The sequence below is a fragment of the Trachemys scripta genome, chromosome 2 (genome assembly GCF_013100865.1).
Source record: "Trachemys scripta elegans isolate TJP31775 chromosome 2, CAS_Tse_1.0, whole genome shotgun sequence".
NCBI classification, from domain to species: Eukaryota; Metazoa; Chordata; order Testudines; family Emydidae; genus Trachemys; species Trachemys scripta.
In genome coordinates this window covers 97,352,046-97,424,134 of record NC_048299.1, presented here as the reverse complement: position 1 = coordinate 97,424,134, position 72,089 = coordinate 97,352,046, and positions in this window count along the sequence as shown.

Genomic DNA, 72,089 nt, shown 5'->3' with positions numbered 1-72,089 from the left:
GTGGTGCTGCAAGTCCCGAGGTAATAAAAGATATGCCTAAATTCTATTAACAAGAGTAGTGGTATAAATCAAAAACTTGCTTTAAATTAGTTTGTTAAAACCTGAAAAGCTGTTTTATTTCTTTTACTGTTATAGTTGTATATGGTACCAAAGAGTTAAATCTCTCTTCTACAGAAAGGATAGCTAATTGGTACTCCTCATGCTGCCTAATAATAGGGAGAGAGAAATTCTTTGGCCAAGAACATCTAACTAAGCTCCTTCTCCTTAAATATCTCATTGCCCCTTTGTTATGTATATGCAGAGCAGACAGGAACTCGATTGTTAAAAAAAATAAATGTCTCGGTGTCTAGACTCAGTATAGACAGAGAAAATATACTCTACCACAATAGGGTTGTATTTACTTCTTTTCCCTAAGTCTACAGAATTGAGTATCCCTGCACATCAGGGTGTCTTCAACTTCAACTCTTGCTTCTCATCTAAGCTTTCCAGGACAGCATGATGCTCCTGTGACCTACTGAACTTCTATGTTAATACTAATGAATCATTTCAGCAAGCAGGCAAATACTGGCTGCTTACTTTTCAGCCAACATGATTTATGGCAGGTCAGCTGAATCCTCCTTGCTTTTGACAAATCATTTACCTCCATCAGTACCGTATCCACGCTAATGTATCTGTTCTTCATTTTAAAAAATATACACACCTAAGGGCTGTTTAATAAGATAACACGAAGATTATTCAGTGCTATTTACATGAAGAATCCACTGATTGATTACCTGGCTTCACTGGTCTTTTCTATCATTGTTCCTCTTCAGGTGTGTATGTTTTCCTTCTCTGAAGCCGTCTCTCGATACTATTCATTACTTTCCATCATAGTGAATTCATTCTGCTGAACAGCCACCTGAAGACCTCAGATTCCATCCTGGACTCCTGATTCAGGCAAGATTCCTCACAGACTTCACTGGGGGCGATTTTTATCTCAGTAAGGATTACAAGAGCAGGCCCCTAATGGGCACATTTTCATCTGGAAAATTTCTTGTCTTATTGGAATGAAAAGTACATTCTCAGTAAGATCATCATCATCAAAAACTTCTGTTTCAATTCCTGCTGGAGAAAAAAATATGTCCCTCTATTATGGCAACACCGTGGTGCTTCCTGTTTATAATGATAAAGCTAATAATGTCACCTGGTTTCAAATCCACTGCAGCACATAATAAACTCTTTTTTTTTTTTTTTTTTTTTTTGGTAAGTCATTGTGGGCCTAAGCCAAAAGCCCATTGAAGTCAATAAATAAAGAGTCCCACTGATTCAATAAGCTTTGCATCAGGCACTAAGTTACTAACTTCCAATGGCCAGTTATATGTTTGTATAGCACTTAGTGCAACGGGGTCCTGGTCCATGATTAGAGCTCCTAGACACTACAGTAATACAAATAAAATAAGATTAATGCAGATTTACAAATTTTTCCACACAGAAATTTGTTACCCCTTTGGGGTTCCAGCTTAGACATATTAAACATTAATTAAAAAAACACTTTAGTGTGCATGGGAGACAAGAACAGGGACCTGCTCAGCTTCATTTAAATAGATAAAGCCATTGACTTTCCCTACTAGTTACTACTGACATTCTATCACCCATGAGGTAAAAAAGGTCTATTTCTTTGCATCTATAACTACAAACATAAATAGAGCATCCACCTAAGAGGGCAAGACTTTAAAAAAAATCTTAATGCTACTTTTCAAACAGAAGATGGTAGATGTTTTCTAGAACTTCAATCCCACCCGCTCTGCAAATACCGGACATCATACCCAGATAGAAGATGTATCCAGTATTTACTGATACTACTTTTGATCTTTGCCAAAGGCCAAGATTCTATCTATCTTACATCTAACCTATATAATGAGATTCTTCATATAATTCCTGGAACTAGTAACAACTAATTAGGTCAAATTAGCTGCACATATGTTACTAGTTCTATTTTGAGTTTAACCCCTCAAGATGGAGCTACCCTCTTCTTTGAGGTTCAAATGCTGCCTTACTCAGATGATAGTAAAAAGCGTATTGTGTTTCCTATTCCCTTAGTCATACCATTACCCATTTTAAAAACAGATTTCCATTGGTTTTCAATGCTACGTTCATTCTCTTGTCTTTTACTGTCCCACCCTTCACCCTAAACAAGTTGTATAAATCCTCTTAATGCTATTTAGCTTATGTCTCCATTGTTACTATAAATAAGTGAGCAAGAGCTGCAGCTTAGTGAGGCAATTCTTTTCTGGTCTCATTCTTCCTTATGTCTGGTTAAGTGTGAAAATTAAGTAATAAATGTCGTTATGCTCACAAAGCACAAAAGTCTTTTGAGGTAATACAAAGAAGAGTAGCCCTAAAAACAACCCATAATATTGTAACATTTCTTTTGACTGTTCATGACGTAGGATTCAGTGATTTTTTTTTTTTAAACTCAGAAAAGGGAAATACCTTTTTTTCTTACCAGAGAAGCTGACGCCACAAGAGACGAGACCTGTTTACTGAAGTAAAGAATTCACTGCTAGAATCTCATCTAATAGATTCCTTTAATGTAAAGAACGCATGCAGAGTCTACACACGGACAGTTCTCTTAAAATAATTTGTGTTCTCATCTTTTTGTTGGACTATCATGACCAAGATCGTCAAACATTGATGACACTGGACACTCAGGCCATTTCTTTAAATGCCTACATATGAGCTTACAAGTCTACTTGTAGACACCCATTTTTAAAAATCTCTGCCAAGGCTCTGAAAGGTGAAGATTTTAAATTCTCTAACCATTGATGCTACTAACCATTCCTCACTTCTCAGAACAGTGACAGAAACCACACCGGTTTATATATAGCACTTCATGCCGATGAAATGTATTCATTTCTGGAAAAGCTATTGCCATAGTACTTTAACAGTTAATTCCAGAAAACCTTTCCTCTCTCTGGTCCTGAGGGTGGCACGTTACAACACAGAGAGATATTATTCTATATAAAATAAGCTTACAAATGCTTATAACTCTAGACTGAATACCGACAAGTCCTAATGCATCTATTGTAGAGTAGGTCTTATCCCTTAGCCTGAAGTGTACCTCACTTGTCACAACAAGGTTAAGTACTGTTTTTCCTCTTCTAATCCTGATTAGAAGGACAGCCCTAGTAGCCCAATTTAATGGGACAAAGGTCACACAAGATTATTTCAAAAGACATCAGGTGGCACCAAAGGGGGATTGCTTTTTCCTAAAGGATTTTGGCTCATTTAGGTAGCAAATAGAAAGAACACAAGATCAAGAAAGATGACAGAGGAAAGAACATAAGAATAGCCATACAGGGTCAGAGACCAGTGGCCCATCTAAGTGTCCTGTCTCTGGCAGCAGCTAGTGCCAGATGCTTCAGAAGAAATGAAGAGAACAGGGCAATTTCAGACATCCTGTTGTCCAATCCCAGCTTCTGGCAGTTGAAGGTTTGTGTCCCTGATCTTCTTGGCTAAGGAAAGGAAGGAAAATATTAATATTGAAAAAAAAAAAAAAAAGTTCAAACATTTCAATAGTGATCTCTACTAGTGGCTTAGGCGATTTTGTGATTATGTTTTGGAGTTTTATACAATGTACATTAGATCTGGTCCTTTTTTAGCTCTTGATCCAACTCTCATTGAAATCAAAAGGACTCTCCCATTTGACTTCTGATCTCATGTACTGCTCTAATCTATGTAAGAAGGTGCTCTAATATGCGATAACTAAGTTTGGAAATCTGCTACAAGAAGAAATAGATGGCTCAGAGTACAGGGAACAGACTACTCATGTCTGGTTCAAATCCAACCATGGTCAGTAGCATATAGAAGCTGTTACCATCTCATGGCTTTTTGGCACCCTAAGTGAAATGAGTTTGGTGGATTAGTTCACCAGACAGGTGTCCATATTACAAAACCCTTCACCCAGGGCCGGCTCCAGGCACCAGCTAAGGAAGCAGATGCTTGGGGCGGCCAATACAAAGGGGCGGAACCCACTGCCGAACTGCCGCCGAAGACTGGAGCGGTGCGATTGAGCTGCCGTCAAAGTGCTGCCGATCGCCCTTTTTTTTCCCCCCCGCCACTTGGGGCAGCAGAAAACCTGGAACCAGCCCTGCCTTCACTTTGTGCCAGTGCTAACCCATTGAGGGACCTAAGCAGGAATATTTTGTGGCCCTGCCCCGCACAACACATACTAATGATTAATAGGGGGCCCCCACCACAGGTTCTTCCTTCCCCTCTGTTGTTACTCTGAGCAGAGGTAGCCAGGGGCATAATTGTACTGCATACACAAAAGGGAGCACTATGTTCTTACCTTGATAACTGAAGTTTTCACAAAGGCTGAACCTTTTGAACACCTCCTTCCCTCTCCCCCCCCACCCCCCGTGTTCCCTAGAGCATATAGTTTCTAGACACTCCCTACTGTTGCTGGCTAGGGTTGTTGTGGCATGGAGGAAACATTTTAGTCTGAGCCCTGTTTCATACAGACCCTTGAGTCTCTCTGTTCTGCATTATAGGAATGTGCTATACGTTTATGCTTTAAAGAGTTCTAAAACATTTATTGCCTACATATAAAATGGTTTAAAGTGCTAGGAATATGTTGATACAGAAAGTAACTTGCAGTCTGTTTTGCTCTGTTGGGTCAGGCCTTGAACACTATGTACTGTAAAGGAGCAGAAAAGCTTAAACTACATGGCTCATTATTGTTAGGCTATTAAATCAAGTTGCCCAGCCACATCAAACTGTGTTTGAGACATCTTAAATTTTTTTTAAATTAAATTTAATTTTAAATTTTAGTTTGAACCCTGTTCCATGTAGACCCCGGAGTCTCTCTCAGCTCTGTTTTACAGGTGTTTATGCTATCTAAGATAAAGAATCTGGTGCCTTCAAAGAGCAGAAGCTGAATTTGAAGTGTGTTACATAATCAGCATGGAGAATTAACCAACTCCTAGAGGAAGTTTCTTCAAGTCAGGCTAGAGGCACACTCCTAGGGAAGCATGAAGGAATGTGTACTGTCACTGCATATTTGAGCTGGTTGGGAAGACGTGTTTTCTTCCCAATTCTCTGACCATCTCTACTGCCATGTTGTACCTGCTCTGTGGGATGAGGACTTCATTCTCCTTCAGCTGGCTCTCCCCACCCTGACGGATATGAGTAACTCCCACAGACTTTAAATTGGGGGTAGGGATAGCTCAGTGGTTTGAGTATTGGCCTCCTAAACCCAGGGTTGTGAGTTCAGTCCTTGAGAGGGCCATTTAGGGATCTAAGGCAAAAATCAGTCTGAGGATTGTCCTTGCTTTGAGCAGGGGGTTGGACTAAATGACCTTCTAAGGTCCCTTCCAACCCTGACATTCTATGATTCAAAACTCCCTGAAGTCAACAGAAGTTTTTCCACTGACTCACTGGGCTTCAGATCAGGCCCCAAGTGTATATATTTTCTGTTCATATGAGAGAAGAAATTCTTTCCCTCTCAAGCCATTTTTCACAAGTATTCTCTCTCTAGGTACCAAATTTCAAAGTGTATTTTTCCAAAGTTTTCATTTCTAATGCTCTAATTTAATAGCCTTTGTATTATATTGTAGTTTCTTCCTGCCCCCTATTAACTACTTCATGATTTCCATGGCTTTTTGATTGGCATTATTTTTTTTTTTCTCATGCTTGCATGTACACTAGTTTATACGATTAAACTACACAATAAAACCAAAGGAAAGGAAATGCTGACTGCATGAGACACTACTCAGCTAGTAGAGCTGCACTGAAGGCCATTTGTCTTGGTTCATTAACATCCTTCTGTGTGTCCTTTTTTTGTATTCTTGTGACTGTGGTAAAATTCTTTATAGACTCTTTATATGCAACAATTCCTTTCGCCTAGTCTGCTAGTTGAGCTATTCAGATTAGATGAAACATAACTCTGAAATATCGTTTTTCTTTCAAATGGATCTGGCTTTTAAATAGATTCTCTGAGGGTTGATAGATTTACCAATGGGTATTTTTGTTAATGTAAGCAGTATTATGCATACATTTATGGTAATGAGTACAAGCTATTATGCTAGTCATAATACCCAGCAATTCATCTGAGATTATTTTCATAAAGAAGGTTTGAGACAACATACACCTACAGTTTAAACTAGGTGCGAACACTTACCACTTCTCCCTGCCAGGTGCACCCCAGACTCAAATGACATTCCTAGCTAGATGAGACAAAATAATGACTATGGGATTCTATAGGTTCAGGCTGGGGATGATGCAGTATTTGTAGACTCAGATGGGCATCACTGGGATAGCATTTGATTTCCTCACCATTGTAGAGTCCTGTGTATGGGGTGGTGCATTATCCCATGGAAGCACCAGGGTAGATAGCACCCCAAGAAACAACACTCCATCTTGGGGTTCCTTGGGGTGCAAGAGGGAGTTAGGGGATCCTTAACTTTGGAACTTGCTTCCCCCCCACACCCTGGGTTCACCAGAGTATTCAGATTGGTTAACGTTCAAGTACATTGCAAAGCTCATTAACTTCCTGAGGCTACTGCATAGAGGGTGAGCATAGGTCAATAGCTCCCACACCCAACAGCCTTGCATGGGCACCTCTACATATTTTTAAATGCAAATACATACATATATATGAAGCAAGCCATTTCTTCCCATACTACTGTTCCAGTTGCTCTGAAATCATTGCTGTCTCCTGTATGGATTGAGAATAATCCATTAGCAGCTGTTGCTCTAGTCTTGCTCTAAATTAGTATTTGTGTGTTTCATCTGGAAATGTTTAAAGCAGATGGAGGCTTATGGACCTTTTCCTGGCACACTTCAAGAGATCATGGCTGGTACTCTGTTTGGAATTTGCCTGTCTGGCTGTTAAGTTTAAAGCGTCTGAGAAAATAAGGAACTGTTTTAAAGTAGCGAGAGGGTGGAATTCCTCCACTTTTCTTTGTGGTTCCTTGTAGAAGTAATGGGGATAAGGAAACTCCTTTATATTGCAGCTGCTTGTGTATGGCTGCCATGGCAGATATACCAATATCATCTTCGGTATTGGTGGTGTGCAAGAGAAGAATGAATGAGAATGTAATTTACTGGTTAACAGTCTGGAGGTAATATCTGTAATAATGTCATGTTTTACCAGCATTGGTAGTGAATTGTATTGTGATAGCACAGTGAAGCTCTGTTTAGAGCTTCTAGGTACTAAGTGCTGTATAGATACCTAGCAAGATACAGTCCCTGTGCTGAAGAGCTTACAATCTAAACAAACAAGACAGATGAAGGCTGTAGGCGCTAACAGACATGAAAAATACAAGGAGAATCTTTCACTGAATGTCTGAGGCAGACAGATCTGGGAAGAAATGCTGTGTTAGTTCTGAGACGATTCTTTTAGAATCTATTGCATTCACAAGTAAGATTTGTTCACTGAGTCAGGTTTTTTTTTCTGATCAGAATAATTTCTCCAGTGCAGAGCTGCTGCTTACAGAACACTCACACAAAGGAATAGAGGCTGATTCCCAACTGTGCCATTAAGATTGTTTTCCTTTATGCACAAGTCCTACTCTGGTTTTATTTCTGTATCTCCATGCAAAATGGGTCCCACTGCACGTGCCGTAACAAAGTATCTATTACATTTAATGTCAAACAATTAACAATGACTATGGGCATTTGGACCTTTCCTCCCCTCATTGGCTCTCAAAGCTTAATCTCATTTGTTTCCATTGGTTTTATTTGTCCATATTCTTGTTTACTCTTCCACGCATGAATAGGCTCATTGCTTATCACCAAAAGAAGTTCATGATCCAGCTGTGACAGCCCATATCCCCATGTTCACCCCTTTTATAAATGATACATTTCATACAAAGAATGCTTTGTGAGGTATCATTTCAAAACTCAATATACTGATCAATATTGTTCTGGTAAAATGTGCATAGCAACATTGTATGTAAAGTTATACGACTCTACTAAAGATGTTGTAAGTCTGGGGAAAAGTCACAAACCAGTACCCCAGAGCCAAAAGATTAGCCAACACCTCAGCCAGGCATCAACAAAATCAAATAGATTATCACCTGGTTAAGTGGCCATTCTTTGGCAGGAAAGAGGATGTGCGTGAAAATCTACATCTTGACAAAGACACAGCTGGGGGTTTCCATCCACACAGACTGTCTCTTGAACCTCAGCAGGAGATGATTCTCAAATAAGTGAAATAGCTATAAAAAGGGGGAGCAGATGCCCCAAATCATCCCTCCTTTCTCTCTACCCACAGCATCAACAATACCTGAACAAAGGGAACGGCTTTGGACTGGGGGAGGGATCCTGACTGAAAGATTCAGTTAGTAAGACTGCTAAAACATGTGAGAGAGACCTTTGCTTTGAATTCACTCTAGCTTGTTAAGTTAGGCATTAGTTACAATTTACTTTTATTTTCTTGTAACCAATTCTGACTTTTATGCTTCATTACTTGTAATCACTTAACATCTATCTTTCTGTAGTTAATAAACTTGTTTTATCTAGACCAGGATGTTTGTACTGAAGTTTTAGGGAAGCTCCATTTAGAATAACAGGATATGTGCATATCATTTTCTATTAATAAAATTACAGACTTCATGAGGTTGTACTGTCCATTTCTGAGGGGAAGTCTGGGACTGGGAATTTGCTGGTGTTACTCGGCAGTGTAATTCAAGGGTGGCTGGCTATAGCACTCTTGTAGTATAACTGGGATTAAGTTACATGCTGAAGGCTGTGTGGGGGCAGACCAGGAGTGGTTGCTCTCACAGCAAAGCAGTGTAAAAGACACCCCAGGATGGAGAACAAAGCGGGGGGGGGGACAGCTGTTCATCAGTACAGATTGTACCTTGGGTAATGTCATACTGGCCTTTTAGTTATCAGAAGTACAGGAGGTGAAGTAGTCACATCATAGCTCAGAGTGGGATGGTTGAGCCAGGGACTAGTTTCATTCTTACCATACTTATCAGATAAATCCTTATTATAAAAACCTAAACATATAGGAAGAATCTGTTTCAAAGCCCCGTGAAGTTTTTCGGCGTACTTCAGTGAGCTTTGAATCAGGCCCATAGTGATTGTCAGGCTCTACCTTCTTCTACACAGAGTCTTTAAAAGTTGTAGTAAGATAGGCACTGGTGAGGAAGAGATCCAAAAGGAGTCAGGCATTAACAAGAAAACTTAAGAACGTTTCTTTAATATCTTCTCAAATAGTACATAATTAAAGCTATATTTAATAACTGGTCAGCTTAGTAACATAATTTCTACTAATGCAGAAATGGAAGTACAGTTGTTGCAAAGAGGGGGAAAGTGCTGCTGAAAACAGAAGAAATCTATTTGAAAAACAAACAAAAACCGTAAACTTGAGAATTATCCTGAACAAAATAGCAATAGTATTCCAGAGGATGCAGAAAAAAGTGTGCCACTGACTTTTAGCTCGAGAACTAATTAACTGAATCTCCCACTAGGCTTTAACTTGGAAACAGAAAGAGTTCCCCCCACCTACATACACACAAAAGATATTAAAAGTATGTGTCAGAGGACCTACACACAAGTAAGCTGTTGAGGTTTAAGCATAAAGGAGATGGCGCTGGAAAACATACAGGTTTATTATATTGTAAAAATTCAAGATGTGTTATATAAATACCAGAAGACATTAGTGGCGTAGTCTGGGAATGTTCTATGGGTTACAGAGTGCCTGTTCTTTTTAATCTACCTCTTAATTGCTGAAAAATGTGAGAAAACCCACCATGTCCCTGATCCTGTGATGATTTATATATGTGAGTATCTTTATGCACATGGTTAGTCACACTGAGCTCAGCACATAAGTCTTGGCAGGAACTGGGCCTATTTTTATTATATTTTGGCACATCCTGAGCCAAATTTATCTGAGCTACTTACCCACTTATACCAGGCTTAAAGTCAATATACCTCACTATAGGACTTTTCCATTTCTAAAGCCCATTATTAACTGAAACTTCCAACTGATATTCTGGCTCAGGGGGAAAAAATGGACATACCCCTAGGCAGACAGTATGCTTCAGGTTCCAAGTTCACCTGTACGGACTGAAACTGAGACAAGGCCTTTCTATTTGAAACAACCAACCAGAGTCTGATCACAGGGGTCAGACATATAATATAGTCAGTCTTTCCCCTTCTCTCTCCCCCACAACATATATATAGCCAATCAGCCTGAACCTTCTAATGAAATAGGTGTTACTCACCAACATTTCACAAAACTGAATAAATGTATTACTCCTTTAAAAACTGTCAAATCCCCAAATCTCAAGTGATAATAGGAAACACTGTAATGTCAAAGATATTGAATATAGAAAACCAACAGTAAATGTGTCAAGAATATCCAAAAATGTTTTGCTACGTTTGTTAAAAAAGTAAACAAACCAAATATGTGATATTAGAGTCTTCAGATTAGTACAGAAAAACCACTTTACTACATACAATGTAAGAATTAAGGATTAAAGAATTAAAAAGGTGTATTTTCAGGGGCAGATATAATAAGCATAGCAGCAAAGTTAGCAATGTGAATTTGATCCAACTCTCAGTGAAATCCATACAGTTTTCATTTAATTCAGTGGGAGCTGGATGAGGTCCCATTTGGGTAATTTTAATCTCCGTTATAGAATTTTGTGCTAGAAAATAAACTGTAAAGGAAGAAGATAAAAATCAACAACATGCTGCTTGTGTTATAGGTGGTAAAACAATGTTCGAGAGCCTAATGGGAATAGACACTGCCTGTAAATCTTGTCACATATAATGAAGAGCAAGAGTATAAAAAGAGATGTGAGCAATCGGTTAGAGTACGCTTAGGTCATACATGCTTTAAAATACCTTAAATAATGTTATCTAGATGCCAAAATAGCATTTTCTATATTAGTCTGCAATAGCCAATATTATAGATTGTTTTAAGAGACAACTGGTATGCTAGTCAATTAGCAAAAAAAATCTCCTCCTAAACACTCCCTCTCCCCTGCCACCTTTTTGTGCCTTTAAAGGATATAAAAAACATGAATGTATTTTTTTTTCTTGCAGCAACAGAAGATAAACTAACACAAATTGGGGTGGGGGCAGCTGACCAACTAAAGTCCAGACATGCCTGAAGTAGCTTACACCATGATCAGTGAGACTCTTTGCAGAGGAAGTTACTATTTAGTGTGACTAAGGGAAGTGAGGGAGGTGGGGGGAGAGAATCTGGGCATTATTGACAAGTTGGAGGAACAGGTAAACTGAGTTCACACGAAATCCTGTGGAATGCACAAAACACAACCTTTTTTTCTGTAAAAAGCGTCATGCATCTGACAAAGTGGGTATTCACCCATGAAAACTTATGCTCCAAATACGTCTGTTAGTTTATAAGGTGCCACAGGACTTTGTCGCTTTTTTACAGATCCAGACTAACACGGCTACCCCTGATACTTTACAACCTTTTTTCTGTTATACTTACTAGAGCTGATCAAGAGACATTTAGATGAAAAGTGGCTTTTTGACAAAAAAAATATTTTTGCAGAAAGTATCATAATTCCTCATTTTGTTCAGTGAAATATTCAGAAGAAAATGTTTTGTTTCATTTTGAGGGTTTTTTTTTTTTTTTGAAAGGGCCCAATCCAGGAAGAAATTATGTGTCACTAAACCTCTGCACGGACACAGCAAATTCAGTGGGGATCTGCATGGGTGCAGGACCCACCTTTGGGTAACAATCTGTAGGAATAATACCACCTCCACCAACAAGCTCTTATTCATCAGTAGATCTCAAAGCATTTTACAAAAAGAGGTTTGTCCCCACTTTACAGAACTGAGACACACATAAGTGGAGTGACTTGCCAAGGTCACCCAGTAGGTTAGTAAAAAGAAGAACAGGAGTACTTGTGGCACCTTAGAGACTAACAAATTTATTAGAGCATAAGCTTTCGTGGACTACAGCCCACTTCTTCGGATGCATATAGAATGGAACATATATTGAGGAGATATATATACACACATACAGAGAGCATAAACAGGTGGGAGTTGTCTTACCAACTCTGAGAGGCCAATTAATTAAGAGAAAAAAACACTTTTGAAGTGATAATCAAGCTAGCCCAGTACAGACAGTTTGATAAGAAGTGTGAGAATACTTACAAGGGGAGATAGAGTCAATGTTTGTAATGGCTCAGCCATTCCCAGTCCTTATTCAAACCGGAGTTGATTGTGTCTAGTTTGCATATCAATTCTAGCTCAGCAGTCTCTCGTTGGAGTCTGTTTTTGAAGTTTTTCTGTTGTAATATAGCCACCCGCAGGTCTGTCACTGAATGACCAGACAGGTTAAAGTGTTCTCCCACTGGTTTTTGAGTATTTTGATTCCTGATGTCAGATTTGTGTCCATTAATTTTTTTGCGTAGAGACTGTCCGGTTTGGCCAATGTACATGGCAGAGGGGCTTTGCTGGCACATGATGGCATATATCACATTGGTAGATGTGCAGGTGAACGAGTCCCTGATGGTATGGCTGATGTGATTAGGTCCTATGATGTCACTTGAATAGATATGTGGACAGAGTTGGCATCGGGGTTTGTTACAAGGATAGGTTCCTGGGTTAGTGGTTTTGTTCAGTGATGTGTGGTTGCTGGTGAGTATTTGCTTTAGGTTGGGGGGTTGTCTGTAAGCGAGGACAGGTCTGTCTCCCAAGATCTGTGAGAGTAAAGGATCATCTTTCAGGATAGGTTGTAGATCTCTGATGATGCGCTGGAGAGGTTTTAGTTGGGGGCTGAAGGTGACAGCTAGTGGTGTTCTGTTATTTTCTTTGTTGGGCCTGTCTTGTAGGAGGTGACTTCTGGGTACTCGTCTGGCTCTGTCAATCTGTTTTTTCACTTCAGCAGGTGGGTATTGTAGTTTTAAGAATGCTTGATAGAGATCTTGTAGGTGCTTGTCTCTATCCGAGGGATTGGAGTAAATGCGGTTATATCTTAGAGCTTGGCTGTAGACAATGGATCGTGTGGTGTGTCCTGGATGGAAGCTGGAGACATGTAGGTAAGTGTAGCGGTTAGTAGGTTTCCGGTATAGGGTGGTATTTATGTGACCATCGCTTATTAGCACAGTAGTGTCCAGGAAATGGACCGCTTGTGTGGATTGATCTAGGCTGAGGTTGATGGTGGGATGGAAATTATTGAAATCATGGTGAAATTCCTCAAGGGCTTCTTTTCCATGGGTCCAGATGATGAAGATGTCATCAATGTAGCGCAAGTAGAGTAGGGGCGTTAGAACAACGCTTCCTTAGCTCTCGTCCCCTAAGTCAGCCATAAAAATGTTGGCATATTGTGGGGCCATGCGGGTACCCATAGCAGTGCCGCTGACTTGAAGGTATATATTGTCCCCAAATGTGAAATAGTTGTGGGTGAGGACAAAAATCACAAAGTTCAGCCACCAGGTTAGCTGTGACATTACCAGCACTACAAAAAAAAGGATTCTGCGTGGACTCCTCCGGACGGTCGAAACAACAGACTGGATTTCTACATAGATTGCTTCCGTCGACGTGCAAAGGCTGAAATTGTGGAAAAGCAACATCACTTGCCACATAACCTCAGCCATGCAGAACACAACGCCATCTACAGCCTCAGAAACAACCCTGACATCATAATCAAAAAGGCTGACAAAGGAGGTGCTGTCGTCATCATGAATAAATTGGAATATGACCAGGAGGCTGCTAGACAGCTCTCTAACACCACATTCTACAGGCCATTATCCTCTGAACCCACTGAGGATTACCTAAAGAAACTACACCATCTGCTAAAAAAACTCCCTGACAAAGCACAGGAACAAATCTGTACAGACACATGCCTAGAACCCCGACCAGGGGTATTCTATTTGCTACCCAAGATCCATAAACCTGGATATCCTGGACGCCCCATCATCTCAGGCATTGGCACCCTAACATCAGGCTTGTCTGGTTATGTAGACTCTCTCCTCAGACCCTATGCTACCAGCACTCCCAGCTATCTTCGAGACACCACTGACTTCCTGAGGAAACTACAATCCATCGGTGATCTTCCAGAAAACACCATCCTGGCCACTATGGACGTAGAAGCCTTCTACACCAATATTCCACACAAAGATGGACTACAAGCTATCAGGAACAGTATCCCTGATAATGTTGGGTGGATTATTGTGTGTGATTTTCCCAAGGTCTGAGACTGACAGCTTTTATAATCACATCATGTAGACAGAAACAGCAAAGGAAATGGTGTCCCCCTGCCAAAAAGGATTTCTTCTTACCTTTTTACAACACTTCTTAAAATTACCATCCTTTAATAAGAATCCATGATCCCAAAAGCGCCAGCACTGTAACAATCTTCTCTCTCATGACAATGCTGGGCACCATGACACAGAGAATGACATGCTCCCTCCCCTCAGGAGCCATTCTGCCTCCCTGATACGCTGAAGCCCTCTTTGCCCAAGTCTCAGAAACTTGGTGAAATCATGGTCTTACTAAAGTCAATGGCTATTTGGTCATGGACTTCAATAGGACCAGGATTTCATCCTGGACTTTGGAGTCCCTCCTAAAGGCAGTGCATTCACTGTTTATGGTGCCACTAAGGTTATTGGCCCAACCCAATGGAAAAGATCTTAACTGGCCAACCAAGTGATTAAAGCCAAACACTATCTATAGTTGACATTTTAAAATCTGGATCAGCTCTCTTGTGGCTCCTTATTGTACCTAGAACTATTTAAGGAAGAAGTAAAATTTCATTCAGTCAGCACCTGACTGTTAACAAAAAACAAATGCTGACTGACAGTCCTTGCCAGCATAAGTCAGATGCAGATTCCGAAGCTTCAGACTGTGCAGCTAGTTTTACAGAAAAATTATATAGCTAATGCCTGTTTGTCTCACTAAATTGAGATAATCATTCATGTATTTGCACCGGTTGGCACACAGCCAGTTTAAAAAATCAGACACTTCCAGATTTTACCTTTCAAATTTCTACAGCTTAATTGGTACAAACAAAAAACTCACTGAATTTAAAGTTGAAATAATTTCCAAATGATATAATCTGCATAATTTTAATAGTTTATCTGGCAGGAAATTAAGTAAGAGCATGTCCAAGAGTCAGTGGCGTCTGGAGTCTGGAAAGGCCAAGGCATGCTTATGAATTTCACAATTGCAGTGCTAATTTTTCTTTGGTTTTATTACAGCAAATATTAATTTAATTTAAAAAGTGTTCACTCCCTCACCCAGCCAATCTCACCAAAGAACAGAAATGAAAGGAAGCAGATCTTGGTTTTGCTGGAGTTGTTTAAACAGTCTGAAGCAATAAAAGGCAACAACTCTCACCTAGATTTCAATTAACCCCCTACAGACATAGCTAAAGGTATTTACCAGAGCCCTAATGAGAATGGGGTAGCTCCATCTATCTGATAATGCATAGCTGATTGGCTGCTTGGAAGAGACCCAGTGTAATTCAACTCAACTTTTAAAAGGATCATCTGAAAATCTTTGACACTGCAAATGCCACCTACAACAGGACCATAACACAAAAACATTTATATGCCAACAACTATGGCATTCTTCCACCAGAAGAGACTCACAATGGCCCTGTTTCCTTTTTCAATTTGATAGTGATTGAAGAGCATTTTGTTTACTGTCCCTACAGAAGGTAGATTGTATGGAGGGGTTATTTTTTGTTTTGGTTTGATTTTTACACTTTTCCATTGCTCTGGGAGACAGTTTGGCTGGCAAGTAAGACAAAGATTGGGAGTCAAGAGTGCTGGATTCTATTCCCAATTTTAAACTACAACTTGCTATGTGAATTACTCAAGTCACTTATTGTTATAACCTCTTTCTCTAATTTGGGTATTTTCCTAAGAGAGGCACTGTGAGGCTTCGGATCAGATGATGTTCAATAGAGACATACATAAAGATAGTGAACAATCCTTTCTTGTGTCCCAGAAATTGCAAGAGGAGTTTATACACTGCACCATCCCTTACCATGGGACAGCTTGCTCTAGTGCTAGAAAGCTCTGATATGAAGACTTTTCAGTAGAGTTCATATACTCCTCAGAGATAGTCATCAAGCTAGGAAATCTGGAGTTTCAGAGTGAACTGTTGAAGCTACAGAGTCTGTGGAATTTATAAGCTTAACAGTCCAGAGAGTTACTTGGGCCAGAACTCCTGCAGTGCTTAATAAGCTTCATAGGTCAGAAGCTCCAGAAACAGCCAACGGATCTGGGAAGTCTGATGTTTCCAAGTGCCTCACAGCCAGAATGTTTCTGCTGCATAACCTCTCTCTGGCTCCATGGAGCTTGTAAGTTCTGAAGTTGTTCTGAACCTGGTAGTCTTGCAGCACTTATAGTAATTCCATGCTCTAATAATAAGAATATAGCAGTAGGGATATATTATCGACCACCTGACCAGGATAGTGGCAGTGACTGAGAAATGCTCAGGGAGATTAGAGAGGCTATAAAAATTTTAAAAAACCCTCCATAATACTGGGAGATTATAACTATCTCCATATTGATAGGGTGCATGTCACCTCAGGATGGGATGCAGAGAAAGTTTCTTAAATTGACTTGAATGTTGAAGTTCCTTAAATGACTGCTTCTTGGAGCAGCTAGTCCTGGAACTCACAAGAGGAGAGGCAATTCTTGATTTAGTCCTAAATGGAGCACAGGATCTGGTCCAAGAGGTAAATATGGCTGGACCACTTGGTAATAGTGAGCATAATATAAATTAAATGTAACATCCCTGTGGCAGAGAAAACACCACAGCAGCCCAACATGATAGCATTTCATTTCAGAAAGGGGGACTACACAAAAATTAGGAACTTAAACATAAAATAAAAGGTACAGTGCAAAAAGTGAAATCCCTGCAAGCTGCATAGAAACTTTTTAAAGACCCCATAATAGAGGCTCAACTTAAATGTATACTCCAAAATTAAAAATAAATAATAATAAATAATAATAATAATAATAGAACCAAAAAAAAAAAAAAAGGCCACAGTGGCTAAACAACCAGGTAAAAGAAGCAATGAGAGGCAAAAAGGCATCCTTTAAAAAAGTGGAAGTTAAATCTTAGTGAGGAAAATAAAAAGGAACATAAAGTCTGGCAAGTGAAGTGTAAAAATATAACTAGGAAGTCCAAAAAAGAATTTGAAGAACAGCTAGCCAAAGACTCAAAAAGTAATAGCAACATTTTCTTTAAGTACATCAGAAGCAGGAAGCCTTCTAAACAACCAGCGGGGCTCTGGACATTTGAGATACTAAAGGAGCACTCAAGGACGATAAGGCCATTGCGAAGAAACTAAATGAATTCTTTACATCGGTCTTCACAGCTGATGATTTGAGACAGATTCTCAAACCTCAGCCATTCTTTTTAGGTGACAAATATGAGGAACTGTCCCACATTGAGGTGTCATTAGAGAAGGTTTTGGACCAAAATGATAAATTAAATAGTAATAAGTCACCAGGACCAGATGGTATTCACCCAAGAGTTCTGAAGGAACTCAAACATGAAATTGCAGAACTACTAACTATGGTTTGTAACCTATCATTTAAATCAGCTTCGATACCAAATGACTGGAGGATAGCTAATATGATGCCAATTTAAAAAAAACGGCTCCAGAGGTGATCCTAGCAATTATAGGCCAGTAAGCCTGACTTCAGTACTGGGCAAACTAGTTGAAACTATAGTAAGGAACAAAATTGTCAGACACAGATGAACATAATTTGTTGGGGAAGAGTCAACATGGTTTTTGTAAAGGGAAATCATGGCTCACCAATCTACTAGAATTCTTTGAGGGGGTCAACAAGCACGTGGACAAGGGGGATCCAGTGGATATAGTGTACTTAGATTTTCAGAAAGCCTTTGACAAGTCCCTCACCAAAGGCTCTTAAGAAATGTAAGCTGTGATGGGAAAAGAGGGAAGGTCCTCTCATGGATCAGTAACTAGTTAAAAGATAGGAAACAAAGGGTAGGCATAAATGGTCAGTTTTCAGAATGGAGAGAGGTAAATAGTGGTGTCCCCCAGGGGTCTGTACTGGGACCGGTACTGTACAATATATTCGTAAATGATCTGGGGAAAAAGGATAAACAGTGAGGTGGCAAAATTTGCAGATGATACAAAACTACTTAAGATCATTAAGTCCAAAGCAGACTGTGAAGAGCTGCAAAGGGATCTCACAAAACTGGGTAACTGGGCAACAAAATGACAAATGTTATTCAATGTGGATAAATGCATAGTAATGCACATTGGAAAACATAATCCCAATTGTACATATAAAATGATGGGGTCTGAATTAGCAGTTACCACTCAAGAAAGATCTTGGAGATATTGTGGATAGTTCTCTGAAAACATCCACTCAATGTGCAGTGGCAGTCAAAAACACTAACAGAATGTTGGGAATCATTAGGAAAGGGATAGGTACTAAGAAAATATCATATTGCCTTTATATAAATCCATGGTACGCCCATATCTTGAATACTGCATGCAGATGTGGTTGCCCCATCTCAAAAAAAGATATATTGTAATTGGAAAAGGTTCAGAAAAGGGCAATAAAATTGATGAGGGGTATGGAACAGTTTCCATATGAGGAGAGATTAATATGATTGGGACTTTTCAGCTTGGAAAACAGATGACTAAGGGGAGATATGATAGAGGTCTATAAAATCATGACTGGTGTGGAGAAAGTAAATAAGGAAGTATTTACTCCTTCTCATAACACAAGAACCAGGGGTTGCCAAATGAAATTAATAGGCAGCATGTTAAAAACAAACAAAAAGTAGTATTTCTTCACACAATGCACAGTCAACCTGTGGAATTCTTTTGCCAGAGAATGTTGTGAAGGCCAAGACTATAACAGGATTAAAAAAAATAACTAGATACATTTATGAAGGATAGGTCCATCAATGGCTATTAGCCAGGATGGGTGGGGATGGTGTCCCTAGCCTCTGTTTGCCGGAAGCTGGGAATGGGGATGGATCACTTGATGATTACCTGTTCTGTTCATTCCCTCTGGGGCACCTGACATTGGCCATTGTCAGAAGACTTGGCTAGATGGACCTTTGGTCTGACCCAGTATGGCCATTCTTATGTTCTTATATATTCAATAGCCTTCCTGACTTAATTCTTGCTGATCCTCAGAGTTGATAAATGCTACCAACACCCCAAGCCTCAGCAGCATCCTCTGATAAGCCTGACAATCGGCTAGTGGCGCTCTCTAGGTAGCCTCTGGAGTTTATAATGCCACTGAGAAGCCTGCAAAATTTATAAACTCTGCAGATTCCTTGATAGAATAATTCTCAGAATGTAAAAGGGACCATCAGAGAACAACTCAAAAATGCATTGTTTAAAATTTGGTACTCCAAGTTGTCAGGAATAATCAAACATGTTAAAAATTGACTCTCTTGTTTTAGAGATATGAAACCTCATACAGGTTTCATATCATTTTAGGAGACTTACAAACAGGAAGTCTCTACATTTTCAAAGCTCAGCTCTTATTAGTGTCTTGTCTGATTAGCTTAGTTCCCCCAACATACTTCAGTGGCATAAGACTACACATGAGAAACGTCAGGCAGAATGGCACTTTCCTCATGAAGTAATAGAAAGGGGCACATGTCAGAGAGTGAGAGAAAACAGAAAAGCAGAAATCTTGTTACAGCCCTAATTGTGGGCTTACTGTTGCGGCTTTGTAGCTTTTTTAAATGTCAAACTTACGGTCAAATGAGCACCTCTGAGACAACAAACAGCAACGTATGTTACCTCTCTAAATCAATCACCAGAAGGCAGATAATTTGTCTGATCTTGTGGATATCTGAAACTGTTAAATAGCTTCCAGTAGTTCTCCAGTTGCCTTAATATACCCATTGCCTTCCCAACTCTCTATGTATCCTTGTCTGCAGAGGATTCTTTAACTACATCCGGAGCTTCTTTGATTCCCCCCTCTCCCTCACACATACAATACCTTCAGCCCTCTAACCTTCTCCTACTATGTACCAGTGCAATCCTTGCCCATAAGAGCCAGCATTTTGTCAGGATCTTTTAAGTTGGTATTTGAAGTTATTTTGTAAAAGGAACAGGATTAAACATTTGTCTGAGATTTAATTTTACCATGGGCACAATGTTGCATGTGTGCTTGATATCCAGAGACAGTCAACAAGATGTAGGACATTTCTAACAACAAAACAGATGCCATTTGCACACCCACCAATTACAGTCAAGCATTTCATTCTGCAAGTTCTCTCTTTTGAGTTTTGTCCTACAAAGCACAGGTACATTTTTGTTGCACTGGAATGCAACTACTTTGTCTTCCCCACTGAGTGCCAAATGAATACTAGTACTAGTAGGAAAAACAAAAAGGCCTTGTACTATTACTAGTACAAGGCCTTTATGTTCTTCCTTCTTTCAGTGACACATTTGAAAGGTGAACATTTACTAAAATAGTTTTTCCAACAAATGGCATAGTATCATAGATGGTATATACTGACATAATTCTGTACTCCTCCATTCTATACACAGTAGAAGTTAGTGCAGTTACACCAGGGATGGATTTGGCCCATTGTTTACAAGAGACTTACACACACCATTTAACACTGAAGTACGTTTTACTCCAATACAATTGAAAGGACTTGAGAAGTTAGGGCATAGGCTGAACAAGTTTTTGGGGTGAAGGGCATGAGGGGATGGTAATAAGAACCCAGCGCCAAATTTTTCAGGAGAGAAGGCATAGAATGTTTTCTTCAACAGCAGGAGCATTCAGCTCTGTCCAGAACTGTTCAAGCTTTGGAAATATTCTGTTCACACTGGGCATGCCAAGAGGCATTTGCATAATCAGTCCCCATACTAGTGATTTGATATCTATCTTTATGTATACGTGTAGAGGAGTGGACTCACTGCTAGAGCACCCCTTTGTGGCTATACTTGGTGCAGCAGCTCTTTCCTGTCTACTATTCCCTGCCAACCGTCACATCTGTCCTGTGGTGGTCTCCATCTTCTTGTGACTTAACCCTCCAGCAAGGTCAAATTACAGTCTCGCCCCTTCTGAGGTATCAGTGTCCCAAACATATGGATGTGACACTGGTAAATGGTATAAGTTGTCTGCCTCTCCAGGGCTTGTCTTCTATTGCACTCTGTTAGAATAGTGACCCCAGGACTTCTCCCTGGTGTCCTTCAACCAAATTCAAAAGCAAAACAAAAAACTACAATGAAAGCAATTTTTGCCATCTCCCTTGGACTGGAACTTTTAATCCATCCTGGGTCCTCCCCAGCTGTATGTTCTTCTCCAAAATGCTAACTCCCAAGAGTTGCCTCACTGCACTCTACCCCCAACACTGTTTGTCTGGTGGTTGGCCTTCTCTAAGGCCCACTTCAGGAGTCACTTTAATCTCTGCTGCCTTTTTTCATCCAGGCCTGTCCCCAGGTTTAAACTCCCTCCTGAAGCTCCTTTTCAGTGGAGCACCTTCTTGAGTTTCTTCCCTGAAGGTCCAGGCCCTTTTGGCAGGACTCACCACCAGAGCATGCTCCACCCTAGTGGTTTCTCTGTATCTCTCCAGGTACCAGTCTCTACTGCTCACTCAGAGGGACTGCAGAATTCCTCTTCCTCTCTCCCTGCAGACTCCATTCACTCTGGGCTTCCTCTCTTTACAGAAACAATCACAATTCAGGGCAACTGCATTCGCTCTCTATGATCCAACACAGGCACCCACTCTCAGTCTTCTGGATCCTCAGCCGTCACCTACATTGGGTGGAGAGCTGCCTGACGGGGGGTTTTCCATTCTGCAGAATTCCCTGCCTACAATGAGATCTGAAGCAAGTCCAACTGCCTAAGCAGGCCTGCTTGGCTGTCTCCTCAGAGGCTACAAACAGCACAATTGCTCATGGGTATATGTTACCACACCACTCTTTTTAAACAAGCACATTTATTCTTAAGGTGAAAGCATTACAGAGAAAACATATTAAATCAACTACCTACATGCTAATAAGCTTACCAGAGACCACCCAACTCCAACAAGGACTCTGGCAGGTCCTTCAAACTTCACCAAGGAGTTTTTCTGTGGTCACCAGTTCATAACCACCTTGGCTCAGAACAAGAACACCATGAATCTGAGAGTCACTCCTTTATACAATTTGGGCCTCTAATATTGTCCTCATATAATAGGTGATCAACAGACAAAAGGTACCTTCATCAGGGTGCAGCTTCCAGAAGCTTGCATAACCAGAGTGGGTACATTTGCATATACCTCCCCCTATAGATTTCCTGGGAAACTCACTTAACTTTGAAAGTTCATTCTTGTCTGGTCCATTGTTTCAAATAGTCCTTTGAAGCTCATAGCATTTCCCATGATTTACATTAATGTCTCCCCCTAGAGATGTTACATACAATACCACAATAAACAGTTGTGTTTTTAAACACAATGAGCTCCTAGACACAAAGTTAATTCAGTAAAGTTTTTCCAGGATATTACAAAATATTACTATATCTGTCATAGAAATTACCCAGGTCTCCATCAGGGACTCCTTCTAGGTGCAAATGGGAGCCCTAAACAAGCTCTCCATCTTCAGTTAACTCTTTTAGAGCCAGGATGAGCTATACATCCCATCACAGTGGGGTTGCACTTTCATGAAAAATCTTGCTTCCCCACCCCCGCTACCTCTTAGTATCGGATCACACAATTTTCAAGAGTAATGCTATGGTATTTTTACATCTTTGATTAATAATACTCCTTATGCTTTGCTTTGTAATCTAATTTTATTTGAATGTAAAGGATGTATCACCCCCATCATCTCAGATATGTACTACCCAAGATTATTACAGATTAAACGGTTTTGTCCATAGTAGGTGGGCAGAGAAGTGAACCAAAGGCCTCAAAATAAAGGCACAGTATTTTCTCTTCCAAAGAAAAACTGAAAGGACTAATACTGAAGTGCAATCTTAGTATCTCAAAGTTTCAGTCTGCATCATATGCTGTAGGCAAACACAGAAAGGACACAACATCAAAACATCTGGACATGTACTTTCATGTATTTAACTGTGACACTGATTACATTTCCCAGACCCCAAGAAGAGCTCTGTGTAAGCTCAAAAGCTTGTCTCTTACCAACAGAAGTTGGTTCAATAAAAAAAAAAAAAAAAAAAAAGGTATTACCTCACCTACCTTGTCACTCTAATATCCTGGGACCAATACAGCTACAACGACTCTCCTCTATATTGGAAGACATTAGAAATGGGGCCAAGCTACGTAGTTTGGACAAAGATTCAGGCCTAAATCTGAACTTTCCTAAAGTCTGGAAAGGTTTGGATCCAGGGCTCCAATTCAGGCCTTTTTTAACTGAAAGGGGTTATACATCTAAATGTCTTTAGTTCCCTTATTTAAAATATGTTCTCTTCTTTTTTCCTTTATGAAAACTGTCATCCAAATAAAGCAAACACTTTGCTCCTGAAGGGAGCAAGGAAACAAAGACTAGCAAATAAAAGTGACAAGGGAAAATATTGCCACAGCTCTTGTGGTCCAGTTGTGCATTCATATTGAAATATAAAGCTATAGCATTCCATGCCAAATCAGGAACAGTTTGTTCTTCATGGGAACAAGTACTGTGGGGAGGCAAAGTGATCCATTTTAAGTTACAGTACCTTCTTATATACTAGTGCAGCATGAAGGAACAGGCCCATAACACAAGTAGACATAATCTTCAATAACTTAAGAGGCCCTTTGCCTGCTAGCTTCCTTAACTGCTCAACTGTAATTCTAAAAGCTGTGTAACAAAATATCTCAGCATACTTATTAACAGTCCATTCACTGCTGGCAACACATTGATTTAAAAAAAAAAAAAAAAAAGCCACAGAAAAGACAAAAAGAAAAACAAAGAAAAAGAATCCTTAGCTATCCTGGAAAAAAGTCCTTCACAAAAGTCAGGTTGTGCATTTCAGTGTCCCCAAAAAAGTACTCCACATGTCATGATAAGTACCTCATTTCCGAGGGAACATGTGTGGAATTCACAGATTTCTATAGAGTATTTCTGATGCAATGCATATGTTTGGATGGTCTCTGTTCAGTGACCAATCAGATTCCCCTCTCAGTGCCCGTTAATCTAAGGGTATTCATAACAACCAGGAAATTTGAGATGATCAAGGATCCCGTTTTCTCCATTTTCAATAGTGTGGTTTCGAATGCTGTCCATGTGAATAAGATCAGCATTCTGTTTTATAAAATGAGCCAGCCACCTCAAGGTATCAGACGATCTGCTCTACCTAAGCTTTGCTCAGCACAGGAAAGATGTGTGTGTAAAAAGCGTGAGGAAGTAGGTGCCTTTTAGTCACCTTTGTGCCTTCCCAGGTACGGTAGTTGTGCAGGGCCAGTTCAGCCCTCATGCAATTTAGGTTTAGTCTACCCTATGAAGTTTTGCCAGCATAGCTATGTCAGGTAGGAGTGTTAAAAATAAATTGCACCCTTTAGCTGACACAGCTATGACAACAAAAGCTATAATGCAGATGCAGTTATACAGGCACCAGAGGCCATTTCTTAGGTCCTTCAGGGAGGTAGTTTACTATGTCAGCAAAAGAATTTAATTTTGTTGGTTTAACTGTCTCCACTAGGGGGATTCGCTAGCATAGCTCTACTGCGATAGTATTTGTAGCATAGATAAACCCCTCGAGCACCCTCAGGGCTTCTCTAAATTTCACCTTAAGGGCCACAAAGCCAGTCAAGAATAGCCATAGTATAGCATGTTTGGCCACACCTTTTCTCCAGCCACATCCTCTACATTAGGGGAGGCAAGGAGGAGGAGTGAAGAGCCACTTAACATGGGTAACACCATGTATTTTTTTTTTCCAAATCTCATTCTTGGAAACCATTTAGCTGAAATTTCACGAATAAAATAAATACTCAGCTTGAGGCAGACACCCGCCATGGAAAATTTCAGCCTGAGCTGTTTAAGTTTGCTGAAGTTATAAGCAACTGAAAGCAGGGTCTTTATAGTGGAAAATGTCAGGCACTCAACTACAGGCAATGCTGCCAGCTCTGCCTAGAATACAGAGATTATCTAAATAGCACTAGTCCCCTCTCTAATTGCACAAATTAGATTCCAGTTGCAACACAATACCTTGAAGGCTGGATTATCATTTCAGATCCAGCTCTTGTGCATGGCACACAGCACAAAAGAGCTGATTTTTGCCAGTAACTCGCCTGTTGAAAAGTTCCCCAGCAGGTGGCAGTGCTCAGCTTGTGGAGCTTACTCCTATGCAAACACCTCTTCCTCAGGGATAGGGGTGTGCTGGGGGTGAGGGAGAGTGGGGGGCTACACTCTGCTGATGGAGGGTGTGATAGACCATGAACCACTGGCATAACTCATTGCAATCTCTAGGCCTAAGCTGCTAGAACTCATGCTGGAACTAGGGCTGGCACAGACCTGCTCAGAGAATCAAGGATCTATATCCACCCCCATACATAGCTGATCTTGGATGCAGGAGTCCTGAGTGTTGTACTTAATACATCTTTTGTTGAAAAAAAAATTTGTCACATTTTTTGCAATTACTAATCTTTAACCTCAGCAATTTAGAACAGCACAATACCACTACACAGGCATATTTGCTAAAGAAAGAAACAAGCTCAAGAAGGGAAACCCTATATACTATAGCATGAAGTAATTCTATTTTTTTTCCATAGTGCAGTCAATAAAAAGTTGCCATTTGTCATTAAAAATCTGTTTTATTCTGAACACCAAATATTGTTCTCATAACCTGCAGCCCAGGAGAATAAGGTAATCAACTCCATTCTCTTGTAGGCAAAATATCTGTCCAGTGATAGTGCATGCTGCATTCCAATACTTCTGTTTGGTGCAGTGGTGGCAGACATTAAAGACTGTCATCAAGGGGTCCCATGGGATCCTTGCCAACATTTCTGCATTAAGCTGTGTTATGCCAGTCAAGGCGACAACTACATTTGATCATGATGGTTCCATGTGGACTCTTTAAACTTGCCCACTGCTAACTATATCAAGGAGCAATGTGTATGTAAAGCACAACCTCAGGATCCTATTGAGAGTTCCAGAAGGCATCAGGCCATGTTCTGGCTACAAGCCCCCACACCCCAATCCTCCTGCTTTGCATTGCTCTCAGTAATACAACATAGTCATAAAGCTGATTTACTCAAATCCCTGGGTCATTAAAGGAGAATTGCCTGAGTGACAGGGCAATACCTGCTCTATGCCACCTTCTGTGCTGGCCTTGGTATTAAAGTGTGGCTGGGGAATAAGAGGCATGATAATTGCTACACTCTGGCTATTCCTGGCTACAGGAATGATCTCTTAAGGTGACAGAGAGCCAAGTGTAAGTTAGAGGAGACAGAGGGTTCTAACTTGTACAGAGCACTCTGGACCAGTTCCCAGCCTGCCTCAGGATACAGGAACTGCAACAAGGTGATTTGTTGTCTCCTCCTTCCAAGCACCCCAAAGCTGCACTGAGCACAGTACAGCTGTTACTGAAATTTGCAGCCATTGTGTCTCAAGTAGGCACTCATGAAATTTCATTCATAAAAACTGCTACACCCCTGAAGGCTACCCTTCAAAAGTGGCCAGGTCCTGTAAGATAGCACAGCAAAGAGGGAGGTATGGAGTTGGCCAAAAAATTAACAACAAGGAGAAACATTTCAAAGTTGTTTCATGAGAGTCGAGAGACCCATTTTCATGAAATTCTTTTTTAAACATCCTGATGATTTTTTCATTTCTCCTCATTTCAATTCCTCCTCTCCCTCCCCTCCCCCCATCATTTTTCAAAAAGATAGATATGGAGTTTCAAAAATGACTGGAGAAAAGAAAGAAAGATAGAAAAAACAAATCACAAAATAAAAAACAATAAATGAAAAAATTGAAAAAAGGAGAACATAGTGAAACAAAAATATTAAAATTTTGGTGAATTATTTTCAATATATGGGGGGGGGAGGCTTTTTTGAGAAGAAACTGTTTTCATTTGAAAAATATTGACCAGCACTAGTAAATGTCAAAATAGACTGATAGCAACAAATAATACCATGTCTGCACTGTACCTCAAAAGTAACACCCTGTAACCCACATATTAATCATTTGTATATGGTTGTGATATTTCATACAAAGTATGCCTTGTAAGATCACAATTTGCTGAAACTCATTGTTCTGTCAAAATATGTATATTGTTATTGTGGGGATGAGTTTCTGACTGCACAGTGTGTGGACTTTTTTTTTTTAGGGCAGGTTGGGAAAGACACCAGCTCACAAGGTTGTTTATGCCGTGAAAAGCCTGTGAATCTCCTTCAGCCAGCCAACTTATTTCTTCTACCCCCCTCCCTGAAACATGGGATGCTTCTGAAGACTCAAATCCTTCTTGTGGGGATGCTTGAAAGATATTTAAATAACCAGCTATGAATTTTAAGGCCAGAGGGGACCATTAGATCATCTAAGCTGACCACCTATATATCATACACCATTAAATTTCACCTAGTTATCCCTGTACTAGGCCTAATAACTTGTGTTCAGCTAAAGTTTATCCAATAGAAAGGCTCCAGTCAGGATTTGAATGCTTTAAGAAATGGAGAGTCCACCACTTCCATTTGTAGATTAAACATTAAAACAATCACCCTCAATTAAAATTTGTGCCTTATTTCTAATTTGAAAGTGTCCGACTTCAGCTTCCATGCACTACTACTTGTTATGTCTTTCTCCGCTAGATTAAAGAACCCTTTAGAACCCAGTATTTTCTACCCATTGAGGTATTTAAACACTGCAGTCAAGTCACTTCTCAATCTTCGTTTTGATAAGCTAAACAAACTGAGCTCCATGTAAGGTGTTTTTTCCAGTCCTCAAATCATTTTTGCAGGTCTTCTCTACACTCTCTCTAATTTTTTTTTTTTTTTTTTTTTTTTTTTTTTTTTTTTTTTACACACAACTGTGGACACCAGAATTATATGCAGTATTCTATTATCAGTCTCACCAATTCTATATAAAGAGATTAAATCACCCCCCTACTATCTACTTCCCTGTTTATATGTCTAAGGATTGCATTAGTTCTTTTTGCCACAGCATCATACTGGGAGATCATATTGAGTAGCCCATTCATTGTGATCCCTAAATCCTTTCCAGAGTAACTTCTTTCCAGGAAAACGTTCTCTGTATTTCTTGTTCCTACATGAATAACTTTGCACTTGGCTATATCGAAACACATTTTGTTTGAATGGGACCAGTACCACGGGATCCAGATAGCTCTGTGCAACTGCCCTGTCATTATGTACCACTCTGCCAATCTTTGTGTTGTCCACAGATACCATCTGCAGTGATTTTATGTTTATTTCCAGGTCACTGATGAAAATGCTGAATAACTTAAGGTCTACTTCTGATCCCCGAGGAACCCTACTAGAAACACTCCCATTTGATGAGGATTCTTCATCAACGACTTTGAAATCTGTCAATTAGCCAATTCTTAATCCATTTAAAGTTATTGATATTGTACATTGCTCTTTTTTTAATCACAATGTCATGTGGTAAGTCAAACACCTTACAAAAGTTCAAGTATTTCATATGTACACAGTTCATTTTATCGACCAAACTCAAAGCATGAAATCAGATTTGTTTGGCAAGACTTATGTTCCAAAAATCATGTTGGCTAGCATTAATTATATCCCTCTCCTTTACTTCTTTATTAAATTGGATCCAATATGAACTTTTCCATTATGTTGCTTGGGACTGATGTCGGTCTAATCAACCTAGAGATATTCAGGTCATCCTGCTTGCTTTTTTTTGAATATTGGCACCATATTAGCACTCTTCCAGACTTCTGGGATTTCCCCAGGATTCAAAGTTTAGTAAAAATGATGATTAGCAGGGCAGAAATCTCAGCCATCTCTTTTTGGACTCTTGGGTGCAAAGTTATACAGACCTGCCAATTTAAAAATGTTTATGCCTAGTAGGTGTCTAACATCCGCCTTACATGTTAATGGACTGGAAAGTACTTCATCATACTCATGCACTATGAGTGCATCATGTCATACCAACCTAATACCTCATCAAAGAAAGCTAACAAGCCTTTTGGATAGGAGGGAAGTGGTAGATGTGGTATCTTGACTATAGTAAGGCTTTTGATACTGTCTTGCATGACCTACTCATAAACAAACTAGAGAACTGCAACCTAGATGGAGTTACTATAAAGGTGGATATGTAACTGTTTGGAAAACTATTCCCAGAGAGTAATTATCAGTTGTTCACAGTCATGCTGTAAGGTCATATCAAGTGGGGTCCCACAGGGGTCAGTTCTGGGTCTGGTTCTGTTCAACATCAGTGATTTAGGAAATGGCAGAGAGTACACTTATAAAGTTTGTGGACGATACTAAGCTGAGAGGGATTGCAAGTGCTTTGGAGGGTAAGATTAAAATTCATGATGATCTGGACAAACTGGAAAAGTGGTCTGAGGAAAATAGGATGAAGTTCAATAAGGACAAATGCAAGGCACTCCACTTAGTAAGGAACAATCAGTTGCACACATACAAAATGGGAAATGGCTGCCTAGAAAGGAGTACTGCGGAAAGGGATCTGGGGGTCATATCACAAGCTAAATATGCGTCAACAGTGTAACACTCTTGCAAAACACCCGATCATCATTCAGGAATGTATTAGTAGAAGTGTTGTAAACAAGACACTAGAAGTAATTCTTCCACTCTACTCCACACTGATATGGCCTCAGTTGGAGTATTGTGTCCAGTGATGGGTGCCACATTTCAGGAAGGATGTGGACAAATTGGAGGAAGTCCAGAGAAGAGCAACAAAAATGATTAAAGGTCTAGAAAATATGACCTATGAGGGAAGATTGAAAAAATTGGATTTGTTTAGTCTGGAGAAGAGAAGACTGAGAGGGGACACGATAACAGTTTTCAAGTACATAAAAGGTTGTTACAAGGAGGGAGAAAAATTGTTCTTAACATCTGAGGGTAGGACAAGAAGCAATGGGCTTAAACTGCAGCAAGGGCATTTAGATTGGACATTAGGAAAAACTTCCTGTCAGAGTGGTTAAGCACTGGAATAAATTACCTAGGGAGGTTGTGGAATATCCATCATTGAAGATTTTTAAGAGCAGGTTAGACAAACACCTGTCAAGATAGTCTAGACAATACTTAGTCCTGCCATGAGTGCAGGGGATTGGACTAGATGACCTCTCCCTTCCAATCCTATGATTCTGCTTCTTTCCAACTAGAGAACAGAAATATTTATTAAACACTTTTGTCTTTTTGGCATTAATAACAATCTTACTCATCTTTATCTAATAATGGGCCTATACCACTGCTAGGATTTTGTTTGTTCCTAAGATACTTACATTTCTTCTTGTTCTTATACCTGCCAACTATAGATTTTTTTTCCCGATCTTTTTAGCTTCCCTTATCAAATCTTTGGCTCAAACCTCCTCCCTATGCCTGGCTGTTCCTAGAGAGGCTTCCTACCTCAGCCCACTAGAGAGCCACTCCTAATTCTCTTATGTTCAGGTTGCCTCATACACCGCCTGCTTCAATGTGTCAGCCAAACAGGCAGAGCAGTCCTGTCCATAGGTCAGAACGGGGCAACCGCCCTGGGCCCCTTCTTTAGGGGGCCCTGCACTTCAGGAGGATGCGGGGGAAGGGCAGCCCAGGGGGCTAGCAGGGGGCCTGGCTGGTGCTGGCAGCAGAGGTTGGGCCCACGCCCTGCACTCACCGGCATGGGCTTTTATTTTTTTATTTTTTTATTTTTTGCCTGCAGCTCCCGGGCTCGGGCTCAGTCTCTGCAGCAGCAGCAAGCAACCCAGCCCCAACCTGCTCCACTCTGCTGGCTCCTGGCGTCGCCTGCCTCCGCAGGGTCCTAGCACCCTCTACCACTAGTGCCAGGGCAGACTGACCCGGACACTGCCCTTCTGCCTTGGACAGACCCTTCCCTTTTCCAGCAGGACCCTCCACCAGCACAGGGAGCCCCCTTGTCCCTAGCACAGATAAGTGCCAGCCAATAGTCTCCATCATCCTTCACCTGTCACCCAGCACTGGTGTCCCTCCACTGCCCTTTCTCCCCTCTCCAAGCACTGGGTGGGGTCCTCCAATGCAACCTCCAGGCCGGGGCCAGCCCTTATCACACCCCCACACACCCGTCTCAGGGTCCTCCTTGCCTTTCAGCTCTCCAGCCTTGGAGTTCCCCCCCCCCCCGCTGTACCAGGACCTGGGGTCCCACAATTCTGCTCTCTCCACCACCCACCAGGACTGGGGTCTCTCAATCCATATGCTTTTACACCTCCCCTCCCCCTCCCAGCCCCCAGACAAAACAGATCTTAGAGCCCCTCCTCCATGCTGGAGGGTCCTGGGGTCCCCCAGCACCAGGGCACATATAGGCCCTCCAAGAGCCACCCAGTTCCCGAGACCTGAGCTCCCAGTGTTGCGAATGTGCAATTACATTTTAAAAAAGTCCACTGAGGGTAGCGAGACCATATGCACCTGGGAAGTGAGTTTGCTGCAAGGAAGTCCAGGAAGGTGGATTGAGGAATGTAAGTGGCACGACACTGATCATGATTGGTGAATTGTTTTTTTTTTTTTTTTAATTATATGAACTTCATTATAATTATAAAAAAGAACTACAATATTCCAACATAATTATACAGCTGAGCGCTATCAATATTTAACTTGCGGCCAGCAGCTGCCATTGAAGTTCACTGTAACCAGATTTCATCTGCATAAAAAATGTTAAGGGGGACCCCATGCAGGCTGATTTGCCCCGGACCCTGAATCTCCCTAGGGATGGTCTTGCAAACAGGATGTCCTAACAGAGTCTGGTGTTTCAGGCAAACACTGTCAGCTTCTTCCAACCTCTTCATCCATGTTAGCCACACTCTTTCAAGCAGAGGCTGAGCTCAGGGAACATATCAGACCACCATGAACAAAAGGCTAAAACTGCAGTGGGCTTGAGGTTCAATGAAAATCTCTTGCCCAGCTCTATTGTGATTGGCTTCCATTTCAAAACATACACCCGCCTCCCTGTGTTTTCTTTTGCTTAAAGTGCATTCTGCCACCATATGTGTAAGAGCACAGACTGTTCCTGCAAGCAGCTGTTCGTTTTTTCTTTCTGGTCCACATTATTTACTAAAGTGCTCCTAGCATAGAATTAAAAAGACACAGAGTTTAGTTGCACAATAGGTACTCTCTCCTCTCCTCCCTCTTTTCCTTCCCCTGCCCATCTCTTGATTTTTGGTTCACTTGCAGAGGCATGTGATGATATCAGGTGTATAGTTTGAGAGGGGAAATACTTGGTGAATTTGGTCAGAACGGTCTGTTGCCCACAGCAACTCCTCAGTTTAAGAATTTTTATTTAAAAAAGTTTTAGCGATACAGGTTACATAAGCAGGCCGAACACAAGGAAAATAAACCCTAGAGATCTATTCACAACATGCAAACTCATTTACCAGGTAATCTTAAAAAAGGACCTCGGGGCAAAAACAGCAATTGCATTTTCTTCTTTCTGTAGGTATTTTCATTAGTTTGCAGCTCTGACAAGTTAAGTAAGCATCAGATTTAGGGGCAAGTGAGCACACGGAGCTCTGATTTTTATTCTATTACAGGACATATCCTCTGGTGTAGAGGAGCTCCCCCCTCCCCAACCCACAATTGGTCAGAAATTAAAGATGGCCTATTTGAGCTAATATAGCTCACTGCCAAAGCTGGATTTAATAGACATTTGGGTTTCTTATCCTTGGCCACATGCATTGCAATTTCCCTTGGGTTAGGAAGCTAGTTTAAAAACACATTTTGTGACACTAGTTTCCTTGAATGTGGCTAAGCCAGCCAGTTTCACAAAGGCATAACTTCATAAGACTGTCACCAAAGTCTGGTGAAGAATTATTTCATAATAGCTTTTACAAAGCGGTGCTCCTTCCAGAGTTTGCCCTACAGTACAGGCTACCTGTTGGGATTCTCTCCAAGACACTTTCCGCTCTGCTTATCCAGAACTCCTTATTCAGTTCTTGAAGAACACTTCATCCAGTTCTCTGGGATCCAAAAAACTCTGTATGGCTTCAACTCATTACTCAGGTTACTTTATTAAGTATGAAACAACTCTTTGCCCAAATTGGCCAGGTACAGACGCAGGGCGTTTAGGTAAAGAGTGATACCATAAGTCCAATGCATATCATGCACTATGCAGTTTATATATATCATTCCTAGCTACTAACACCTATTCATTTTGCATGTAAGGACCAATTGCTTTGCAGATTGTTAAGGTAAGCTTACTTTGCCTATTTATTAAACATACCCAGAATAGTTAGTTTCTGCCTCCCTTATTTACCATAAGCATATTCACAATAGTTAATTGTTTCAGCAATTACTTGTTCACTTTTGTTCAACAGTTACTTGTTCAGGCATGGACCTGCTCATGTCAGCTAAGTTAGCCCTAAGTTAGGGGGTAGCAGAGAAAACCCAAACATCATGTTGCCAACTCTCATGTTTTTATTGCAAGTCTCGTATTTGGTGTCATCTTAAAGCTACAGCTACTGGAGTCTGGTGATCACATGGGAACCCCAGCTTTCATTTAAAACAAAAAGCATGTAGCCCTGGTGGATGCAAAGAAAAGCTTAAAAATGTGAGCTAGATGCACCCTAAAGGTAAGAGATTAAAATAGAGAGCATCCCCCCCCCCCCATAATTTACTATTTAAGACTCTCAAGGTTTGCGGGTTTTTTTTGTTTTTTGGATAGCTATGACTCATGATATTTGAATGCTTCAGATTGGCCATACTGCAAAGGAGACAAAAAGATAAACCATTTCTTGCTGCAGCTTCTTCTCTTTATCCAGCCATAAACTCTGGATCCTACCTCTGCTTTCCTTTCCTCCCTTTCCAAGCAGGTCACCATCCAATCCCATTTCCTGTGCTCCCTTCTCCCTCAACACAGGTTTCTACTCATCATTGCCACACAGCTTGCTTGTATAGTCATTAACTATAGTCCGTGCAAAGCTTGTGTTACACCACCATTCTGAAACACGATTCCAGAGAGAGTTCGAATCGGATGACCAGTGTCGTCATTTTCCTGCACAATAGGTGCAGGGCAAATGGCAAATCAGGCTCAGAGGTTCCAGACAGTCCCCTACAGAGCAGTTGATTGCAATGCAGTTTATTTAATTTGGTCTGAGATTAAATGATACAGAAACAGCAGAGTCTTGATGAAGGCATTTAGTTTGGAGACCCAGCTCAGTGCTATCCTCCCTCTGGGAGAGTGGTGAGGGAGGACTTCCCTCTTATTGTAGCCTTTGTTAGAGGAGGAGAAAGAGGTTCCCCTGGGTAAAGAGCAAACTTTTCTTGAAAATATATTACAATAGCTCTCCATAAAGGCCTCTCAACTTTGGAACCCACTTGCTGCCTTGATATAGCACAGCCTGGTCTTGTTAGCCTTCCTGCCTCCCCCCCCCCCCACAGCCATTTAAGGGGTGTATCTGTGTGTGTCAGCATCAATGGCCTTGACATGGGGGGTTAAACTGGGTTTTTTAAGGCTGTTAAGATAATGTATGAAGGTGCCTCTCTGAACTGGCTAATATATTTTATTTGGAAGCACCACAAGCATGGACACATTGGGGAAGAAAGGGGAATTGAGTTAGTATTTATAATCTGTTTTATTAATGTGTCTAGTTAATATTTTGCACCAGATAGTTATTTTTAGTTTTGTGAAAGAGAATTTTGATATCTGCGCCATATTATCAAAATACATAAAGTGATTTCAAACAGCAGTTTGAGCTAAACATTTAGAATTCTAGAGCACCACTGGACCTTCTATAGTAGTTTAGAGTTTAATGCCAGAAGGGACCCTTAGACCTTCAAGTCTGACCTCCTCTACAATCACTGGACATTAAATTTCACCTAGTTACCCCTTTACTGAGCTAGACAACTTGTTGACTAAAGCCCTGTTCAGTTGCAAGCAGCATTTGACTATAAAGCTGATTTAGGTTAGGTGCCCCTTTTTACTATTCTTAATACTTTAAAATTCTCATATTTCTGCTTCATATTTGTATGCATGATCTTTGGACAGAGGCAAATCACATTTAAAGTAAATCTGGCAAGCCATTTCTGAAATATTGGAAACAGCTGGCAAATTCTGGTTTTGAAAATTCTTATACTTTTTCACCCCATCTCTTAAAAATGGGGTGACTTAGAAACATCAAATTTGGTGTATTCAATGTTATCTGGGAAAAAGTGTACCTTTCATCTGTAAAAAAGTGATGTGTATATTTGGTAAAATTATTCATTAATTACTTAGGAGTGCCAGAACAATCTTCAGGGTTCAGTTAAAATTTTATAAAGTTGACTCCAATTGACAGGTTTTGTCAACTTTCCAAAGAAACGAAGAGCTTGTGTAGTCTAAGTGGCAGGATAATCAGTAGTCATTCACTGAGGGTCAGGGAGACCCAAGCAGGGGCAAGACCTGGGCACCATTTAAGACCTATTTTGTGTATCAAGTGGTTTCTTGCACAGGCCTTCTGCACAGGGGTGAATATCACCCTCTGGAAGCTAAAGCTACAGGGCCAGCGTGCAGTCAGCATCCTGAATCCCCTTTGTATTTACTATACCTGAATCTTACAGTGACTATCAGGATGGCCACTGTATTTGGAACAAGGCGACAGCAGTAACTAACCAAGAAAATATTTGTTATGTCCTGATTTTCTGTTTTGCTGGTGCAGGGGGTGGAATGTCAAAACTGAAAATCCAGCCCCAAGAAGCTGCAAAACAGGGCTGAGAGGGAGGAGCCTTAAAACCCATACACTGCAGTAGGCTTAGTTTAAAACAGATACTGTGAAACCAACTAACCCTTCTAACTGGTGGCACAGGGAGACCTAAGCTTCATAAAGGCAAAACTGTCATACACTGCGGGGCTCTTTGTAATTAAACCCCTAATATTGTAGTTTTTTTTAAAAGATACATGAAGACAGATTTTTTTAAAATGATTAGGGACAGTAGCAATGGACTAGAATTCTGGTGGCCTATGTTTCAGCCACTACAATGCAGACAATTGTTATAGCTCAAGTTCAACATGTTTCCAGAATTCCGTTTCCTCTACATTTTATATTATACAGGTACCTCCAAAAAGCAAATATTTTAGTGTGAGCACTGAGGAAAGGATACAAGTTAAACATTATTATGCTGTGCACACTCTTTAAATGTTGGCAGGCAAGCCATGACATTTGGGAGCCCAGCAGTAAACACGGTTTTGTCCTGAGACATCTAGCAAGTGAGCTCTCTAGGATCCCTTCCAGAAGGCATTTTTTTTATTTATTTCCTCTTTGTCAAGTTCTTTTGGTTCTGCTACTTATGTAACCAATGAGGTTCAGGTCCTAGGTCTCGATTTAGCAATATTTGACCTGCATGATATCTATTTATTTGGAGTCAGACAGAGCTATTGGATGCACTGCCTATAGCTTTGCTACATGCAGTACCTATCCCATTTTTTTCCTTTGCGGTCTTGCGTAACCTGATATACCTAGAGAGTTTTCTAGTAATAGAGTTACACTCTGCTTACAGTTCACATAGGCAAACATTTTTTAAAAGCCAAGAGGCTATTATCATAATAGAACTGGTCAAAAAAGGGAGGAAAACTGATATTTTTTTAAAAAAAACTTTTCCCCTTCCAATTAATTAAAAAAATAATTTAAGTGAAATTTCATAGAACAATTTTGGCCAGTTCTACACTTTTATTGTATTATCTAATACAATTCTGGCTCCAGTGTAAGATAGCATGTCTAGGAGCCATGCCCCTTAAAACATGGGTTGTTAAAGGCTGAGTAATTTTCTATCTACTGGATCCCCAGACTCACTTCCTGCCACTTGCAGGGGTGTTGGAAGATGCTTTTGACCTTCAGGTATCTCCTTGTGGTGCAGTTGGGTAACAAAGCAACTCTGCCTCAGTTTCCCTCCTTTAATGGACTGATCATCTAGTTCATTTCAGCTTTTAAATATGTTTAATGTTTTTAATATGACATTGGCCCTCTGGCCTAGTCGTTGGTAGTCCAGAACATCAGCAGGACAATCACCCTAGAGGAAGGGTGTGCAGTCTCTGCTCTCTTCAAGTATGGCTTATTTGTTCAAGTTTTTAATAAACCCCTTGTTGGGTTTGGTTGGGGGAACCCAGGCCTGCCCACACCTTTGAGTTCTAGGTCAGTGACCCTTTAAGAAGTGGTTGGCACCAGTCTCTCCCAACTCCTTACTGTTTCCCTAGCATACTTCATACCATGCCTCTCTTGCAGGCTGTTCTCCTCAGGATCATGCCCTCTCTTCCAGGAGGTCCAGCTTGCTGGGTGGCTTCTCACCAGCCTGTGGTTGGAAGGTTCTGCTCTCAGCAGCTCCTCAGTCTCTAAGGGAGCTCCCTGGAATCCTTTTATGCTTCCTGACCTCTCCCTTCAGGGCTAATCCCAGGGGATAAATTCTGTACTTCAGCTCTCCTCTCTCAGTTCTTCCCTATTGGCTCTGCAATCCTTTCTTTATAGGAACCACCTAGTCTGGTTCACCCCACCTGAGTCTAATACTTAATTACCCATTTTCTCTCCAGGTGCCACAAAACAGGCTAATCCCTTAACACCATCGCTCCCAGTGTGGGGTCTATACAACCCATCATAAGGAGATTCCTGAAAGTCTCACAGCCAACAGTGCTTACCTCTGCTCAGCTAGTGAGATCGGCCAAGGTCACAATAAACATCTATATGCTAGATGTCCTGTGTATGAACAGGTAATCAGTTCTAAAAGCATACCGGTTTTGTCGTGTTTTTTAAGTCTGAGTATTACTAATCATGTTTTATTATATTAGTGTATAAGGGCCTACCTAGAACTGCACCCCATTGTGCTAGGCACTACAGAAAGAGTATTAGACAATCCCTGTCCCATAGAGTTTGTAGTCTAAATAGACAAGACAGACAGAAGGTAGGGGATAGGGTATATATATGCATGCCTAATTATATCATGATCAGCTGATTGCAGTGTTTTCAGAATGTTTAGTCAATTTTTTTGCAATAAGGAGAAATGCATATAATATTAAAAGAAATATATAGAGAGCACTTATCTCCAAAGTACTTTATGAGCAAGTTATACTACACTGATGAGTGCAGTATAAGAATCTATATCTAAGAGAATAGAATTTGTGTCTTTAGTGTTATTCAGACTCTCTATAGGCAAAGTCTTGTGTGTGTGTGTGTGGGGTGGGAAGTGAATCATTGAAGGCTGAATCAGAAGTTTTCGGGGGTGGGAGGGGTGGAGAATCTACTAATTATCTGAATTGAAAATCTCAAAGGCTCATTTTAGTGTTCTGATAAAAGACAGTGCCTTTTATACCCAGGCATTGGACAGATGGAAATTAAAGCAGTAGCCAACAGGCAACAAGTCTTCCAGATAGAACAGATTACTCTTACTAAATTTGGGACTGTATCTCAATCTATATTTACCCAATCCTCATACAGAGGGTTAAGGAAATATTATATATTGTATAATTTCTCTCTTGTCTGCTATAGCCCCCTTTCTACTGACATCAGGACACGCCCAGTAACTAGGCATAAACATTTTTATAAAAAGTGTTGCATAGAGTGGGTTCGGTCCTGCATTTGAATCTGCATGGGAGCGCCACTGTGAAGCTCTGTTCTCTTCCGTCAGGTTCCCCCTTGCACACTGTAGATTGCAGGACTGGGGCCACATATTTGATATGTCCTGTCACCAAAAACAGATATTAGGGGTAGGGTTTTATTTATGTGCAAGTTAGGAAGTGAGGGACAACAATTATTCAGCAACAATTTAAGATGGGTTTTGTTTGGTGTTTTCTCTAATAAGAATTACTTGCATGCACAGATTTATGCATTAAACTTTGGCTGTAACTAATATTATAAAGAAGCAAAGACAAAAAATGCATATCTTACACAATGATTTGCATTTCTGTTAGCACCAGTTACCCTATGGTGACATTTTCTATTTGGTATTCAATGGGTGATGTTCTAAAAAAAAAAAAAATAATACACAACACCGTGTGCCCAACTAGACTACAAGCCACTTGATTGTAACTTCATGGAAAGTTCTGTTCTGACCACAGGTGACCATGGGAACAGGTTTCCACCAGTCTCTATAACATATTTGAAGTAGGAGCTATTACATTGGGGGTCTCAGGTTTTGTATACTTATGTGTGATTGTAACATTAGTCATCTGCTTAGTGAAACTTATAATACAGACAAGACTTCTTACATTTAACTGCGTATGTAGTCACTGTCTTTGTTCTTCATGTGTCCCTAGAGCCTACAGATCTAAGAGAGATTTTCACCTTGTTGATCTTAAAACTGCAGCAAACACAGGAGCCACACTCATTATGATTTAACACAGAACTATCAGTTCAAACAAAGTCTACAAAATAAATTGTCTTAAGTATCTCACAAATCTGTAGTATGTGCACAGGAGTCTACTTGTGTGAGATATGTTGCAGTGCATTCTTAAAATGATTTGACTTAGAAGCATTTGCTTTCTAATCACTCAAACCCTACTAAATTACGGTGGCAGATTTCACCCTGCTTTCTCCATAATATCTGCATTCATCCCTAAGTTGTAAGATGAAAGTATGGAAAAGGCTGAAGAGAGTGTATTGTGCGTCATGCAGCTCATCCCTGACAGGTCTCTAAAGGAAGCAATCGGTTCCCTGCAGAAAGATGAGCAGGACCTATACTTAGCTCAGGCAGACTCACTACAGCTTTAACAAAATAGGTGTGTTGAGTTGCAAAGGGTCACTAGTGAAGTGCAGAATCAATACATGGCTCAACCTCAAACCTTGCCAGATATACAGGTACAAGAGGGCAGTGAGATCCACACCCACTGGTTGCCAAATTACAAATTTTGAGAACTGTAGGAGGTGTGTCCACTATAGCTTGTTGTCTGATTTCTGTACCCAGTGTCCTGAGTTCTGTTTCATAACAGAATGATTGTCAGTCTGTATTACCTATGCACTTCTTAGTGTGCACTCTTCAATTGTCTACCTGAAATTTCCATTAATTTCAGTGGGAACATCATACACAGAACAAGGGCAAACTATGCAATGTGGAGGTCAATAGAGAATTTTGCCCTTTGAAATATAAAAATCAATACACGTGAATACAAAGAATCCAAATGTTCTAATTTTGCTGCTTCAAAGTAGCAAGAGTGTCATAAGAAGAGATATTATTTTGTAGTTGGAGTCTGGTCTGTCTACTGTACCTTTTTTGTTAGTAAATCCATATATTTGAATATTCTTTTCAGCCTTTGGGCTAGACTGTGCCTTTAAGCACCACTCTGAGCAAGGGATGGTGGGCAGGGTACACTCTCTCAGAAAACACTGTACCTCAGGAGGGGCCTTCTGAAGCACAGTTCCTCCAGTGCCTCCCTCTTTCACTGGGAGAGCACTTTACAGATTACAACATACTCCTCCTCCCTCTTGTACAGCCATCTCTGCTGGATGGTACACGAAGGGTGAGGAACCATGGCTCTCACTCCCTCCTCGACTACCACCTTGCAGTATTGGACACTCAGCCCCTACTCTTCTACCCATACCCAGGGCAGGGCTGAAGTGACCATTCAGTGGTGTGGGACTTTAGTCCCTGCACTACAGCCAGGCCAGTCATGCAAGACAAGGCAACAATGTAGCTTCTGAGGGGTTCTTGTCACAATATCCAGTTAAATCATTACTCGTGGCCAAATTTCATACTAAGTAGCACCTTATTTTGGGAGTAGTCCCATTAGCATCAATGGGGCTACTTGCAGAGTAAAGGCCCAGTTCATCATTGCTCTGCACCTTGTACAGCCATTTACAACAACAGTGTGAGGTCGACATAGAGTTACACTACTGCTTTGATTTGGTAGCAAAGTGCAAGACACAAAGTACAGGATAGTCATAAAACAGGATCCAAAGATTCAATAGAAGCTTCAGGAGGTTTTTGTAGCATTAATACAAGTGAATGCTAACAATCTACAGTGCTGAAGACAGCTCCCAGGCTCTCTTAGGTCTGAGATCACAATATTGACTTTGATGCATCAGGAGGAAAAAATAATATGAATTTCAAATAAGATGGAAAGTCACTAACTTGATTGCAAGTTGGTGACAATGCCCTTCTTCTCTTCCTTCCTCCCCCGGATCATGTGGTCTAAAATATCAGCAGGTGTCTGGAAACCTTCCCCTGGATATCATACAAGCCTTGTTGACAGAAATCTTTGGCAGATGGTATGTGAGTGGAAGGGAAGATGAGCTAAAAATTTTGGGCTAACAACCAGTTAAAAGTAAATCAAGGTATGGAAAATTCAAGAGGCCAACTATTTTCCCCTTAATGCACACACACACACACACACACACACACACACCCTACAAAAACTAAAGGGCACCATGGGTATGCTACCAGGAGAGAAATAAGAATCCTATATTAGTACACTTAGCATAGCAATGAGTACGTACCTAGCGTAGATGGAATGCTAAGAGAGTTAGAAGTGGGATGTCTTCACAAGCAAGCTTTGAAAGAAGCTGTCCACGTGCTCTGTTTAATTTTAGCATGTCAATCCTGCAAGTCACTGCTTCACAGAACTCTCATCGACTTCACAAAGCAGGCAAAGCAATAATAAGAGCGACATTTTATGCTCTTAAAGGAGCCATATAACTCTCAGATAGTTGTGTCCTGTGATCAAACAAAAAGGTCCTGAGTTTTGGTTCACTGAGTTCCTTTAGGGCTTTATCCCCCATGGCCAACTCACAGAGAACATCCAGCAATTTTCATGGGAGTTCTACATGAAATCCGCTTGCAGACTGAGCCATTGTCATCTCTGAGTTGGAGTATCCAATGACCGAGCAATGGTGCTCAAGAAACAGCCGGTATCAAGTGGAGTGCCCCAGGGGTCGTTCCTGTTCAACATCTCATTAATGATCTGGATGATGGGATGGATTGCATCCTCAGCAAGTTCACGGATGACACTAAGCTCAAGGGAGAGGTAGATACACTGGAGGGTAGGGATAGGGTCCAGAGTGACCCAGACAAATTGGAGGATTGGGCTAAAAGAAATATGATGAGGTTGAGCAAAAACAAGTGCGGAGTCCTGTACTTGGGATGGAAGAATTCCATGCACTGCTACAGGCTGGGGACTAACTGGCTAAGTGGTAGTTCTGCAGAAAAGGACCTGGGGATTACAGTGGATGAGAAGCTGGATATGAGTGAACAGTGTGCCCTTGTTGCCAAGAAGGCTAACAGCATATTGGGTTGCATTAGTAGGAGCATTGCCAGCAGATCAAGGGAAGTGATTATTCCCCTCTATTCAGTATTGATGAGGCTACAGCTGGAGTATTGCGTCCAGTTTTGGACCCCCCACTACAGAAACACTCACTCTCTCACTCATGCCCATCATCCCAATCAGGGTGTGGGCCGCCAACCACAGATCTCCAGAGTCCTCTATCCTGTGCCATTTGCTCTAACTGGTTCCAAGTATAGCCCATTTTTATGCTATCAGCCTGAAGGTCGCATCGCCAGGTGTTTCTTAGACGGCCTCTTTTCCGCTTGCCTTGGGGATTACACCGCAATGCCTGTCTAGTGATGTTGGTTGGCTGCTTGCGTAGTGTGTGTCCTATCCAACCCCACCTTCTCCTTCTAATTTCTTCCTCTGCTGGAAGTTGACAGGTCCTCCCCAAGAGGTAGATGTTGCTGATGGTGTCTGGCCAACGGATCTGGAGAATCCTTCTAAGGGTGCGCCACTCTCTTCATGTCCGGAATACAGCAACAACTCTCCTGTCAACAGTCATCTCTGTCCAGCTTGCATTCATCTTGTCTCACTAATGCCTAGTAGGGTCAGGTTGTTGCTCCTCATCTCTGCTGCGACCTGTGCCATCTTTCTTAACTCGTACATGGTCCTCATGTTCCATGTACCGATAGTAATCCTCCTGGTTGCAAGAAGGGTAATCGGCTTTGTGGCTTCCTCATGACTTTCACCACCCAGCGTCATGCGTCTTCGAGTTGAAGACCCTTCTTTTTCCAGGCTAAAAGTCTCTGTTATCTCTATTTTTGGTGTTTCTGTAGCAAGTTGATTTTTTACAGGGTGGAGTTGCTAGCCCCACGCCCAACCCTCCGACTTTATCCTGACTTGGGACAGGCAGATGGCCCCAAAGGACCTCTCTGGTGGAGTTCTACTACAGAAAGGATGTGGACAAATTGGAGAGAGTCCAGCGGAGGGCAACAAAAATGATTAGGGGACTGGGACACATGACTTATGCAGAGAGGCTGAGGGAACGTGGCTTTTTTAATCTGCACAAGAGAAGAGTGAGGGGGGATTTGATAGCAGCCTCTAAAGAGGATGGAGTAGGCTGTTCTCAGTGATGGCAGATAACAGAACAAGGAGCAATGGTTTCAAGTTGCAGTGGGGGAGGTCTAGGTTGGATATTAGGAAAAATTCTTTCATTAGGAGGGTGGTGAAGCACTGGAATGGGTTACCTAGAGAGGTGGTGGAATCTCCATCATTAGAGGTTTTTAAGGCCTGTTTTGACAAAGCCCTGGCTGGGATGATTTAATTGGGTTGGACTAGATGACCTCCTGAGGTCTCTTCCAACCCTAATCTTCGATGATTTGTTAGGACTTGAAGCCCCTCCCCATATCACCTTGCACCACTTGCCAGTCCATCAAAATGGAGACTTCAACAAGTAAAGATGGGGAATTGCTGCCTTGGGGCCTGACCCTGACAACATTGATGTTGACCTCAGTGGACTCTGGATCAGGATCTTTAAAAAAAGATAGCCAAAAAAACCCTATAAGTAAGATTCTTCTATTTGCCTGATTTATTTTCTCTTTAACTTGTGCAGTTTTCATTGAAGAAAATGGATCCAAGAACATCTGGCTTTTGCTAACATCAAGACAAACTAACAGAAAACGATGGGGTTTTTACAAAAATCAGAATGACATCTTTGTGTTGCCATTGTATAAAACACTAGTTTCCAGTGAGGCAACTTCACTGAATTGGCTAGCATCTTATTGCTCAATGGAAATTCAAATTACTAGTACCTCACCAAGTTACTTAAGCCAGAGTAGTGTTCTAGCTTCAAAACAGTGGTTACTATGGACCCAATTTCACCACCTTTATTCAGGTTCAGTAGCAGCTTACTCCACAGTTAGATCTACTGAAGTGAATGGAGTAAGTTTGGCAGAATCTGACCCAATATATTTTAAAGTGGCATGTAATTTATTGGACTATCAAGTACAGTGGAGAACAAATAAGTCCAGCAAAAGAAGCTTTCAGGCTTAGTTATCAAAGGAAGCAGTTGCTACAAAAGCATCTTAAATTAATTGTACATCGATAAATGTACATTTACCATGTGTTTTTTTTTAAACCTAAGCAGGAAAATGGACAGTATCATTTACAACAGTTTACAGTTCACATCATAATTCAGTAGTGCTAATGAGAAACAGATGTATGCCACCCTCTCACCCCTCTCCCAACCCACCCAACCCTACCCAGCAATTTAATTCACTTGGCTACAATCTTTGGATTTGGGGGGGGGAGGGTGTGAAGAAGTGCACCACAAAACCATTTTAGCATGTGTCAGAGCTGTCATAGTTGATATGTAAAATACATTATGCCTTTTCTATTCTACAATTTGTTAACAATTAGTCAGCTCACATTAAGAATAGCGAGTAGCTTCTGTGAGAATTGCTCACAACTGTCATTGTGTTCAATTAAGCTCCCCATCACCATGTGCTCTAATGTTTTGCCAATAAGATGATGTCATAATAAACTTTTAAAAATAATGAAACCATTCTCTTTCTACTTGACAAGCGCAAAATATTTGACAAATGCTAATGGATTAAATTTCACAAAATCCCCTGTGAGGAAGTGAAGCATTATTCAGAGTTTTCAGGAAGGGAAACGTGGGCACAGAAAGGTCAGGTAATTTGCTCAAGGCTACATAGCAATCTGTGGCGGAGCCTGGAACAAAGTGCAGATCTCCTCACTCCCACTGCTGTACCAGACAGACAATGTCCCCTTTGTAGAGGCCTGGGGATTGTGTCCCCTAAGATCCCATGTGTTAAGGTGTTCTATGTGAAAATCTCCCTTCTTCCACAGGAGGTTGGGTGCCCCACATGGCACCTCCTCCTCTTCCCCTAAGCCTGCAGAGGGTGGTCACACCAGTCCAGGGACTACATGTGTGTGTGGGAGGATAGTGGGCAAGTCATCCCCACTGCAGACCCACGGAAGATACTTAGAATAAAGTTAAAAAATAACCTGAGAGTGTATTAACAGCCCTGGATCCCCTGACGCACATCCAGGAACCTCAGAAATCACTGTGGCCAAGGAGGGTGAGGGGGTCTTTTTTTCATTGTGGAACTGCCAGGCTTAGAGATGGCTTCTCTGTGGGTAGACTAATCCCACTCTGACAGGTCATTGCAGAAGAACACCTAAAGAAACCTTCAAGGAGATTTTCATGCAAAACTCCCCTTTAACACATGTGGAACAACGTGCACCAACAAGAGCATGCTAGGTACTGGAATAAGTCTCTCCCTTTAAATTTTGTCAAGTTTAGCATTTTACAGTTATATGGCAATATACCTATCGCATAGAGCTGGAAGAGACCCCAAAAGGTCATGGAGTCCAGCCCCCTGCCTTCACTAGCAGGACCAAGTACTGATTTTGCTCCAGATCCCTAAGTGGCCCCCTCAAGGATTGAGCTTGCAATCCTGGGTTTAAGCAGGCCAATGCTCAAATCTGAGCTATCCGTCCCCCCATTCACTGCAGTAGTACATAAGTAGTTTATCTGCTTTGTTTCCCCCTTATTGTTGGATCCAAAGATCACTGAAGTAATGGCAATTGACAAGCAATTTAGATCAGGAAAATATACCTCAAATTCTACTCTACCTCCTTGGTGAAGTGTCAATGTTCCAAGGGACAACTGGCCCTTGGAACATAGGAAGCAGTGTAGTCTAGAGGATAGGGCATATGGAGAGAATACAATAAGCTAATGGATAGAAAATAAAGCCAGAAAAGCTAGGAAGGCATACAAGAGAGGGGATTCTAAAAAGCTTTTTCTAGCATCTAAACCATGGATATCATAACTTATGAACCATAGTACATTGTGAAGACTCGGGATGGTACAGCAAATATCAGGTTGGAAATCAATAAAAACAATTTCCACTATATGATAATGTATCACAGCACAAGGGCTACGAGTTTACGTTGGGTTGTATCTTCCTGTATTAAATCACTAACTCTATCCAAGCCACCAAGAATTCTATGCATTATATTAGAAGTTGGGGTGTGTGTGTGTGTGTGTGGGGGGGGGGGAGATTAAGACTCTGATCCCTCTTCTACACCAGTTTTACGCATATGTAATTCAGTTGAATTCTTGATTTACACAGATGTACGTTAGATGAGATATGACTTTCCCTTAAGTGTAGGAGGATCTTAATGGCATCATGCCCAAAACAGTTAGGTACCCAAAATACTGTATTTGAATAGTTCAGGAAGTTTATCTTTAAACACTATCTCTTTATGCATAATAATAGAGACATATGAGATGGACCTAAAAATGCTTTAACACAACTGGATAATGAGCACTTCTAATCACTAATTGCTAAAGTAAGTTGTAGCAGAAGACATGAATCCTGAACTTTCAAAGGAAGTGGGCATCTGGAAAAAAAAAAACTATTTATACATCTAGTATATACTATGTTAATACCGCAGGAATATAGATTTTATTTATTTCATTTAGATTTTAAAAAGTGCACCCATCCTTTCACCCTAGGTAGGTGCAGGGCTATATAACGATACTGTTGGTGATGTGCTGAGAGAAAGTTATTACTAACAGATCAGGTAAGTATTTTTATTACAGTTTGGTCTAGATCTAAAACAGAATTTTTCCTTAATTAAGGGGTATTTGAATTCTTGGTTGTTGTTCAGATCCATTTCTAGCTTCTATCTAGGGAGGCCTGGCCTCATGGATAGAGCAGTGGACTGGGATTCAGGAGACCTGCGTTCCAATTCCTGATCCTACCAGTGACCTGGTGCGTGACCTTGGGCAAGATGCTTCCCCTCTCTGTGTGCTGAAAATCAGCTAGGGGATAGCTGCTACATCATAGGCAAGGCAGAACCTGACTCCCTTTAAAGGGGACAGCCAGCCTGTGGCAATAGGGTAGCTCCATTTGCCATCAATAGTTTAGTTCTGGGTTTTGGGGTGCATAAGGGACAGATTTGGGACTCAAGGCCAAGATTTTCAGATGCAACCAGTGATTTTTAGATACATCTATTTAGAGGTGTCCAACTTCAGATATTTTGAAGTGGTCAGACCTTCAGAGTGGGGGCCTTAGTACTTTCTGAAAACCAAGCCCCTTTTAAGGTTTCACAAGTTGGAAACTTGCAATTACGAGTCATGTTTGAAAATCCAAGATCACTGGATACCCAAAGGGTTCTTCCACACCCTATATTTGTTTTAAAAAGAAATAAATAAAAAGAGGCTTGGTTTTATCTGCTACATTTAGTGTCCACAAAAGCCTGACAAGCTGCATCACAATTTGCATTGTGATTGCGATGAACTTTGAAAAATAAAAGATGGAAAGCAGCAGGGATGGGGAGGTAAATAATAAGCCTTATATGAATTTATCTTCTGTAAGTTTTTAGTCCATTTCAGTCAGTTCTCAGTAAGCCAAGTATCCATTCTTTATCCCTTCTTTTCACAAAGCTGGAGAAAACCCTGGACTCTCCCTGACAAGAGGGCTAGCTGGGGGGGGGGGGGAAATCTTTCATTCACTAACAACCTCCCCGCGCCCAGAAAAACCAACAACACGACCTAGCATTTTCCCTGAAAAACTCTGTTTCTGCCTGCACTGGAGGAAAAGATTCTACACAGTTATCATCACAATCGATCCTGCCACAGCAGGACAGATCACTGGGGAAAAGTGGCCTCACTCTGGGAACAGTAGAACTACTAGTGTTAGCTGCAATGCTACAGAGGCTGGATGGATCTCTAACCAACTAGGCTATCAAATGCCCTACCTGAACAGCCAGGGCCAGCACTGGCTAGTCAGCCATTTATCACCTCAGTCTCTCAGCATAGAAATTAGGAGAATTGTGTCTTCCTCTCACCTCCCTGTTGCCAACAGAATTTCCAGATCAACAGTTAATCCTAATGTTATTAAAATATCCAGATTGAAAGCCCTCATCCCACAGCCTGAGCCATGCTAACAAAATAGTCTGTGCAGAATCCCACTGAAATCAACAGGGCTCTGGTTGGGAGCAGAGGTCTGCCTGGATGGCCCAGCTAGCAGGGTTAGGAAGACAGTTTGTCATATCACATGGAATAAGCAATTATTCAGTAACTAGGAGTAGTCTGCTTTTTTTTGCATTCTGAGATTCTATATGATTAGCATGGCAAAGTTGTCACTGTGCCTTTAGCTACTCATCACTATGCTGGTGTGTGTTTTTAGAACTACCATGAATTTGCAGTATTTTACCCACTCCCACTGCACTGAAGGGTACTACTATGTACTAAGCACATTAAAATAAAATTGTGTGTAGAAGATGCTCCCCCTTAAAAATCGGTGGTGTTTTTTTAAGTGGTATTGTACCAAAATGTTAAAGATAATGCTTAATATTTTTCAACAGAATTTGTGCTGGAAGCACTCTTATGGTTATGAGAGTGCCTCTTCACACATTTGTAGAGTGTTGGATCTTTTCAGCTTAACTGCATGGTTCTCTCGCCATAAAAACATGTGAAGGATGCACTCAAATAACCATGAGTGCGTTCAAGCACTCTCACATTCAGAAACAGTCTCTGGAAATATAACTGGCATCATTTGGAAGTCAAAACCTCTATGCTACAGTCTCAGGACATTCCCTGTGACGCAAATCCAACCAAGTAGACTTCATTTCACATCTTTAATAGTGGCACGAATAAGACATCTTAGGGCACCTAGTCCTTGATCTTGATCCCTTGAAGTAAATGACAAAACTGTCTGTGACTTTAGCGGTACAGGATTGGGCCATTTGGATAGCAAGATGGTCGACACCTTAGAGAAGTTATTGTATTTTTCGTAGCCCCACAGGTTGGAACCAAGATCAGAGCTCCATGATGCTGTACACATACTCATATGAAAAAGAAATATAGTCTCTGTCCTGAATAGCTTACATCAAACAAGGGGTCTGACAAACAAGGGGTCCGGTGTTATTGTCACCCTCATTTTACAGAGGGGAAACTGGCACAGAGACACTAAATGACTTGTCCAAGTTCATACAAGAAATCTGTGACAGAGGCACAAATTGAATCTTGAGCTCCCGTCCTAGTACAGTGCCTTAAATACAAGACCTTTTCCCTCTATGATGCACGTGTCACACTCTAATGAAAATGGTTAACTACATGTTCCATTTCTGTTTTACTGGCAAAAATAATGAGTGTCTATTCCTAAGTATAAGTGAACCCACATAGAAGCTGTAAATTACATTTCAGTGGTTAGAAGCTAGTATAATTACCATTCAAATCAAATTCAAATGCACCATTATCTTTCTGTAGGGATCTGACACTGATATCTTTTCAAGTGTCAAAGTAACAGAGGGGTAGCCGTGTTAGCCTGAATCTGTAAAAAGCAACAGAGGGTCCTGTGGCACCTTTAAGACTAACAGAAGTGTTGGAGCATAAGCTTTCGTAGGTGAATGCCCACTTCATCAGACGCAAGTGTATTGCTCCTGCTTTCACTGTGGCAGGGGCAAAAGAGAAGCAGGGACTCATTTTGTGATGTTACCAGTCTCTTTAACTTTGTTAATTGACTAATGAATGAGCTTAAAATTGATTCCCATTGTAAGCAAGGTCTGAATGAACTCTCCCCTGACAGCTAGTTCAGGAGAGGGAAAGACTTCAGGAGCAAACTGTATTTACATGAACACACCTACTCTGCATACGTATCCAGCAGACAGGACTTGTGTAGCTCCAAGTAATCAACGTTGGCTCATTTTGGGTTACAAATCATTCTAGTATTGAATGCAGGGGTAGTGAAATGTTATCAATGTTATCTTCATTGTATGACTAAAGGGGAACAGAACTGTACTGAGCTTGTCCCAGTTGAGGGGTCACCCTCAGATGAAAGGAATTGGCTAAGTTAGGGGCTTGAATGCTAGACCCCTGTGAAAGTAAAAGGGGTGGGGACAGGTGTCCCAGCCAGGAGGTGTGGACTCTCCCTAAGGATCCCCAATCCGGTTTAACCTGTTCCTCCCCACTGTTCAAAGCTAGAGCTAAATAGGCTTTATTAGGCTTTTGTTATGTTAAAGTGCTCACATGAGAGCTGAAAACACTTGTGGTAGGGAAGTGTTTCTGGCCAGCCTGCAAAGAGCTGAAAATCACTAGGAGACTGCTGTGACCTCTGCACATCAGAGAGGCATGTGGCAGCAGAAGGTGACTGACAGGCGACTGGTGAGACAGTGAGTAGAACGAGTGGCTGGCGGGGCGGCTGGGCAGAGCAAGTACTCAGCAATCGCTCAGTATTCAGCAAGCAAGATGCCTTCTTCTCCGGGTCAAAGGTGAACTCACACAGATGTACCTCTCAACCCTGGGTCCTCACTGACCAAGGACAACCACTGTGAGTGGGGTATGGTCAGGGAGCAGAAAGGGGCGCAGAAAAGGAACTTTTGGTTGTAGAATTTTTTGAATTACAGACCACCCCTGGACACCTCTGACAGGCAATACTTCCCCAGGCAACCTGGAAGTGAGGAAGGACTGTGCTCATCTGAATAGAACTTTAAAAAAAAGACCTCTTGAGCTTATCTTGGCAGGCCTCTCACTTTTACCTACATCTGTCTATGCTTTTCTACTCTGCTTTTAACTTCTTTCCCATCTTTGTGGCAGGTGATCAGATTTTTGCTTCATAAGTCATTGCCAGCAAAGTGAAAGAATAGTAATAAAGTCAAATAGAAAGATTTCTTCAAAGCAGAAGTAGGATCTTCTCTCCTCATCGCTACTTCTAGGCTCCATCTATACTATGATTAGTCAGAACAGTTACGAGCTCATCTAATATCATTCACAATATAAATAACTTGCAGTAAAACAGGCCTATTTTGAGAGGTCCTAAGCAGTTGCAGTGCTCACTAATGTCACCAAAAAGTTGTAGATGCTAAGGGCCTCTGAGAAATTAGGCTCATGAAAACTCAATCTTTACAGCGGCAACCATAAAAGAACAAAACTGTCCATTTGCCGAAGGGACCATCAGCCAACAACTTTTTTGTAGTATACCTGATGTTTCATTTTTAATCATCCTTCTTACATATTTAATAAATATACTTTGCAGTTCTGTACAGCATTCTCCCTGAGGAACTCTGGGCATGTTACAAACATTAAATGAATTAAGTCTTAAAAACAGTCTAGCAGAGTAGGTCAGTAAAATCTCCATTTTACAGATGAGCTGTTCAGGCAGGAAAAAAAGGTTCACATTTGGGTGCATAAAGCTAAGCATTCAACTCTATATTTCTATTTATAAAAAGTGTGGAGATAAAAAGGTTGTTTATACCAGGCTTGAGATGCTGTTGACGAGAGTTAAAAATGCAGTCAATTAAAAAAAAATAAAGCTACAAGGCTGCTCCTCAACCCCAAACCAAAGATAACGACCAACTATAATAAATCAAGTTCAAGCAGCATCCCCTTCTCAAATAGAGATCGGCCATTAGTGGGTCCCTTCCTTCCAAAAATCTTGGGTAAAGTGATGGGCTTTGGAGTACGAGATGAGGGCCAACAAAGCTGGACTATTTCAAAGCAAGAGACAGGAGTAGGCTTCACATTTGAAGAAATTATCCTGCCAAGAGCTCCCATGCTGAGGGAGGTCCAGTTATGGCCTGGGGTCTCAGCTAGGCATGTCCAAAGCCACTGATGGCTTTACAATAGCAAACACATTAAACTCAACCCAGAAATCAATAGGCAGCAAGAGTACTCCCAGAACTCCAACAATGTGCACTCCCACACAGACACCCCACTTAATAGGTAAGCAGCTCCATTTCATGCTAACTTCAGTTACTGGGTGGATTAAAGGGGCAGCTCCACAAAGAGCACAGGGGAGTAGCCTAATCTCAAATTGTGATAAATGAAGGGGGGGGGGGAGGTAAATCCCTGTTATGGACACCCAGCTAGCTATAAAGTTCCTCTTGGTGACTGCTTGCTTTACCTGTTAAAAAGTCCCTCAGGTAAAGGAAAGGGACTGGACACCTGATCAAAAGAGCCAATGGGAAAGCTAGAACTTTTTAAAATTGTGAAGAAAGCTTTCCCTTTCTGTTCTGCTGTTCTCCGGAGAGAGGGGTACAGAGCAAAGTCAGGGCTATGACTATGCTGTAAAAAGCTTTTTGCCAGGGATGGAAATCATCAGATTATACCTAGAACGACCCAAATATATAAAAGCATTAGGAAGTGTCTAGAAAGACGTGATTAGGTTTATTTCTTTTATTTTCTGTAAGGCTTGTGGACGCCTCTGTGCTAATCCCCAGCTAGACCTCAAGAAGGTTATTCTTGAGGTTTATTTTTGTAGTGGGTTTTTTAAATCTAGCAAAAGCCTAAATTCCAGATGTATTTTCTTTCTTTTGGTTTTTTTTATAAAATTTACCTTTTTTACGAACAGGATTGGGTTTTTGTATCCTAAAAGGTTTGTGCATATGCTGTTTAATTATATGGTGGCAACAGCTGATTTCCTTTGTTTTGTTTTTTTTCAGCTTTTCCCAGGAAGTGGGGGGGGGGGCAGTGAAAGGGCTTGAGGGTACCCTCAAGGAAGGAATTCCTTCCTGGGATATCAAAGTGGGGGGGTTGCAATTGGGTAGTGGCAGCATCTACCCATCCAAGTTCAGAGAGAAGCTGTGACCTTGGGAGTTTAATACCAGCGTGGAGTGGCCAGTATTAATTTTTAAAATCCTTGCAGGCCCTCACCTTCTGCACTTGAAGTGCCAGAGTGGGGAATCAGCCTTGATACAAGGTGACAGAGGAATGGATCACAATAGTAAGGTCTGCAACTGAAGGAAACCATGAGTCACTATGAAGGAGATAAAACAAATTTATCCTTCCCCCCCGCTTCCTCAGAGAGGTAAATATAATCTTTGCCACTATATCTTATTGCTTCCTATAATCTACCAGCAGCAGCTCATTTTTAATCCAGATTGAGCACCAGTGAGCTAGCTGTCATCCATGCCACATTCTCACCGAAATTTACATTTTGGCTTAAAAATAAGTTGCCCAAAGTTTCACAATGAGTTTTTGGACAAATCTGGAGCAGAATCCACATCCTTTGATTGACATCTGTGCCTGGTTCACAAGAGTAGCCTCTCCAACTATTTTTTTAAAAAGAATTAACCCCCCCCCCAATATTGTTTCATGTGTTACACTAATAAAATACAAAAAGACACAGTATAGAAGTGCAATATCAGCACATGTCATGAGACCCACTAATTTAATGGGCTGATACCCTAGTTTGTTCTGCAACAGGAGGATAAACATATTTTTTCTCCAGAGGGAAAGGCTTATAGCTTCTGCCTAACCATAACTCATGGAGTTCCATGTCCAAGGGGGATTACTCACTCAGGGGACGAATTGGCCTTTATTACTAGTATGTGTCTGCTGGTAAACTGCTCTTACAATTTAACTGAAAATGTATTGATTTAAGTTAACTTTCCGAGAGCTTTATTATGGAGTAGGCACTCCCAAGGCAATTGTAAGTAAAGAGTAATAGAATTAAACTGTGAAGCTGTGTCACAATGGCTCCAAGGGAAAAATCCCCTCAATCAACTCCACTACTCATGTACAAAGGACCTGCAACTTAATGGACTTTGTCAGAGAACCTGTATGTTTATAAACAACATGAGCTGACAAAGCACAGGTAAGAACCTGTGAAGCTAGGGAGAGCTGCAGCACAAATACAGTTGCAAAGGGACTGAATGTACATTCTTGACCACAGATGTGGGTAGGTTTTACTGAGATGGTGGAAGGAGAAGAGTATGTCTGTGGAGAGGGGGAAGGACAAGAAGACATGGCAGATCCCCAGCTGGTGTACATCATTGTCACTCCAATGACTTGAATGGAGCTTTGCAGATTTACACCAGCTGAAGATAAATGTAACTAAGAACTGTCATTTGTAAAGAAAGACTTTCTAATATTTCATCAAAAAACTAGGCTGTTCAATAAAACAGTGTGATTTTGTTTTCCTTCATTCTAGTTTAAGTCCGTATAAAAAAAAACAACTTTAAAATAGTTGTTTGCTTTAAAAAAAAAAAAAAGTTACATCTTTAAAAATCTCACCATTTCAAAATGAAAGCCTAAGAAATGTGATGTTCACTTTAATGGGTCAACTTCAACTCAGGTTGTACCTATACCATTAGTAGTGGTGGTTGGCCCAGTTGTGCTGTTGCTTTCCTCAATCTCCATAAGTTTAGCAGTTAAACTGCTACTATTTGCCATGGACACCTAAGCTAGCCTTATAAGTTCCACTCCTCTATTTTCCTGAGATTAATAAGGTTTCTTGATGCGCAAGTAAAATATCATTACATTTTTCTTTCAGTCCTGCAAAGGGCAGGCAAATAGACTTTGTGCTGGGGCTGATTGAATTTCATAGCTTAGATCAGCCTTTAAAAACTGCTAGTATATACACCATCTACCCAATGCTTAATCAAATCAAACTTCGACCCCTGCTTGGCTCACACTACAACCGCAAACCATTCAGGGTGCCTTTTCCACCTGAACACACGTTCAGGGGCAAGGAGTACTTTTTGAGAGAAGTCAAATCTTGCAAGAGCTCGGTTATAAATCGCAAATATCCAACTGTCTGTTCAAATAAAATACTATTCGTTGGTTTGCCCTGAAATTGTCTCTTGCCTCAATTCACAGGATTCCAATGAACTAGATATCCAGCTTTGAGGAGTTCTTCACAACCTCAAGCTGAAAGTTTCACACTGTGAAGCTCTGAGGGACGCAGGGCTCACATAGGGCATGATCCTGGTTATGTTGACACTCCCATTGACTTCAGTGGAAGCAGAATCAGGTCAATGGAGCAAGGGGGAAAAGAAGAGATAAGCTCATAAGAACTTTTTTTTTTTTTTTTTTTTTTAAGCAAACTAAAGTGCAAAGTACCCTCCATTTTTCCAAAATGGCAGTCTAAACCAAATTCCCTGACTTCATTTACACATTTTTAACCAGAATCATTTTGTAAAGTTAGATCCACAGAATGATTACATTGGTTACTTAACTGTTACAGACAGTGGGCTAAATTCAACTTTAGCGGAATTATTGCCTTCACTAGAGTTGCATCAGGAGTAAATGTGGACAAGGCATTAAATATGCAAACAAATTAAAAGGCGTACATCCTTTTCCTGGCTAATAGTTTTGAATACATTTTATGGTACAGATGTTCAAAGCCACTGGCGGTTTTAGAGTCATCATTGCCATTAAATGTAATGGAAGTGATGGCTCCAAATCCCTAAATGGATTTGAACATCAAAACCTATGAAGGCTACAGGTGGGCCAGACCTGCAAGATTTTGAATCCTGTCAAGGGCAAAAGAAGATGTGGAAGCAGTAGAAATTTAAGCATAAGTGGCCAACCCCTAGATAGCAAAAGCAGTGTTCATTTCAAACTAAATGTTGTGCACATTTTAAGAATGTATTTCATGTCTACATGATATAGTAACTGGTGCTCTATAAAGGCCATAGGGCTGGGGTGGGCAAACTATGGCCCACGGGCCGGATCCAGGCCATCAGAGCTTTGGATCTGGCCCATGGGATTGCCACCCCCATGGTGCTGCGGGCCCTGTGCTGCTCCTGGAAGCGGCTGGCACCACATCCCTGTGGCCCCTGGAAGAGCGGGGGGGGGGGCCTGCGCACTGCCCTCGCCTGCAGGCACCGCTCCCCGAGCTCCCATTGGCTGGGAACCGTGGCCAATGGGAGCCTTGGGGGAGGTACCCGCAGGTGAGGGCTGCACGTGGAGCACTCTCCCCGCCCTCCCCCAGGGGCCGCAGGGACGTGGTGCTGGCCACTTCGCAGAGCAGCGTGGGGCCAGGGCAGGCGGGGAGCCTGTCTTAGCCCTGCTACACGCCGCTGCCACCCTGGAGCTGCTCCAGGTAAGCGGCGCCAGGCCAGAACCTGCACCCAGAACCTCTCCTGCATCCCGCACCCCAACCCCCTGCCACAGCCCCAGCCCCCTGCCCTGAGCCCCCTCATACACCCTGCATCCCTCCAACACCACAACCCCCTGCCCTGAGCCCCTTCCTGTACACCACACTCCCTCCCATACCCTGCACTCCCTCCTGCACCCCAACCCCCTGTCCCAGACCTACATTCATGGCCCTGCATGCAATTTCCCCATCCAGACGTGGCCCTCAAGCCAAAATGTTTGCCCACCCCTGCCATAGGGGATTGATAGGTTAAAGAAAGAGATGGTTAGAAAGATTAGATAAAGTGTACAAAGGAATTTGGACCCAGGGTCTTGATTCAGGTCACTAAAAAGAGACATGGGCAAGCTACAAAATACTGATTCAAATGTAGATTTTGATTACAGCTTCCCATGCTCAGATCTGATGGAGTCAGATCATCTCTTTTAGTTTGGGTACCTGAATATGTGGCCACTACTGTACTGCTGTTACAATCTCGCCCTAGAGTGGCCATGTACTCATATACCAGTGATGAGTAACTAAGAAAAATCTAGATACTCAAATGCACAATGGATTCAGGGAGAGGTGAATGTGGAGCATCCCTCCACCTTGTGCCTGGTCCAAGCCAGGCTTGCCTCCCCTGTGCTTTGGGAAGGGCAAGCTGCTTGGAAGGAGTTCCTCCAAGGGAGCAGGAAGTACACAGAGCCCTGGCTTTGCCCTCACATGCAAACATTCTCCTGCACACTAGCCAACAGAGCTTGCTAGGGAGGGAAAGGAGAACATGTTGCACTCCTTAAAGGGGTGTAGATGTTTGCACTCCCCCAGCACACTGGGGTGCTCTGGTACTCCCTCTGGGCTGGAGCAGGTAAACATAGGACAAAAGTCTTCAAAGGTACAAACTAATCTGTAGTGAATAAAGGCTATTTTGCTGATGGAATCAAGTGGATGATTTTCCCACCTTGAACACAAGACACTTTTGCACACATGGACTACAGTTCTCAGTAGTCAATATGGATACAACAACAAGCAGTATTGGCCTCAATCTTCTGTGGGGCAAGTTTGTGTTGACTATTCGTATACTAGATTTTACAATTTAAAGGCTTTGCTAAGCAGAGAACAAGCTGCCAAAAGGGGTTGTGGAATAGCCTTTATTTGAGGTAGTAAAGGCTAGCTTTGACATACAAAAGCTAGGGACGGTTCCACAATGCAGCAATGAATCCTCAAGATATTCCTTCCAAACAAAACATATCTGCTCAATATTAACATTGGGACATTGTGCTGTTACAGGCCCACACAGGAGCTTAATTGCAATCTGTTTGAATCAGACCATATGAACTCTTGTTTCTAAGTACAGAATATGTTGTGGTGGAGGGGACAGGGGGATGGAAATGGAATCTCACTAGTTACTCCAGTTGTGGTTATTGCATAAGAAACCCTGCAGAGATTTTTGTGCAAACTATAAATGCAATACATTTTAAGTACCTCCTTTGAGCACTGGCTGTTGCGTGTTGAGATTTTTTAGGCTTGGTACACAATTCCATACCTTAACCCAAAGAGTTTCTTTTTTTTAAGAAATCCGGTATTCTTAGCATCCTTAGGAGTATATTTATCTTCTTTATTATATTTCAATGTATAAAATCACAAGTGACTGACTCACTAGGCATATCAAATATTTAAAAGTGCAATAAATCTGTGTAGCAAAATAAATAGTAACCCATCACATGTGAGATACTTGGACAGTGCAACAGAATAGTTAAAGGATGTGCAAGAGTTCTATTTGGTATCACAAGTCATAGAAGGATTCTATCCTCCACTCTTATTTGCCTTGTGCTCTTTACCAAGATTCAATTGAAGATAGCCGGCAAAACTGTTTATATATATAATCTGGAGATTATTTGATCCAAATCTGTGCATTATTTGATCGAAATCAGTGCAATGTTAAAATGTATCAGTGCTATCTCTGGACTAAAATCGATACAGAAATAGACTTTCTGGATTCATGGCACTAACACCGAGTCTGTCAACATGCCTAGGCTTTTATTTTGTGGCATAGATACTAAGCTTGTGACAGTAATTTAATGCCACAATGTACAAACGATTAGGCCATTTATACAGAAGTAGAGACTTCCCTCACAATTTACTAGTTCATTTCAGATTGTGGCATTTTCAGTTTGTTCTTTTGCCTGCCATTTGTGCATGATATCTTGGCAATTAGCTATATTCTGAAGATAAAATTTCTCAAAGTGGCAGATAAATCCCTTAGATTTCCATCATATACAAACAAATAGCAAAGCACTACGATCTCCCCAAAAAATCAGATTAAGATGGCCCAAAAGCTTAATTATCTAGCACATCCAAGGGAAACATTCAGTTCATAAAAATACCAAACATGTACAGAGATCACCATTAAAAATAGTGTCAAGTATCAGAGGGGTAGCCGTCTTAGTCTGGATCTGTAAAAAGCAAAGAGTCCTGTGGCACCTTATAGACCAACAGATGTATTGGAGCATAAGCTTCTGCATGCGTCTGACAAAGTGGGTATTCACCCACGAAAGCTTATGCTCCAATACATCTATTAGTCTATAAGGTGCCATAGGACTCTTTGTTGCTTATTAAAAACAGTATTTACCAGCATTTCTCAGATACCAGTATCTAAGGTATTGGGCCAAATTCATTTCTGGTGTAGATGCTTTCTATTGCTGAATGATACACCAAGAATAAATTTGGACTATTGTAACTCCACTGAGTGCAGATTCCCATGTCTTTTCTGCAGTCACATACATCTGCCAGAGGTCCTCAACTACCTAATAAGCTGGTCTCACGCTATTCCTGATAGGACTTGAACCCACTGGGCAGGGTAAGGAAAAGACAGGAATGAACAGCCCTTTGATTATTTGTTATAGAGAACTAGAGTGAGTATATGGGATTCCAACTAGATTCCAGATATGAGCCATTTCTAAACACAAATATTATGCCATTAAGCACAAATTTACATTTATGGGATAAGTAACTCAAAATGAATTGCAACCTCGCTATGTTGTGTAGAATTTTTAAGCACTGTTTTAAGAAGGGAAATGAGAAAGTCTATGTACAATATTCAGTTTTCAGAGCCTGTGGACCAGCAATTCCTTTTAAAATCAATGTGCATGCTTATAAAGATAAATTTTGACCCTTTTGTAGGTCATTCACATATAGATACTTGACTAAAACACAGCCAGCTCACACAGATTGCTTCTTTTTCCAGGAATTTCTCCCTGAAAATAGCGAAACAGGATTTGGCCCCAAAGAGACTTTTACTTAAAAAAAAATATTAAATGACACAATCCAGCATCTCTCTATTATTAGGAACTAAAAAACTTCATGTTGTGTGCATATACACACTCTCCCATACAGGGCTGCCCGGGGGGTGGGGTGGGGGGGGCGCAAGTGGAGCAATTTGCCCCAGGCCCCGGGCCCTGCAGGGGCCCCCACGAGAATATAGTATTCTATAGTATTGCAACTTTTTTTTAATGGAAGGGGCCCTGAAAGTTGCTTTGCCCCAGGTCCCCTGAATCCTCTGGTTGGCTCTGCTCCCATACATCCCCACTGTGCTGGAGACAGACATGCTTGTGAATAGAAATGTGCCTGAATCAGAACACCAAAACCAAACACTCTAGAACTTTGAAGCAAACCCAGATTCAGACAAGCAACTAGACCGACCTGAAGCAGAATCCAACCTGTGACTCAGACCTGTAATGTGCAATGCAATAATTTATATACCAGTGCTCAAATAATATAACTGGAACATACAATCATTACATTTAGTGGGGCAACTCTTCAGGACAAGGACTATGAACTACTGTGTTTCTATGGTGCCTAGCACAGTTCTTGGTTGATGATTAGGCACCACAATAATACACATGAATAATAATTGTAATAATGATAATTTCAGTAGTGCAACTTAGAGTAGTCAGAGTTCAAAACTGAAAGGTCAAAGGCTTCTCCAGAACAACATTTAAATATTTCAACTTGAGTATGTACATTTTAAAAAAAAAAATCCAAGTCTTTCTGCATTATCAGATACATCTGTGATCAGAGCAGGTATCTTCAGTGTGGCTGAATAGTCACTCCATGGGTACACTGCTGAGCAGAGCTGCTACTAAAAGACAGTGCAAATTGCAGATAGATTTGGAAGTCTGATTGCATTCTGTTTCCACTAGCGTATGAGGTAATCTGTGCTGGGCACACTGAGCTCTGAGAGATAGCTTCTTCTTCAAAGCATTTTAACGTATGGACAAGTTTGTCATAATCTTCTCTGCACAGCAACACACACTTGCACTACTGTATACATGCAGGTTTCCTGTACAGGTAGCTGAACTTGGTTTCTTTCTTTGGTTTTGTTTTGCCATATCCAGTTTGTGCTGTTTCTTATTTTTGTCCTTCCCCCACTGAATAACAATTCACCCCTTTGAACTAAATGGCTAAGATTTCAATGTAAGATCTTATATGCAGGCAACTGTGGAACTTCCCTCACTGAGACCTGGCATGGCTAAACTGGTCCCAAATAGTTCATAACAATTTTGCGGTCTGGAACATCTGTTTTTGGATAGGTAGCCAGTGCATGAATAGCAGGGATTGCTACAAAATTGTTGGCTAGGCCAGAGTTTTTCTGCTAAGTCCACACCTCAACTATTTAGTGAGCTTAAATCTCCATCTTTGAGAGACTTCACCCGTGACAGAACCAGTGGGCCAGATGACAGTGAGATCTCCTTTATTTCTAAGCAGGTTGTAAATAGAGTCATGACATCTTGAAAGAGCTGGGAAGCAGCCAAGCCTAGTTTGCTTTGTAAAAGATGTGTGGCTTACAGAACATGAAACAAGAATGTCCTTAGAAATGGCAGACCACCTTCTGGCTAGCTGTGACTAAGTTTGCCATAGAGGGCTGCTCTTGATGCAGAACATGTGTGACGCTTCCTAAGCTGTATATATTACAGTCACAAACACCTTTTGGGTTAGCTTCATTGTCTCAGAACACCATATGGAGAATATCTTTGGCCACCTGCCATTTATGAAGCATGCCCAGAAATGCCTACTAAACAGCATTTCCATGTGATGTTTTTGACAAACACACACAAAGCAGTACAAAAGTGGAGGCCTGTTGCATTCACACCTGCCTACCTGATTTCTTATGAATGTTAACTGTCCACTGACAGGATCTGCCAGAGTTGACATGACAGTGCATGAGTACCCAACACCTGTTCTTTTCAGAAAGGTTATTCTAGCGATTCCAAAGCTTTCACTAACAGGGGAATCATATACAAATCAAATCCAAATGAGAGTACATTGGATCTTGAGAACTGAAGGCTACTGTAGATTATTTGCTTTATTAAAATGCACCCCAGTCCAGAGTGCATGTGCAGACTTTCCCAATAAACTAAATATTATTATTAATAATAATTTTTAAAGATCAGCTACAACTAGATGGAAGCTAGAGGGGAAGTAAAGAATTTATTGGAAAAGATTTAGGATTTAAAAAAAAATAATAATCTAAGTTTTCCTGGTAAAAAATACACACAGTTGACTAAGGTTCCCATTCTAGAATGTTATTTTCAGTCATCTGATGTACTGCAGGCTATATAGTTAGAGATAATCATTACCTGTGGTGAGTAGCATATTCCACTGCCAACTAATTGTAAGGATACTTAGCACTGTATCAGAGCAAGCCCTCAAGTTCTTTATCTTGCCAGAACTCATCTGCTACAGCAGCAACTCATGCTATGCTACTGCCAACCTAAAAATACATTGGGAGAAGGAGAAGAAGTAGGTGTAATTTATCTGCCTTCTGATGGATGTCATCTTGTACTCCAAAAACAATTTGAACTTCAGCATCACATCCAAAAGGTGGCATTTAACATTCTGCAATATAAACCTTCAACAATTACCACCCTGCCATAGTGTTAGCTTGCTGCTTTTGCTGTATACTGTACATAAAACAGGTGGAATATTTGTATGCAGTTCCTTCATTAGCTCATTTCATTGTGCCAGAGACTAATATGATTAGTACTGGGGAATATATCAGGTACATATGAATAGACACACACTTCCCACTAAGGCTAATGGATGCAACAGAAAAAAATTTGATTTTTTGATAAGGTTTTATTTACCCCAAATTTCATGCAAAATTTCATTTTCCCTCTGAATAATTTTATATATAAAAGGGGATCCTAAACTAAGATGAGCTCATGAAAACACTCATTTTACAGTACTACTGTCTCACTAAATTCTTATTACATGATATGCTTATTTGTTTGTAAAAACAATTAAAGTATGTGCACATGATATAAAGTATAACAAACTGACTAGTATATTCATACAGGTATCTTATTTTCCATGTGTATCTTTGAGGAGGGATGGAAGAAGCATTAGTGATAAATAATACAGCAGCTTTAAAGTCCTTCCTTATAGAAAGTAGTGCATTTCATGCAATTACCCTCACTTGCTAAGAGACTACAAGACACGATTCTTAACTGTATGAATAAATGTAGAACTAAAATAAACTCAACACAGCAGGACACAGAGAATTCAAATGCCTAAAAGTGACACTGAACTACAGGGTGTCAGAAGCCCAGTGCTGTGAAACCCTTTAAACAAATGTGAGACTTATGAGACTGTATGTCTTTCATTCCCCTATCTACAGTACTTTTATCGTTAAAAATATTTCTACAGTGCCCATCACATTAAGAAATATTAGCTGAGAGAGCCTGTCATTATGAAATTCAAACAGGAGGCCAAATATTGCCCTTGATCCATACAGTCAACTCCTTTGGATGTCAGAGGCACTTTTTCAATGGATCAGTGTCAGCAGACAACTAGCAATATTTTAAAATAGGATTCCAGTTACAGGAAGCTCCACTGAAGTGTAAATATTATTTTATTTTCATGGGAAGAACAAGTCCTTGGATTCTATAAAAGCAACCATAAAACAAGTCATTGTTCATAGCTGAATTCCTGTTTGAAGGAGCTTCACAGATAGCTCTCCCCTCCCCTCACAGAACTAACAAATAACCAGTTACCACACGACTACTGGATTTCATGGAGAGGTAGAGGACAAATAACTAAACTGGAAATGCCAGGAAGCTACAGGGTCTATTATTCCTTAGATGTAGGAAGGACAGGACACCTTACTGGAACTCTGGAGTTGTTGTCGATCCTTCGAGATCAAGGACGATCCCTTTCACAGGTTTTATTTTTAATGGGTCCTTTGGTGACTGAGAAGTCCAATCCTTGAGCCACAGGCTCGTTGGCAGACATTGCAGGTGGTGATGGAAGACAGGGTTGGGCTATGATTGCTGTGTGACCGTTGTCTCTCTTTTCTGGCATTTTTCTGAGACCAGGGCAAGGCGATTTTCCTCAAAAGTGGACGTTGGCTCTCGGACAAGTCTTTGCCAGTTATCCCTATCCTGGGCTGCCATCTTCCAGTGTGTGGTGTCAATGCCACATCTCTTGATGTTTATCTTGAGGGTGTCTTTAAAGCATTTCTTTTAGCCTCCCTGTTTCCTTTAAAAGAGAACTGGATACATTCATGGTGGTTAAGTCCATTAATTGCTATTAGCCAGGATGGGTAAGGAATAGTGTCCCTAGCCTCTGTTTGTCAGAGGATGGAGATGGATGGCAGGAGAGAGATCACTTGATCATTGCCTGTTGGTCCACTCCCTCTGGGGCACCTGGCATTGGCTACTATTGGTAGACAGGATACTGGGCTAGATGGACCTTTGGTCTGACCTGGCATGGCCGTTCTTATGTTCTTTCTCCTTTGGTGAGTTGGGCATAAAGCAGTTGTTTTGATAAGTGTACATCAGGCATGCGCACACAGCACCCGCTCCACCTCAGCTGGTGTTGGATAATCAGGGCCTCAACATTGAAGATATTGGCCTCTGTGAGGACACTGACATTAGTACGATGATCCTCCCATTTTATGTTGAGGATCTTCTGAAGAAAGTGCTGGTACTGGCATTCCAGGTGTTTTCTATAGGTCACCCAAGTCTCTCAGCCATAGAGGAGGGTTGGGATTACTACCACTTTATAAACTAAAAATCTAGTATGTCTAGTATAATCTAAATGTCTTCCAGGAACTCTGGAGTAGGACTGGCTGGAAAAAAAAGAATTCTGCTTCACAAAAAAATAAAGGAGGTTTTGAAATTTGTTTTTGTCCCACAATGGAACAAAGAGCCCTTTTTGCAATTTCACAAGAGAAAAAAAAAATAAAAAAACCCACCTCAGAACAGCTAATAGGTGATCATCCTAGCCAATAGGCTGACATGTGAGACACCCAAGTTCAAATCCCTATTCCAAATCAGAGACTTGAACTTGGTTCTCCCCTATGTCAGGTGAGTGTCCTAACCATTGAGTTATTGGCTGTTGTGGGGTGGGAGTGCTCTCCCCCTCCTACACCTCAGAAAGGTGCTGAGAGGATTAAATCCATGAATGATTGTGAGGCGCCCAGATATAAAGGTGATTAGGGACTTATAAATCCCTTGATACATAGTGGGATGTCACTTTCAAGAATTAAGACAATTCAGAACCCAGTAATATCTACTTTGATCTGAAAGATAGGTAAAGTGATTAATCCCCCTGTGCACATCTAAATTCAAAGATTACAAAAAAGGAGCTGCCACATGTTGATCAATCTCTAATATTTTTTAAAGGTAGAAAGATACTTTGGGAACCAAGTTCTCTGTTGAAAAGTGTTTGCTTTAGTAGTGTGTTTTTTGTACCCAGAAGAACTCTTCAATAGCTCTTAGGAGAAATAATGAGGGGTTTTTGCTGTCATGTGTATGGTGAGAATACATCATAGAATCATCACTGCAGAACTGAGATGGGGGTTACTGTCTGAGGCATTCCAAGCTGTATGTAATGGTAAATAGATGTATGGAACATGGGGACATAACAAAAATGGGGACTGCTTGGGAGTAACTAAAGCCTCTCTTGAAAAATGAGGTAGTTAACATAAAAGATCTGGCCAGCTTAAAAACTTCAGTACAGCCAAGTGAAGTCAGAACTTCAGAGAACATTCAGCTGTAGCAATGCAAGCCACTGGGGAGAAGCAAGCACGGCTGCAAGTTGATAAGACAACCTGGGATGACTGTGGGACCTTCCAGGACAGGTCTGTTTTGTGTGTGATGCATGACTACAGTTATAGTCTGTGGACTAGCACCATAATGACGGAATATTTTTCTAGCTCTGTTTTTCTTGTCCCTGACTTATCACTGTTCAGGGACAGGAAGCAGAGCCAGATCATGGGACAGGTTTGGATTAAAGCCAGGCTAGAACTTTGATTAACTCACCTGCCTCTAGGGAAAGTATATTAAATAAAGTTACAGGAGAATAGCAAGAGAAGCAGAACATTCTTTTATTTAAATATATTAGACAAATGAATATTTAACTTCACCTCCTACAAACCTCCAAGTCAAGGATTTTCTATTCTAACAAATACAACCACATTGTCACAATCCTTTCTGGACACAGATGCATGTGCCAGGGATTTAACATGGTACTGTAACAATGCAAGGTCAGGCTTTTCATCTTTAGATAATGAATTCTCAGAGTCCTATTGAAGACCCATATTTCATTTGGAAAGAGAAACATTGTCTCTGACCATTTACTTGGTTTAAAACAAATTTAACTGAAATATACCAAACCTAACTCAAGTCAATAACATTTTTAATTCATTTCCTCCTCCCAACCCTCACTCACACACTTTTTTCCCTGCTGCCCCTCTTTGTTAACCAGTGTTAGGACCCAGCAGAGCGGCATGTTAATTACTAATGACCCACCTAAGCAGAGGGACTTGTTAGATTCTACCATTAATATAAGAAAGGTGGGAATAGCCCTCTGGGACGAGAAACATGAAGTTTGAGACAAACATCTTCAGGGACAGAAGCCCTAGAGGCAGCCAGGCCTATGGAGAAGGCTTAGTTTGAATAACCATCTTTTCTCGCTGTCTCCCACATGCCATCCTCATTTATATCTCAAAACCTATGGGACTTCGAGGAAAGGCTTTGATTTTAAAGCATTGCTTGCATGTTCTGTGCTAGCTTGATAGATACTTTCCAAAGCCAGTAATAATGATTGCAGTAATTTTAAGACAACAGCCAAGGATTGCTTATGATAAAACCAGCAGTTTTTCCCAGGTTGGACTAATCTGAACTTCAGTCCCAGTGTACCTTCTATTTATTTCCAAGATGTTTAGTCCTTTTGGCCTCTTGCTGAAGAGTATAACAAAGCCATTACATTTATGGCTTTTTAATGTCTTTTGAAGATTCTGCAGCTTGTACTAGTGCTAGCTGGAGTAGATGGCCTCTGCCATGTGTATAGGAGCGATTAGGGTTACACTTTTCTCTGAGCAAAGCTTCCACTCCTATAACCTGAACATTTAGAATGCATCTACTGGCCTACCATGGACATCAAGATAACGTACACTATGACTTAATACTTGATGCCTATTTGCATTGGTGCATTCATCAGCCATGTATGCACATTTTTTGAATATGGTGAGAGAATTCTTAACTTTTTCAACTGCTGAGTCTTTCACTGTTGCATCACTTGCTTCTAGACAGTCAGCTGAGTCTTTTGCAGAAAAATAGCGAGCATTTGCCAATCTTGTTCGGAACCAGTGTCCAACTTCAGGATTAACAAGTGATAATGCATTTAACATTGGCCTCCAGTTTTTAGTGTGTGGCATCTCTTACTTAAATAAAAAGTATGACGCAACAGCCATGTTGATTCACATAAACTGAGTTGTGTCCCCAGCATTGTTAACAGCCTCATTAAGTGCTTCTAAAATTGTCTTTGACAGTCACTGGCTTATAAGGCTTTCTGCATGGTGATGCAGTCCAGAGGCATGGTGTTTTGCAGCCTTTTCATGTAGGTTGTCAATATTGGCTTGGCTGATCAGTCTGGCAAACCAAACTCCTCCACTTTTACTATATAAATCCACGATATGTCCACATCTTGAATACCGCATGCAGTTCTGGTCACCCCATCTCAAAATTATTAATATACACACACACACACACACACACACACACACACACCCTTCCCTCTACCTCAATATAATGCTACCCAATATAACACGAATTCGGATTGAATGTGGTAAAGCAGTGCTCTGGAGGGGTGGGGCTGCGCACTCCGGTGGATCAAAGCAAGTTCAATATAACGCGGTTTCACCTATAACGCGGTAAGAGGACAGCGTTATATCGAGTTAGAGGGGTATGTGTGTATATATATATGCGAATGAGAGGAATTGGAAAAGGAACAGAGAAGGGCAACAAAAATGATTAGGTGTGTGGAACAGATTCCATAGGAGGAGAGATTAAAAAGACTGGGACTTTCAGCTTGGAAAAAGAAATGACTAAGAGGGGATATGATAGAGGCCTATAAAATCTTGACTGGTGTGGAGAAAATGAATAAGCAAGTGTTATTTACCCCTTCACTTAACACAAGAACCAGGAGTCACCCAATGAAACTAATAGGCAGCAAGTTTAAAACAAACAAAAGGAGATATTTCTTCACACAGTACACAGTCACCCGTGGAACTTTTTGCCAGGGATGTTATGAAGGCCAAAATTATAACAGGGTTCAAAAAAGAAATAGATAAGTTCATGGAGGTTATCTCCATCAATGGCCATTAGCCAGGATGGGCAGGGATGCAACTCCATGCTGAGTGTCCCTAGCCCAGTTTCCCAGAAGCTGGGAGTGGACGACAAGGGGACAGATAACTTGATGATTCCCTGTTCTGTTCATTCCCTCTGAAGCACCTGGCATTGGCCACTGTCAGAAGACAGAATACTGGGGTAGATGGACCATTGATTAGATCCAATATGGCTGTTCTTACATAAAAATTAATTATAATAAAGTTTAGTACAGAAACGCCCCAAGATAATGACCTCTCGAGATAGCGATGTGTGAGAGAACGACCTTGGCAAATAATGCATTTTAAAAATCTTGGCCTACTAGGAAACATATTTATATAAATTTCCCACTCACAAATCTAGCATTCTGGAGTGAAATCACTAAAACATAGTCCAACAAACAAATGCTCTGGCTGCTGTTGTTCATTGTGCCACTGTTCACTCCACAACTCCATCCCCAATGGCCCTGTACCGTCACCTGCCACAGTGACCTCTGGAAGTCCACCCAGCTCAGTGATTTCAGCTCTCAATGGGGGAACCTCACTGCTGGTGCAGGCTGGACTCTCTCTTCCACAGAAACACTGTCCCACAGCAGATCTAAGCACTTAGACCTGATTATCAGTGATTTCAGCTCTAGTGGTCACTTAAACCAAAAGACTCTCTATGGAGCCTAATCAGCTCGATCTCTAAACAGGAGAGAGGGGCAGGTCAAATAGTGCCTGCGACTCTTAGGCAGAGCCCACCTCACCAAGAAAAACACCTGTGCCCCACCCTCTCTCTCTTCACTAGAATATGGCATCCAAACCTCCTGCTTAGCGAGTGCAGTTCAGTTGAGGGTGACCAGTGCTTAATTTGTAATGAAAAGGTGCCAGGGCTCAAGCAAGTTTATTACTTTAATAACTGATGTGACAAGCCCAGAGGTCCCAGGGCTATGAACTGCCAAGCCTAGAGGTGCTGCCCCTGGCAAGCCCTAGCACAAATTACACACCAAGAGAGACCCCCCCCCCCTCATTCAGGCAGGCTAAGTACAGTTCTGCTGCCCTTTACTCATACAATAAGGGCAACAACATTTCATGACCCCCACATTCAAAACTAAAGTGATTTGTAACCCAACAGCAGCCAAAATTGATCACGTGGGCATCAAAGCTCTGTCTGCTGGATACTTAGGCAGAGTAGATGTGTTCATGTAAATACAGTCTGGTCCTGAAGCTTTTCCTCCCCACCCCCTGGCTCATAACTAGCTGTCAGGGGAGAGCTCATTCAGACCTTGCTTACAAATCAGAATTTGTAATTATTAGGAAGGCCAATATAGCCAAAACAAATGTGTCGACACTGTGATAAATAACAGCTGTATGAGGAACCCACTATGCATTCTCAGGTACAAGTATTTTTGCATATATTGCATATGCTTTTAAAGTGTGTATTAATGTTTTAATTTTAATTCAGATTTCCAACTGACTAAATTATCAACCGACCACTGGGGAGGGAGATCCCTGCAGATATTGCTGAACTATTAGGGGATAATCATTGTATCTTCCACATTACAATGAAAATATTTCCTAAAAACAGTTGAGTGAGACATGATTTATGGCGGGTGTTTATCAACATAGCAGAAAAATAATATGAAATTCATTAATATCTATGAAGCAGAATTTGAATGCTTATCTAACAGTATGTTCCATGCTACGTGACACCTTTAGAGTCAGCTCTTTTAGGAATATTAAACTGGGGAGAAAGGCACCTTACTGACTTGCAGAAAGAAAAATGAGGTAGAGGGTGAGGTCTGTGTTGTGATAGATTTTACTTATGCTGCAGAAATTGTACAATATCAGCACTTTCACATTACAAACATGTGCTGCACCTGGATCCTGAACAAACAAAGCACAACATGAGACTCTCCCTTGATGACTTACTTTTGATGAAATCACTGAGCCAATTCAGAAAGCTGGAATCACAAAAGCACTAGCCTGAATAGGTCAGTTGACCTCTGCTACAATTACTTTTTCTCAGTGAAGGCTGCCTATTTTATCAGTAGCTCTGTCAACAGTTGAAACCCTCTCAATCTCAGTTTGTTGAATGTAAACAAGTCACCTGCATTTAAAGATCAAAACAAGATTTGTTCAGGTACAGATGAGATCCTGGATGAAACAAATACCATTCCCCATTCGCTTTCCTTAACCTACAGCTGGGGAAAGTATAGACAATGCTCAAACAGAGGACCAGAATAAGAGACATCAAGGGAATTTAATAGTGTATATATAGTAATAATACCTCGTTCTTACATAGCATTTTCCATCAGTAGCGCTCAAAGTGTTTCATAATCTTCACAACACCTTTATACGGGAGGCAAATATTATGATCCCCATTTTACAGATGGAAACTGAGGCACAGAAAGACTAAGTGATTTGCTGAAGGTCACACAGGAAGTCTGTGGGAAAGCAGGGAATTTAATCCAGGTTTCCCAAGGGCTAGGCTAGTGCCCTAACCACTGGATCATCCCCTTGGAGCATCAATTGGTCTATTTTAGAGTCTATTGAAAATGTTACAAGAGCATTCATTTAATGCCCATATAGTTTGTAAAAATATAAATTCATATACACATCAGCTAGGTTTCCTGACGGGAGCATGGCAGAAATGGGTCTAAGCAAAGGACTGGCTGTGGGCAAGGGCCTTGTGCATGAGCTCAGGAAGGTTGAACTGTGCACAGAGGGCAATAGAGTCAAGGTGTGCATGTGAGAGATGGAAAAATGGGTAGTTGAGGTGGGAAGATGAGTGGAGTCTCCCCTTTAGCAAGGGAGGTGGCAACAAAAGCTAAGACATGGCCCTAGCACTCTGTGGGTGCACAGCCCAGACAGTGTTCTGCACTTAGCTGAGCTCTAGAGGATCCAGGAGAGGATACCACCCCCAGAGCAGCAGGCCCAGAGGCAGAGGCTTCACCCTTACTCTAGCTAGGGTGACCAGACGTCCCGGGACTGTCCCGATATTTACTTGTTTGTCCCACATCCCGACCGATGTTTGGTCGGGACACTGGACAAAGAAGCAATTTTTGCCCTCCACTCTGGCTTTCACCCCCCCGCCCCCTCCTTCCCCATTGGTTAGCTCCCCAAATCCCCACCCTGGCCCTACCTCTTCCCCACGCATGCCGCTTGCGTGCTGATCAGCTGTATGGTGGCAGCGCAAGCGCTGGAGGGAGGCTGGACATCAGCGTGTGTGACGCGGCCGCCATGAAGATTAAGAGGGTGGTGCGGTGCAGCAGCTGCGCCTGGAGGCCAGCGGAGGAGGGATGTGTGGAGGGGGGATGGAGGGAGGAGTGTCGGGCAGTTGCTTCGAGTCCGTGCCTCTCTCTTAGCACGGCAGCTGTTGGGGGCCTGGGGTGCGGGCGCTGTAACCCAAAACCTCCCGCCCATGAGTGGAGCGGAGGCGGCGGGGGAAGAAGGAAGCGGTTTGGCTCAGCAATCCCACACACACCAAGGGGGGGGGAGCGCTCCGGTATGTCCACTGGAGCTTATGGCAGCTACAGGGTGGGGAAGGGGGGACCTGTGCCTCCTTTGCGGGGCTCTCCCGGCCCCGGGTGGGTTCTCGCTGTCCCCAGCTCCTGCGGCCTTCCCGGCCCCACCCCCCGGGACTTTGCCTCCTGCACCAGCCTTTGTGTGCGGAGGCGGGACAAGCCCGTGCCGGGAGGGAGGCTGGCTTTTAGGACAGAGGAGCAGCCGAGCGCTGCATCTCTGAGTGCAGAGCTGGGGGTCCAGCCAGCGGCTGCAGAGGGTTGCAGCGGGGCGGTGGCACGCTCTGGCGGCCTTTTTTTTTTTTTTTGCTCCGCCCCCCCCGGCGTCCCGATATTTCATTTTTGGCATCTGGTCACCCTAGCTCTAGCATACATGGGAACATGGGCAAAGGGGAGCAATGGCTATGAGTATTGGGGGCTGTTCCTTTAAGGGCTGTGCTTCGCAGCCAGAGTCTGGACAGGGCACCATCATTATGAAAGCCAGTTGGAATCAGAAACGAAATAAAGCAGAGCTTCTGCAAGCACTGAGTGACCACTGACATCACATGATACCAAGAGTAAAAAGGAACCAAGATTATATCTGTTTATCAGAACAGTTAAAAAGCCACACTGGAGCTGAAATTCAGGAAATGTGGAAAACTGGAGAAGGTTTAGTGAGCGCTTGACTCTGCATTTCATTGGGTGCCAGCAAAGAAAATGACAGTCAGAAATAAGGCTACTTTTGACAATAGCTGGCTCTGAGGCATTTGATGTTTCAGTTTTAAAGGGGAGGCTAATTATGAAACTAGTACAGAAATTTGAGTACTGCACTCCATGTACAAGACAGAGAGATGTTTTTAAAA